Genomic DNA, 72,089 nt, shown 5'->3' with positions numbered 1-72,089 from the left:
CGGGTAACATGTTGAAGGGAGTGTTCCCACATATTTTCTGGACTCCTTGTGCTGCTCACTGTATTAACTTGATGTTTGGTGACATTTTCAAAGAAGCCCCGTATTCTACAGGTGAACTTGAGTCTTGATATTTAATTTTCTTTTTTAAACTTTATGTTAGTTTCTTTACATTTTAACTACCATTTTTTTTAACAGTTTTTGGTAAGGCAGTCAAGGTACATTCTTATATCAATCAAAGGGCATTGTTGTTGAATATGATGAGGAGATACTCAAAGCAAAGAAATTTGGTAAAACCCGCCAAGACAAGATTCGCAACAGCTTTTTTGACTTTGTATAGTTTTTATAAGCAAAAGAAAAATTTGAGAACTTTGTTTATGTCAACTGAATGGAATGAGAGTATCTATTCAAAGGAAACTCTTGGTAAAGAAGTTGCAAGACACATCATTAGTCCATTTTTTTTGGAATGGCGTTGTTCAAGCACTTAGAGTTGGTGGTCCTTTAATTCATGTACTTCGTATGGTGGATGGGGAGAAAAAACCACCAATGGGTTACATTTATGAAGCCATGGACAGGGCCAAAAAAAGTATTGAAAAGGCATTCAATTATGATACAAGAAAATATAAGAGTGTTTTTGAAATCATTGATGCAAGGTGGACAAATCAACTTCATCAACCTTTGCATGCAGCGGGACACATTTTGAACCCAGGGCTCTATTATAAAAATAATGACATGAAAATTTTAACTGAAGATGTGTGGCAGGGATATCATAAATGTGTTGAGAGGATGATCCCAGATAAAAATTTGCAAGACAAAATAGGGGAGGAGCTTGGTGTGTACATGAAAGCGGATGGCCTACTTGGAATTGAATCAACCATTAGAGCTAGAACCTTAAGGTCACCAGGTGAGAATTTCATCTTTTAATTGTGTTTAAAGCTTCAACTTTTAAGTTATTACACATCTTTTAAAATAACTCTTCTACAGTTGAATGGTGGATGCAATATGGTCATAATGTCCCAAACTTGCAACAGTTTGCTATTAGAGTGCAAAGTTTAACTTGTAGCGCATCCGGTTGTGAGAGAAATTGGAGCGTGTATGAACATGTGAGAAACTACATTACATTATTACTAAATTAATAGGTATCTTAATCATCCTAAGTCCTCCTATTAATTCCTTTCTACTATGTGCAGATTCATAGTAAAAAGAGAAATAGGCTTGAGTTGACACGCCTCAATGATCTAGTGTTCATCAAATATAATAGAACATTGGCGCGTCGTTACAATGCTCGTAATACCATTGATCCAATTTTGTTGGATAGTATTGATGAGGCAAATGAATGGTTAACCGGAGCACCCCAAGATCACCAAGATGAAGAAGTGTATGAAGGAGAAAGTCTCACTTATGGTGATGTTTCTATGGCAAGTGGTGTTGAGGAGAATATTTATAGTTTTAGGGGGAGTACTTTAAGGGGCAATGAAAGAGGAGCTAGAGGTTCCAGTTCAAGTCGAAACCTTGTTGATGAGCCTTCTGATGATGAAGAAGATGATGACCAAGTAGAACCCTTGGTTATGGCACTTGAAGAGTTTGAGGATCTTGTTGAAGAATAGGAGTTTGATTCTTTTGTGATTTAATTATGTTTTTGATTTTTTGCTTTATATGTTATGACTTATGAGTATTATTGACTATCTATTTACTTTTAATCTAAGAATATATTACCTCTATTCAGTTATTTAATATTTTTTTATTTTTATACTAAATATCGCTTTACTTAAAAAAAGCGTGCGCTTCGCTTCTCGCTTCTCGCTTCTGTGAAGCGAGCCCTCGTCGCTTTTTTTCGCTTCTCGCTTCCCAAAACACTGATGGTTGGGATTGTCCAGCGAAAGCTAGAGTTTATAAGCCACATGAAAGGAAATTAGATTCTCGAACGGTAAGTGATTACTTTATTGCTTATCCATAGAAATCTAAAGGGTGTAGGTTTTACTGTCCAAATCATAGTTCGAGAATTGTTGAAACTGGTAATGCAAAATTCATTGAGAATGGTGAAGTTAGTGGGAGTGTTGAATGACAAAGTGAAAATTAATGAGGTAAAGGTAAATATTTAATGTACCTACTTCCGCACCAATAACAAATATTGTTCCTCTTATTGAAGAACACTTTAACGATGTTGAGCAACATTTAGGTGAAACACTTCAAGAAGGAACTAACTCATAAGTATCTGATTCAAATGAACTACAAACAATGCCATTAAAGAAGTCTCAAAGAGAAAGAAAAACAACAAATGATTATGTGATTTATTTGCAAGAGTCAAATTTTGACATTAAAATTAATAAAGATCTGATTTCATTTTCACATGCCATAAAAAGTGTTGAGTTTGACAAATGGATTGATGTCATGAATGAATAGTTAAAATTCATGGAATACAACAAAGTCTGGGATCTTATTTAATTACCAGAAAACTCTAAAAGAATCGGGTGTAGTTGGGTCTTCAAGACCAAACGCGATTCAAATGGTAATATTGGGCGATATAAAGCCAGACTTATTGCCAAGGGATACACTCAAAAAGAAGGCATTGATTTGAAACACGCCTTTTCACCGGTCTCAAAGAAAAACTCATTAAGAATTATTTTGGTTTTGGTACCTCATTATGATTTAGAGTTACACCAAATAAATGTGAAAAATGTATTTCTTAATGGAGACCTTGAGAAGGATGTTTATATGGACCAACCAGAGGATTTCGAAATTAAAGAAAAAGATCAAATAGTGTCTAAACTAAAGAAGTTAATATATGGGCTCAAACAAGCCTCAAGCCAATGGTATATAAAGTTTAATGATACCATAACATCTTTTGAATTTAAGGAGATTACCGTTAATCGGTGTATATACCAAAATATCAGTGGGAGTAAGTTTATATTTTTAGTCTTGTATGTTGATGACATTTTACTTGTTGCTAATGATTTAGGCATATTACGTGAGATGAAAAATTTTCTCTCTATGAACTTTGAAATGAAAGATATTGGTGAGGCATCCTATGTGATAGGGATAGAAATATTTTGTGATAGATCACAAGGATTATTAGGACTGTCTCAAAAAGGCTATATCGAAAGAGTTTTAGAGAGATTTAACATGAACAATTGTTCAGCAGGAATAGTTTCTATTCAAAAGGAGACAAATTTAATCTCATGCAATGCCCAAAGAATGATGTAGAACGAAAGGAAATGGAATAGATTTCTTACTCTTCTATTGTTAGAAGTTTGATGTATGTTCAAACTTGCACAAGACCGGATATTATTTTTACGGTCGAAATGTTAGGGAGATATCAAAGTAAACCTGAAATTGATCACTGTATAACAGCAAAGAAAGTCTTGAGGTACCTGAAAGGAACAAAGGATTACATGCTCATGTATAGGAGATTCAATTGCTTAAAAGTTTTGGATACTCAGATTCAGATTTTGTTGGATGTGTTGACACTAGAAAGTCCACATTTGGTTACTTGTTCGTATTAGCTAAAGAAGCAATATCATGGAAGAGTGTTAAACAATCTGTCATTGCTACAGTCACAATGTAAGATGAATTTGTGGCATGCTATGGAGCCACAATTCATTATTATGGTTGCGGAACTTCATTTCAGGACTTGGGGTTGTCGACACCATTACCAAGCCGCTGAAAAATTATTATGATAATACTGCAGCAGTATTCTTCTCCAAGAACGATAAGTACTCCAAAGGTGTCAAACATATGAAATTAAAGTAATTTACTGTCAAGGAAGAAGTTCAGAAACAAAGAATGTTACTTGAGAATATTAAAATTGATCTTATGATTGCATATCCGTTAACAAAGGGCTTACAACCAAAGACATTTAAAGAACATATTCAAAAAATGAATCTTGGTTGTACTTATGATTGATATATTTATAATTTTTTTCCACTCTGAGATCAATTATGTGTTTCTAATATACATTAATGAATCTCTTGTTTCTCATAATGGTGTACACCTTATGATTTTGAGATATTACAAGATAAGTCTCTGTGAGACATAATTGTGGACCGTAATGTTATATGTTTTATACCTTATGAACCTAGTATGATAGGTTGCTAATGTAGTAGTATATGAAAGGAAGTATGTAGCTTTAAATTTATGTACAACTGCCATAACTCGCATTAGTAGTTTGTTATATTGTGGTATGTATGATGGACATTATAAAAGAGATTTATTTTATGCGCAACTAATGTTTATGAAATATTAATATTATATGGTCATTGGGCCAAGTGGTAGAATGTAAGAATAATCTCTTATTTATGACCCAAGTTTACTTGTGGCTCAAGTTTACTTGTGACCCAAGTAATACCATAAATAATATTTAATGAAGAATAGATCATGTCTGTACATTGGTTAGTTGATGGACGTACCAAATTAAGTCTTAACCTCTATAAATGGTCCTCCCTCCACCTATTAGGGTTACCACATATTATCTACATTAATTCCATCGCTGACGGTTGTGGTAACATAAGGCTAGGGTAAGGAAGTAGAAATTAATTTACGACTAACGCTTCCGCTTTTCTCTGTGATGATGTTTTACGCATCAGGTATGTGCCCCTAACATTCTTTACGTAAGATTATCATGTTTAAGATCATGATGTGTATTAAAGTATATAAATCCTACACAGACTTCGCGACTTTTGGTGTGGGTTTTGGTTTTCACCAGAACTATAAACTTGGTGGTTTTGGCAGAGCTTGGAGCTCGCATGGGGTTTGAGTCAGGTTGGATATGGCATTTCTGGTTGGGGTCTAGTGGAGTTCATGAAGTTTTGGCTTGGAGCCGGTCGAAAACAGAGAAAGGGAGGGAGAGTTGTGTGGTTTCGCCGGAATTGGCGAAGTGGCAACAATTTTTTGATGGCATCTCGTCGGAGAACAATGGAAGGAAACAGAGGTGTGTGCTCAGGTGGTGAACTTGAGAAAGATCTGGTGGTTTTGTGGAAACAGTGACAATGGAAAAGGAAGAAAAAATGAAGTTGAGGTCTTTTTTGGTGGTGGACTAGTCACCGGAGCTCCGACGGCTTGCTGGAAATCCTAATGAAGACCCTTCTTATAAAATCTCAAAAAAAAAATCCTAACCCTAAAATATTTGATCTACCACCCCCTAACTTAGTGACCAAGTAATTGTTTAAATAGAAAATTGAAAAACATCTTAGTACAATATAATTATCTTTAAATCGTGGGCCAAAACCACTAGTTAATAAAATATATGCGTATACAATTCTTTATCTGTTTTTAATGTATTTCTAGACTGTGCTAAATAACACCAATATGAATATTAATAAAAGTAACAAATAAAATGAATATAATGAATGACATGTAAAAAATGCAATTTAACAGAAAATAATGATTTAGTTAACTAAGATTCACAACACATTCAACTGATTGTGACAAAAAATAATATAATCAAAATTAATCGATAAACATCCTAATATTTTCCAAAAATAAGAATAATTATCAAAAAATTGCTTTAAAACTGCAAAACCTATATTTTGAACTATTTAACAAATAAAATACTTAAAAGTATTAATTTTGATAAATATCATACCAAAATTTGATGTCAACGAGGCTCTTGTTAAAATATTCAAAAGCAAAAACTTTTACTCAACTCTCCCTCCCCCCCTCCCCCCAAAAAAAAATTAAAACTTTTTGAAGTTATTTTTTTAATTTTTTACCATCCCACTATCCCAACTCCCACCCCACGACCCCACCCCTACCCCCAAAAAGTGTAAAACAATTTAATTTTTTTATCACTCCACCCCTCCCAAGAAAAGTAATTTGTTTTTAGAAAAAAAATCATTTTTTTTCCTTATCACACCCATTTCCCTACCCTGACCATCTTACCCTCTAAAAAATATATTAATGCCATATTCTTATTTTTATTATTCTTCATTTTATGAAAGAACCTCTTTTATCCATTTTATCATAAAACTACCGCTTTTAAATGAATAATATAAGTTTTATTCATTCTTTTTCTCATTTTAAACAGATTGGATATCCAACCTATTTAAAATGAATTAATTTGAATAAGTAGCCATATAAATTATCCATTATGTCACCCGATGGATGTATGCCTATTTAGATAGTTATGACTTATGACAAAGATAAAATGGACAATTCTCTTCATCACCAATTTAGATAGAGACTGATCACGAGGGTGAATAAGAGGTATTACTTGAATCACCTTTGTTTTTATTTATATTGCTACTTAGGTTGTGTTTGGTATTAATAAAAATATTTTCAATGGAAAATTATATTTGGAACATAAGTGTATTTTTTACTTCTTCCTTTTTTGTGTGTTTGATAAATTATTTTTGTGTGGGAGTTGAGGCCTTAAGGGTATTTGATGGGTGGAAAGAAGACAATAAACTTGAAATGTCACTTATAAAACTCTTTTCTTTTAAAAAGAAAATTATTTTTCTTATTTTTAGGAAACTTATTTTCTTAAAGAAAATATTTTAAAAAATATTTTGGCCAATCAAATATAAAATAAAAATTTGAAAACAACTGTGCCAACCACACCCTTAGTGTAAACTTAGTATAAATTTATTTATTTATTAAAAGTAATTGGATGAATTTAAGGTATTTATTAAAAAATTCAAGGTGTTTAGCAATAAGTAAAAGTGCTTTTGAATAGCAATAGCAATAGTTTTTTTGTTGTTGGGAAAAAGTTAAAAATTTTGGTTATTGAAAAAAAAAGCCAGAAGCAATTTTTTTCTAAAACAAAACTATCCTTATCATAAATACATATTTATCAATATATTCTTCATTAATTTATTGAATTTTTATCATAAAACATTATTTTCTTTTAGTATAAAAATAGAAGAATAGATCATTTCCTTTTAATTTTGAATACAAGTATCCATGCATCACCTATAAGATTATTATTTGTTTATCTTTTTTTCTTTTTTTTGTTAATAAAGAATAATGTCATTAATTACGAATATGCTTTATATATAATGTGCATTTATACGTAGAAAAAAAGGTTAGATTAACATATATCTTTCATTAAATTTCAAATATTTGAAAATTTATAGGAAAAAAATGTTAAACTGTATTCTTCTCATGTCGTATAACCAAGAAAGTATTATATTTTGATCAAAGCTGACCTGATTTAAATTTTGAGAAACGGAACTGGGGTATTCATTGGAACCTTTACAATGCAATTTTCATTATCATATTTTTGTGTACAGTTAACATCCAAATAAAGGTCCTACGAATGACAATTGTGGAATAATTTTTAATTTATATTGTTTGATGTTTTGTACTTCCTCCGTCCAACAATAGTTGTTCATTATATTATTTTATGACAATAATACTTGTCCACTTTATGAAATCAATAGATAATTTTATTGATTCCTAACTTACCTTATCATTAATTATAATCATTTCCCTATTGTATTTTTCAATACATTATATTTATTATATTCAAAGGTGATATAAAAAAAATTACTCTTTTATTTATAGTTTAAGAAGTGTGCAAAGTCAATAGTCGACAACTATTGTTGAATATAGTGAGTAGTATATTTAAATTATCATGTTAATCTTATACTAATATCTAATATTTCATTTAAATTATTTGTGTGTTATATTGATTGAAAAATTTTAATATATATCTTCTATTTTAATTTAATAAATATACAAACTTAACTAAAATCTTTCATCATAAATATTTAAAATAATTTTAATAGAACATATCCATTGCTTTGTAATTTAATACTCAAAAATATATTTTTAAGAAGATTTGTCAAACAACAATCACCAAATACCTTTCAAATGGATTAACCAAACATAAACTACTTTCCTCTAGAGGTAGTAGTTTTTGAAAAGTACTTTTTCAAAAAAAAAAAATCAAAATAAGTTATTTTTGACCGCTTGACCAAACAAACACTGAAGTTGATTTTTCTTTCTTTCGTAGAGAAATTCTTGTCACATGTCCAAAAATTTGTCCATACTATTACACATCAATTCATTGTCAATGTCGCACCATAAATATTTTTATCTTTTAGGTGACCTGATTTTGTAAAACGATCCGTATTATATAAGTTTAACTACATAATACATGCAATAAGAACACAAAGAAACCTAAAATCAGAAAGTTAACTTTCACATTAATTTCATGACCAAATAAAACCAAAATGTTTGTGTATTTTCCTTGGCTAGCTAGACAACATACAAGAGATTGGATTATGGACAGCCCTACTTGTATTTCAAAGACCACAAAAGTTAACTAAAACCTAAAACCACAACATTCAAAGACCATAAAAGTTGAAGGGAAAAAAATTCACCATAGGGGGTTGTAAACCAACACTGAAGCTGACTGAGAATTAGTTGAAATCTTGAACAGGCTTTTGGAATAACATCACAATAATAGCTTAAGCTGGGTAAGAGCTAAACGATAAACTAAATAAAGCACGAGATAGAAAAAGGTTAACCAACAATGCATGTACAACTTCGCGCTGTGAGAATGTTACAACATTCAACAAAATGAACATCAATAGAATATCAATTTTTGTTTTGATCCATCTGTTTTGTAAGTAGAACATAACAATACCGGGATATAGAAAGAAATATGTGCTTAGAGACCTAACATGGACAAAACTTAAATTGTTGAATCTGATATGATACCCCCAACCCCACCATAGCCTGTTTTTTCTGTATTTGAACCTCACTGTTCAAAACTTGTATGCATCTTTCAAAGGTATGAACATTTCTGTTTTTTTTTTTTTTTTGAAAATTTAAAGAATTTCATAATAAACCTGCTTCAAAGAGGTTTCTCCTTCTCAGGGTCTCGTCTACCAGTTTGAACGTCTTCTTTACAAGCTTCTGATCAAGGGCTGTGGTTCTATAGATCTTAAACACACGGTCCACACAATCTGGTGCAGTGCATTGGAAATATGACTCCTCAAATTTTTTCTTTACAAACCTAAAGAGTACATCATCAAAATACAGAAATAGACCATTTAGCACGTGAATAAACAAGAATGTCGAAGGAAAGACTATGAGCTCTGGCCACGTCCTCAAGATCCAAAATATTGGTTCATAATGATAAACCCAAAAAGCAGAAAATAGACCAATATAGTAGAATTAAAAACACACAGATAAATTAACTATGCTATCCCATCTAAAGTGCAAGTCAATCGTAATAGCTATAGACTGCTAGAAGTCCTACAGAGAAGTTACGTGAATTAATTGTGAGTAGCTTGAGAAAATTAATTTTCTCCCTAGTTATGTGATGAAAAGCAAATCAGGAAAATTCTAGTATTTCTTGAAGAACCCAAGAAATCCATCTGTGGGATCAATATGTTCTCATTTATAAAAAGTACTGCACATGAAAAAAACTTACTCATAAGCATGCTCAATCTCTTGTTTTCCTGTTGAAACTGACTGGTAATCTTTAAACCACTCACAAGTGTTGAGGGGCACCTACAACCACGGGATATTATTCTTAGATGAGAAAGAACAGTTCCACAGACAGACACCGCTACTAGATAAAATGTACTTACTTTCAGAACCTTCTGCTCAAATATATCAAATTTGTTGAGAAACAGCATGAAGGAAGTTTTCTGCACAAAGAATAAAGTGTCAACTTCCTAACTGGTCTGATTTATTTGCTTTTTTAAAACAACCCAAAAGAAGTGATGCAAATGTATATAACAAAAAAGATTCATGAGTACAAGCTGATACAAGTGGATGTTGTATAATTCAAGATCCCGAACCAAGCATTGTCCTCTAGCAGACACAAAAAACTGACCTCAAAACATGGTTGCTTTAAGACCCACTCAAAGAGTTCCTTGGTCTCCATCATTCGGTTCTTTCTTTCATCCTCAAATAGAGTTTGATCATACCTGAAGTGAGAAATAGAACAATCGTAAATATGCAATTGCATCATTTCCTACTCACAAATTTCAAATCCTTTTGACCTAGATTAATTAATGATTTATTTCCTTTCTCATTCTGGAAAGCTACATGATCCACGTACTGCTACTTATGATCAAGTCCAGATTTGGGTTGACTTAAAAGTAAATGATGTTAGAAATTTCAGAAAGTTAGGAACAGAAATCTTACTCACTAATAGCAGCACAAAATATAACTGCTGTTACACCTTCAAATAGATGAATCCACTTTCTTCTCTCATTTCTCTGACCTCCAACATCAAAAAGCCTATACACTTCTCCACTTTTTTTGTTCTCTCCAACTGGACTGAAGATATTTTGGTAGTTATAAAGCTATCCATCGTAAGTAGAAAGAATACAATGTACATTGTAAGAAAACAAAAATACAAAGTCATAAACAATTGCATCGTTCGAGGACCACAAGCACTGGATCATAATCAAGAAATGAAAGGACATATAAATGTACCTACTTTGACAGGCACAAGTAGGCACCTAAGCAACAGATGAGGGATAAACAGGAACTGCACATCAACTACTTTAATAATATTTCAACAGCATGACTATGACTTCACACAGAGAAGCATATCACGTAGTTCATTGAATGCTACAAGAAGAAAGACGTGTATATAAGCCTGCTCTTCAAGGCAGATAGGGCCTGCCTAAAAAAGAGATAGTAGGATGGATTTCAACCAACATATGTCTTGTTCCGACAGAACAAAGAAAACTAAGTAGTGGTTCAGATAGCTCTTTCACTTTGCTTGCAAATCCAGTAAAAGGTAGTAGTTTTTAGGCTCTAGATTAAACCAACACTTCTTTAAGAGATCAAAATGTAAAAAACCACTAAAAGTGAGGTTTTAGGAAATGGACAGTTCAAGGATGCGTGAAAATTCACCTGAACTGTATTTCAACGACACCTGTCGTTCGAATCCGGGCAAAAAGAACATCCTCCTACAAGATAACAAGAAAAATGAGTACTATATTAAGATCTCCAATAAAGTAAATAAAACCAGCTGTAATGCATATATGGTATCAGTGTTAAAGACATCATTAAATAAACAAAGTTTTTTCTCTCTAACATCTTACAATTTTAAATGAGGTAGTCTATAGACAATTTAACATGAATGGAACAGACAAGATTCCTTCATCAAAGAATTTTGTTGTGCTTGGCTAGGAAAAGTATCTAACCAGCACTTAAAGGAGAGTATAAGAGTACAATAAATAGATAAAATAAAAGTAATCCATCTTTAGATAAGAAAATTTATACAATTCACCAGATGCAATCCAAGATACTATGCATGAAGAAAGAAATTATAGCAATTGAGAGTAACTGAACAGCAACTATAAGAACTTGATAGATGAACCACATTTTCCTTTACCAGCAATAGACAAGCAACACTTGCACTTCTTACACTTACACTTCCTATATAAAGAACGCCACTAACGTAATAGAAAATTATATACAGGCATATACAGTAAGCAAGGGCAAGCGTACTGTAATACCAAGTATCTTGGGTGTTAAACAGCATATTTAACTATAATTGTTATTTTTCTTCAAAAAGATGGTGCAGCAAAAAGGTTGTAAGTATTGATTAAAAATGTCTCTCAATGATTTTGTGAAGCATATAAGGGCTTTAAATAACCAACTTAAAACACAAAATCTGCATAATTTAAAATTCAAAAAACCTAATACTGCATCTCAACTAAACAAAACCTAATAGAAATTTAAAATTCAAATCATCCTAAACCTAAGCAACTTATTAGACTAAAATATACTGCCTTAACTAAAAGTAAATTTCAACAATAGCAAGCTGCAGTTTGAATTTTGAAATATTTACCAACACCAGGGTTGTCAAATGGGTGGGCTAAAATGAGATAAGAAAGACAATTGGTTTGGTCCAGCCTGTCAAAGTTATACATGTCAAGACTACCATTCTTTCCAGTTTACATCGACAGTTTGACATCCCTAAGACCAAAACTCAAACATAAAATACTTCCACTAATGCATCTGAGCCAAAACTGATATGTACAATTGTGAATTCAACATCATGTTGAGGATAGTTTTATGATAAGAGTTGGAGAACAGATGATTATGATTTCTTTGCAAATTCAATATGAAAATAAGAATAGATTTTATTATAGCAATGAAAGCACAACTCTTAAACGGGAAAAACCTCATTGATATTTCTTACCTTTGTTGGAATATAATGTATATCAGAAAATCTCTCCAAGTTTTCCATGAAATAATGGGCACAATCTGGAACCTGAAGCTCATTACCACGTAACAGAGTTTCCTACAAGAAAGAAAGAACTCAATCAGAGTAAAGAAAAGTTAATCTTTACTCAATAAAAGATTAAGGGTGTGTTCGTTACGGAGGGAGACATGATTTCCAATTTTCCAATGTTCGATTGGTCAAAAAATTTCGAGAACATTTTCTATAGGAAAACAAGTTCTTTAAAAATGAGGAAAATGACTTCCCTAGTGGAAGTAGGAAAAACAAGTTCCACAAGTGGCATTCCACATTAATTGTGTCTCCACCCTCCAACACACCTCATCTTCACACCCTTACCCCCATAGCCCCTATCCCCACCACCCCACACCCCTAGCCTACCTCCCATAGTATTTGTCTAGAATATACATAAATGCTTTTTTTTTATAAACTAGAAATATTCATAAATGCTTTTAGGATAAGATTTTTTGCTTACATATTGAACACAAGAAAACAAGTAAGATACCCACATATTTTCCTAGAAAATATTTTCTATTTTAAACATTTTCCTTCATTCTGAACACACCCTAAGGGTTCATATATTTCGGATCTTATACCTGATTCAATCATCTATTTTATTAATCAGAATCTCTGATCAGCTATTGTATGAATAATCACATACTAAAGTGATTTGCTTCAATGAGATTAAAAATTAGAACTATGGAAAAGCAATCTAAAGAAAGAGGCTTTGGGACAAGTTAAAGTAAGACGGTCTATATGCATTGCCAGTTTAGCACACACAAGAAAAATGAAGGTAAAGTGATGGATTGTGGTGCTAAATATGAATAGTTTAGATATCTAAGCTCAGTCTTTCAGGAGAATGAATGCCACGATAGACAAAGATGTAGCATATAGAGTTAGAAGAGATGACTGATGTGGAGTATTATGAGATCGTTATGCGATGGGAAGATATCAAATATAGTGAAAAGCAAAGACGGGCAGCATGGGAGTGAATGATGGGCCTTTACAGCCCAAAAATATTCCCAAGATGAGTGTCTTAAAAATGTGACAGTTAAGATGAATTTGCAGTCATATAAGTCTAGACAAAATTAGGATAAGCACCTCTGACAAAAGGTGCAAGTAACATACATATTTTTATGACGGTGATAACTGACCAGCTCGCACACACCTCAACTATCCCACTAGGTACCTGTTATCTCCCACTAGCTCAAGTATCATCCACTAAGCCCTATAGGAAAAAAGTGCAAGCAACATAGATACACAATAAAATGAGATAAGGTTCAGATTATCAAGACATGTCCATCCAAATGCACCAGTCTGAAGGTACGACACTTTAGTGAATGAAGGTGCTAAAATGGAACAAGGGAATCCTAAATGAAGGTGCTCTTCACATTAGATCGATTAGGAATAAGAGTAAGATTTTAAAGTCTCTAGTTTTGCAGAACTCCTGATTTTTCCTTAAAGACAAACCAACAAATGGCATTAGAAGGAGACGTGAAATTCTCCGAAGAGAGCAGAATATATACTAAACCATGCCGAGAAATCCAACTACTTTGGGGTTTTTAAAATACTAGTTACGGATTGAGGCATTGTTGATTGATTGATTTCAATGAATTGATCATTTCAAATATCATTTATTTATATAAGTAAAAAACAATATTTTTGTGAAGTTTATACAAATCAACGAGCCCAAAGAAAGTACTTGAAACTGAAATAAATAATCAAAGTGCTTAACCCAAAGCAAAATTACTTGAATAGCAGGATCTTTCCAAAGAGCTTCAATATCCTGCACCAGATCCTTAGTCAGGCAAGGATAATCCAACCTGCCTCCAATTTCTGAAAGCTTCTCGCCGATCTCCTGGAGCCAAAGAAATACGTGTTTATGTTTATGCAGTTAAGTACGACAAGCAATCTCATTCCTTCACTTTCATGGGTTTCCCTTGGCCAAATGACTTCAAGATGACAGCCCAAATATCTGGTAATTGCATAAGAACGAATAACACAAACCTTATTTTCAGCTGATAGAAGATACTTTGAGGCCTCTAATTCATTTTGAGCTAATTCCTTTGATCCATCATGTAATATCTGTTATGGAACCAAGCACCCACCATGTAAGAATGTCAGTATCCATGACACATGGTAATTGACACTCATTATCAATCATGTGTATGATATTTCTATATATGCATGTCTCTCTAACAAGCAGCACCTATTTTGCAAAAAAGGAAATAACCAACACACCCTTTCAAGTATTCCGTACTTTTATTGTCTGATAAACATTGGCATGAATCACAGGGATGTAGTTCTTTAGCTCTGCTTCATCAAAGCCAGTTTGGAACAAGAGTTTTATCTGCATGGCAGAAATAATAGAGCACACTGGAGTTAAGAGAAACACATTTTGCAGAACATATGATAAAAGTAAATAAAAATTTGCTCTCTAACAACTTAAACTTTAAGATGAAATGATACATTTAACACGTTATCATAGCAGGCAAAAGTCTTGGGTTCGAGCAGGGACGGAGCTAGGGGTGGAACCGCCTTTGCCGTATATACAGGTAAAATTTAATTTTTATGTGTATATATTCCATAATAAATCCATTTGACACAGCCAAGAAGTTTATCTCTGTGGTCAAGGGGGTTCAAAATTTTCCCAAGGTCACTAGTTAAAGTCTCGCTCACTGCAGTATTTTCCCCTATTTTACCTTTCGCATTCCCAACAACTTCCAGCTATACTTGTATCATTTAAAATATTGATGTTGTTGAGTACTTTTCAAAAAAAGAAAATTGGTTGTTGAGTACTAAATATGTATTATTATATTAGTAATTCAATCTTTTACACATTTTTATAGAACCTTTACAATTTCAAAGATAATACATGATTGAAGGGTCACAAATCCGGTGAAAAAGAGCGTTTAAAATAAAGTAGAACACTACAAAATGAAAGGAAAAAAAGACAATTTTTAAAAAGGGCTTGACGGAGCAAAGGCAAAAGCAAGAAGAAATGTCAAATGGGGCATGACAAGACATATTAAAATTTAGTGGGTTAAGGTAAGTCTTGCCCTTCGCCGCTTGCTGCATTTATATTTTTGTAATTTTCGCATGTTTACTTCTTCATATTCTAAACCCCCTTGGTGATAATCCTGCCTCCACCACTGGATTCGAGTCTCACCACTACCCATTATCAGGAAAAAAAGTTCACGCGATTGGCTCATCAAAAAGAATCAAGCTCGGTAGTTCAATCTATAATTTATCATTCACGGACATTGATAAGATCCATCCGGCACATGTGGTAACACGTTGAAGCATAATTAAGTAATAAAGATGTGTGGCAACTAAACCTTTTAGATAAGATGGTCACACACTTCAACACATTAACATATACATTTTGGGAGTAATGAAATCTTAATAGATATTTTATAAGATCTCTTGCCTGTTTAAAAATCGTAGACTTCCCCGAATCTCCGGAACCTTGAAACAACAGAAAAATCAGCATTCAGCAAGCACAGTCAAACAGGACATTAACCAGCAAACACACAGCAGTAAGTTTAAAATATGGCAAAAGAATACTATAAGATAAGGAAGAATAAAGAATTCGACAAATAAGTCAATCCAGAGGTGGAAGTTCCTCTATGCTACAACAATATTCCAAAGAAATTTTTTTCACTATGCTTCCTCCGCCAGCATCTTATGAAGCAGAAGCTTCGAGGAAAAGCAAAGTTCAAAACCAATTGCCTCCTCAAATATAACAAGTCTGAATGTAGAAATAGAATATGCCTATAGCCTGTAGGCATCATAAATCACTACATGGGTATGGTGGCCATAAAAGGGAAAGGCAAAGCAAAGACAAAGTAAGAAATAACTAGATCATATGATAATTGAAGACTATATTTTTTTCCTTATTTACCAAGTAGAAGAAGTTTCTGAATATGCTTGTCTGCCTTTGTTTCTTGTTCAATCCGTCTTTCTATCTCTGCAGTCTGAAGACACATGATCTAGTCAGGACACTGGGGGTTATGTAAGAAATATTTTTCGCTCTCCTAGCTTTATAGACAGCACTATGGACTATACCAAAATTCCAAATCTATTTCATATAACTCATACCTGAGTATTTTCCTCATCATCGGCTTGACTGTAGTGTTTGTTTCTGCTGCACAACGAGCCCATGTTTTCGAAAACCACCGACAGCATAGGCCTGCGTGATAGTCAAACTAGGGATCTCAAATCTGTTGTTACAGCTCCTTTATGATGTCCATGTATGCCTAATTTTCAAAGAGACAAACAATTAACAGAATAAAAATAAGCCAATAAGGTACTTATGCACAAAAGACTATACTGCAACTGCAGTTCAATTGCATCCACATAATAATCAAAGTACGTCTCCCTTGTCCCATGTTTGCATCTCAATCCAATAAAAGTTCAAGATACCCTTCTCCAACCCCCAGAGTTAACTAAGGCAATTATACACAAATGTATGAATGAAAATGCCACACGATCACTTGGGAACTAAGTTCAGGATTTCATTGTTGCAAGGAAACTCAGAAAGAGAAGAAACAAAAGGCAGTTGAATCCTCATTATTAATCAACTAAGCCTCAATGGCAAATTAATTAGGGTCAGCTACACGAATCATCTATTTTCTTTCAAACCTTTTTTGAAAATGATTTTCTTGAGTCAAGCGTCTATCGGAAACAACTTCTCTACCCTGCAAAAGTAGAAGTAAGGTTTGCGTACACCTACCCTTGTCAGACCCCACTTGCAGGAATATATATTTAGGGTATGTTGTTGTTGTTGAACTGGTTTGTGTGTGTTTCAACTGTCATCTATACCCCTTTCACTCTATTCAAACATATCTCATTCCAATAATTGTAAATAAACTTCACAAGATTATCACTATTAACCACAAAATTATACCATACATTACAATTAATCACTTCCAAAATAACAAAGAAGTGACTAAAACCCCCTTTAATTCATCCAAGATGACACAGCCTCTTCACAAATTACCCACCACTCCAATAATAATAACAACAACATAAATAAAACTACAGTAAAGACAGTCAATTCAACACCGTACTCACTAGCATTCTTGATTCTGAAACACTCCAAACCTTTAAAAACTAACCCCAGAAAAAAGCATTTAAAAAAGCAACAACTTAACATTTATACATAAAGATATATGTGTAAAAGCTTAAAAACAGCTACCAACTTTTAATTTTCCTCTTCTTTAACATTCAATTCAATCATCTATTTATTACAACCAACATTTTTAGATTCTGAACCACAACAAGCCCTAAAACATTTGGAAATTAAGCATTTTTTTTTATGAAAAAAAAAACAGCAAGATTACATTTTTATATATAGAGAGAGATAATAAAGATGTGTATTTAAGTGAAAGACTGTACTAACCAGAGGATCTGGAAGATGAAACACTGATCTGATGAAAAGAGAGATAAATAAAGAGAGAAAGTTGAAAGAAACAATGTTTTTATAGAGAGACAAAAGAAAGACACAGAAAATAGTGTTACCTAACCATAGTGAGTCAAGGTTCAAACTTTTGACTAACCAAAAAACAATACACATTTTTAACTTTTTATATCTTTTTCTTTTGTTTTTGCAACGTGCCAACATTAGTGCTTCTTTTCCTTATCTTCACTTCTTTTTTCAGTATTCGCACTAAAGCCCGGTTATTATAGATTCGTGTAATATAAAGCCTTATTTAGGTGAAAGTACTTTTTATTAAAAAAAATTTATAACCAAGACTCGAACTATAAAAACATTTAATTAAGAGAGGAATAATTTCATCTTCTGCGCCACTTTTACTCAAATTGCATACAATTGTCTTAATTACTAGGGCTTGCTCAAATTGGTTTTTTTTTTTCAAAAGAATATTTATAATAGTGTACATGTTTGAATGTACTTGGATAGAACTTAAAAAGTGAAAATTAAGTTGAAAAATATGTTATAAATTATTTTCCAAATTTGAAATATAATCTCAAAGTTAAATTTGAAATTTTTATAGTCAAAAAGTAATTTTCAAATAAAAATATATATATATATATGAAAAAATTTATGGTCAAACTGATTCTTAGTATCTTTTTTTTTCCTTCTTTTTGTTCACTTTTATTCTAAAAAAAACAGAAGAAGAAGACTACTAGCACATAATATTTGCACATGGCTCATTAACAAATACTACATTTCATTTGTAGTAACATTTATTCACTTTAATTAATAATTCTTAAAGGCAATTATTTAGTTTAAATATAACTGCAAATGTTCAAAATTACTTTGAACTTTATGGAATGTTTATACCTTTCTCGGAAAAAGGCATAAATTCCTCTTAAACTTGTGTCAAAAAGTCAGTTAAACGCTTAAATTATTATGACGATCTATTACACATCTAAGCTTGTTCAAAGTAATATTAATATCCCATTAGAACGTGACATGGCAAAGAAAGTGTCTTCACCTTCCTTAAGGTGCGTGAGAAGAAAAAATTATATGCTAAAATGACGAATTTCAACACATGACACTATTTTATTGGTCATTATATAATTATGTATTATAATTTTTAATATATTAATTATTTCAATTTTCTTTCTTTTTTTAATATTTTTATTGGTGGCCCCAATTTCTTTAAAGCTTTTACATTTTTCTTTATTTTGAGTTCTTCTTCTGAAGGAATCACTGCATTTGTAGCTATTGATTGTTTGATGGAAGCATATTCAACACTCTACCCATAAAGCGGAACTCTTAAAAATAGAAAGGGGTGGAGAAGATGATGACTTTCATCAAAAAGTTAATAATTTTCAACTTAAAGTTTGTGATTTTTTCGTTCGAACTCATCGGAGGATTCACCGGAGAAGATCACCGAAAAAGAATCATGAGAAAGATAATGATTTCTATTGAAAATTCTATGACATTTATGCATAAAATTCATGATTATATTGTCTAAATTTTTCAAAAGTTCACCAAAGAAAATGATTTCTCAATTTTTGTCTTCTCTATTCTCGCTGGAGAACTACCAACCACCACCACAATGTTATTTTTATGTCTCATATCATCAATAGCATATTTGATTAATCAATTACACATAAAAAGATACTAATGAAATGCTTGATTTGCATACATACTTATCAAGATTTTTAAAGAATTTTACAAATCTGAAATTTTTTATTTGTTCTATCGACCACAATGGTGTTGCCCATCGCCTATCACCGCCACCAACATCTCTATACTTCATAATCGACTTACTAACTCCTATTTTCTCTTCAAATTTTTATTTTCCCCTTCAATTTATGAGCAATGGAGAAGGAAGAATAAATAGATTTTAAAAAGAGATATGTATGGTGAGAGAGGGAAGATGCCTAGATTTTTAATTTTTTTGCAAAAGTTAAAGAAAATATCAAGGAAAAAGATTTTAAAAATTTAAAATAATATTATTTAAGTGTGAAAACGCGTGTACAACACCTTTTTACACAAAACTGAGATTGTCTTCGGAAGGAGTATTAATATCACTTTGAACAAGATTAGGTGTGTAATAGGTCGCCACAATAGTTTGAGCGTGTAACTGACTTTTTAGCACAAGTTCAGAAGGAAATTTATGTATTTTCCCTATTTTTCTCCATTAATATTTGACGTCAGATTTATTTTTTGTTATTACAAAAGTCGGTTTGTTTTTATTAACGAATGACATAAGCTTTACAATGCATAGCTTCTTTTTTTTAGATCTATTTTTTCTTAATACAAAAGTGAGTTTGTTTTTATTAACAAATGGCATAAGCTTTTCGATGCATAGCTTTTCTTTACAAGAAAAAAATAAATAAATTAGTCTTGAATTATGTAAAGTTATTTAAATTTGCTCCTAAACTTTGCTAAATAGTTTAAACTTGACCACCATACTCTAATAAATATCAGTTAAATATATATACTTGAATAATGTTTGACTTTCAAAGTGAGTTTGTTTTTATTAACAAATGACATAAGCTTTTCGATGCATAGCTTTTCTTTACAAGAAAAAAATAAATAAATTAGTCGTTGAATTATGTAAAGTTATTTAAATTTGCTCCTGAACTTTGCTAAATAGTTTAAACTTGACCACCATACTCTAATAAATATCACTTAAATATATATACTTGAATAATGTTTGACTTTCATTTGTATGATTTGAAACTTGAGAATGGTTAATTTAGTTTGGGTTATTGAGAATTAGCCGTTTGAGGTTCATATGTTTAAAAGATGGTGGTGTTATCGTCGAATTAATGACACAAATTTTTAAAATTCTGACGCAAATATTGAATTATTTTGCAAAGTACAATGATAAATTTTGCTATATTTTCTTGTAAAATGACCCGCATATTAAAAAGTCTTTGTCATTAGCCATTAAGATAAAATATAGCTCACTTTGATAACAATAAGTCAATAAAAATAAATTTGTATTATTAAAGCTGGTCATTTTTCATTAATATAAAAACTAATGAGTCATTTGGTTGGAATAATTAATCTCAGTGCAAAATTTTGGTTACGATAATGCAGCCTTCTGATTGATTGCATAAGAAATAATTAATCTTCGAATAGAGTTATGCAAAAAATTATGTATTACTTTTAAGTGAACAAATATGAAGAATAAAAGTACGTGTATTAGAAATGGGGAAATTTAATCACCAAATATTGTAAAGGATAGGCTTCTTAGATACCGACTCCTAGTATGTCTAAACTATATATAAAGGTTATGTAAGTTAGGGTGTCTAAGGAGACTAATTCTCCTCTATCCTTAACGCCTAGTTCCTGTAGGTTTCTCGTTGATTGGTCTCTGTTGGAATTTATGCAGTTTTGATGATTGACAAAGAAAGACGAAACACGTCAGTTAATATGGTCCAAAGGTGCACTGTCACGAGCAGTTAAATTAGAGAAAGCTTTTAGAATGGACAAAGACAAGAGTGCAGAAATAAAGGAATGAATAATGTTAATTTCGTGAGAAAACCCAAGGAAATAAACATATGATGAATTGAAGAGAAAGAATCAATGAGTTTGATTTGAAGAAGGAGTCTAAATAGGCAAGGAGTTTTAATTGAAGAAGGAGTCTTACTTAAAGTAGAACTCTTCAAGTTACTGCTGAATTGAAGTGTTGGAGTTTGACTACAATACAAAAGAATCAATGAATGTAATTTGAAGAAGGAGTCTAAAGAAGCAAGGAGTTTGAATTGAATAATGAGTCTTACTTGAAGTAGAACTCTAAGTCAAGAGAGTTCAAGTCAATGAGGAGTTTGAAGTAAAAAATAATTCTATGAAGACTTGTGAGTAAATAAAAGTGAAGTCGTCCAGAATACTTGTGCACTTACAGAGCAAAAAGAGCGATTGAGAAATTGACTTCACAAGTGCTACCAGCGAACTGAAGGAACACATCGAAGAACCTAATCCTTCTACAAGATTTATGTGTTAGGAGTTTTTTTTTGTGATTGAGTCTTGATGTAATCTTAGTTCAGTGAGTTATAAACTGAATTAAAAGTGTTGTCTTTAGGTTGTGATAGCTCGAAGAGTTGGGAACACATACCTTGGGAGGTTTGTGTTGAAGGTTAGGAATTAGAGTTAGTTCATAGGATTACACAAGAGTTGTAATCTAAATCCATAACTTGAAGTTAAGGTAGGTTGCAAAGTTTGTAATCTATCTTTTGTAGAGGCTCAGTGATTTAGTGAAGTTGAAGTTAAATCATGTAGGGTACATGTCGTGGTTTTTTACACCTTTTGAGCCGAGTGTTTTCCACATAAAAATATTGTGTTTTTACTTACTGTCCTTACTGCTTTGTTGGAACACGTTAGGCAACATGTTTCACACTTAGGCGAAAAGTTAAAATCAGTAAATTACTAGGTCGTGCAGACTAACAATTGGTATTAGAGCAGGTTTTCTTGTCAAAAGTTTAACCACTTAAGAATAGATCGAGATGAATTCTGCACCTCCACTCGGATATTGTGAAGGACAAGATAACAACAAGCCTCTGTTATTCAATGGTCAGTACTACTCATGGTGGAAAGCAATGATGTAAACTTTTATTCAGGCTGAGGATTATGAACTTTGAAATATAGTTATTGATGGACCAGAATACCCAACTAAGAAGGATGCTGAAAATAATGACGTACAAAAGGAAAAGAGTGAATACGAGGAGGCTGACTTCAAGATTCTTGAAATGAATGCCAAAGCTAAGTTTATTCTTATTTGTGGCCTTGGACCAGATGAGTATCGTCGAATATCTAGTTGCATAACTGCAAAAAAAAAATTGGGATACTCTCATGGACGCACACGAAGAAACAGGATCAGACCATATTGATGATGGACAGGTCGATGAGTTCGCTTTCATGGCTATTGGAGATTCAGACGTGGAAGAAGAAGAAGCAAAATCTGAGGTAAGTATCCTTGACTTGAAAGAAAAAATGCTTTTTTTTGTCTAAAAGAGAACTAATTAGCATGATAAGTAGCTTATTTGATGATTTTGAAGAATTAACCTGTGAAAGAAATCAATTATTTAAAGATTTAGCAGATAAAAAATTTGAGTGCATGGATCTCAAAAACTGCAAAACTGTAATTGAAGAAGAAAATTGTTCTCTAAAGAAACAGGTTAATAAACTTGAGTCATCAAAGTTGAATTTGAAATCTAAAATTCTTAAGTTGTCCATTATTGAAAAAGGGAAGATAAATGATACTGGGAAGAAATTAGAACATGATTTAAAAGAATGCAAAATTAATTTTTTCTGTGAAAAAGATAAGGTGAAAAAACTGAACCTATAAATTTCCAGGTTAAAAATGGATCTTGAAAAGTCTAATAGATGGACGAATTCCTCCAAAATTGTTAAGAAATTGAGTGATAGGGTGCACAATGAGAAGACTGGTATAGAATTCCATAAGAAAATACTATCTCTGAAGATTTGTGCTATATTTGTGGTAAAATTGGTCATCCAACTACTGAGTGTCCAGGTGCTAATGATTTTAGAAAAAGAAATACTAAATTCACAAATGGAAACAGATTTATACCTGTTGGCAGAAACAGGTCCACTAACCAGTTGCCTAGATGGGTGAGAAGAAATCTGATTCACCCTTTTGATCATAAGAAAGGACCCAAGCTTGTCTGGGTTCCTAAGACTAACCCTTAAGCTATTTTGCAGGTGAACCTGAAAGGAAGCAAGTGATTTAATTCATAGATATTGCTTGCTTAAGAGATATCAATGAAGTCAAACAAAAGTTCCTTTTGCCCACTTCTCAAAAAAGGGGAATGTGTCATTTAAAAAAAAGGAAGAAAAAAGTGAAGCTAACGCATATGTAAGGGGGAAGCAAAAAAAAATGAGGATTAAAGTGAAACTGATGAAAGTGCATTGGAACACATTGTACCACATGTTTCATTTGTTGAACAGACGAAGGGCATATTGATAGGGGGAACAATGAATCTTGAAACTGATTTATCCACAAAAGTATGTGGTTGTTGGATCACGTTGTTCTTTGTCAAACAACAATTTATGGATTGTGACACTAAGTAGGGAGCATTATGAAAAGAATAAGTTAGACTTGGGGATGATTAAGATTGCATGAACTTCCCTCAATGATTGGCTAGAATAATTGTTCTCCTTAATTTTATGAGCTGAAATATTATTCAATTCAGTCTTACACATTTATTTGTGTGTCCCAATTTCAGATCCTTGACTTGTTTTAACCTAATTTTGTATTAGATTGTGCAGAGAAACGATGAAAACAAGCAACAATGATCACAAAATTGCTCTTATCAGGTATGTTATATATTGATAGAGGTTAATATTGTATAAAGTGAAACAGTTGAGCACTCAAATTTCATGTATTAATTGTTCTAATACTAAATAAAATAATCGGCAAAGCTCAAGAGTCTTATTCTTCCAAATTGTTCTCTTTCACTTAGCCCTCTTGATTATTATTTTTCAAGTTTAAATCAGATATTTACCAAAGTACATCTTTTGATATTTGTGATGATGTCCTCTTCAAATTGCTCTTAACTTAGTACATATATAATTCTCATTTGAGGAGGGAAATCTAGTTCCTCATTTTCAATTCATGAGGAAGATCCAACTCCAGAAACACATCTTTGTTTCTATTCCACCTTGAACTCCCATCTAGAAATCATAAGTGTCAAGAGAAAGCCATTATTAAAGAAGATCTTAGAGCTAGCATGAAAAAAAAATGGCATGATTCCCATAGTGATTTTTTAGGAATACTCAATTTCAATCTAGGCATGGACTTTTCAAATGAAAAAAGAAAAAAGAAAAAAGAGGTTATTCAATAGATGAACCATGTTGATCTACATGCCTCATAAGGAAAATTGATACTATAAAGAAAAGGTTGAAGTAATATTTTCATTGATAAAATTGTTGAATTGGAGGCTACTTATGCAGCTTATGAGAAAAAAAAATGTCCTTCGGATAAGAATTTAAGCTCTACAGGCTATTCTTCATGAATAAAGGGATGAAAATGCTGAAATTATTCGCTGGTTGACACAATTATTGCCACTTTTCCATTCTTCTCTTCACTTTTCAATGCTAGTGTCTTTAGCTTTATTCTACTCATGTCCAGTGTTTGTTTTTTGATTAGTGCTCAATAGTTTTTGCTTCATTCGGTATGACTTCGATCTTATATAGTACATTATCTGGCAGTTTAATGGGATGATTATCTATTGCTTTAATGACTCTTGTTCTTGCTCTCTATGATACATTATTATGTTGCATGAAGTCGTTATCTGATTGTTTTGGTGATACCCAGTGGCCATGAATAGTTTAACTGTTCAATCTAGTTTGTATATTATAGGATTTACATAGCTTTTCAATGATGCCAAAAGGGGGAAGATAAGAGTTGTGCAGTGTTTATAACCCATTGACTAACTTGTTTCATATTAGTATTTCATGCTTCAATGTCTACATATAAAATTGTTTGAATGCACAAAGAAAAGAAATTTGTCATCATCAAAAAGAGGGAATTTGTTGGGATTTATGCAGTTTTGATGTTTGACAAAGAAAGATGAAACACGTCAGTTAATATAGTCCAAAGGTGCACTGTCACGAGCAGTTAAATTTGAGAAAGCTTTTAAAATGAACAAAGAAAAGACTGTAGAAATAAAGGAATGGATAATGTTAATTTCGTGAGAAAACCCAAGGAAATAAACATATGATGAATTGAAGAGAAAGAATCAATGAGTTTGATTTGAAGAAGGAGTCTAAAGAGGTAAGGAGTTTTAATTGAAGAAGGAGTCTTACTTAAAATAGAACTCTTCAAGTTACTGTTGAATTGAAGTGTTGGAGTTTGACTATAATACAAAAGAATCAATGAATGTAATTTGAAGCAAGGAGTTTGAATTGAATAATGAGTCTTACTTGAAATAGAACTCTAAGTCAAGAGAGTTCAAGTCAATGAGGAGTTTGAAGTAAACAATAATTCTATGAAGAATTGTGCTTAAATAGAGGTGAAGTTGTCTAGAATACTTGTGCACTTACAGAGCAAAAAGAGAAATTGAGAAATTGACTTCCCAAGTGCTACCAGCGAACTGAAGGAACACATCAAAGAACCTAATCCTTGTACAAAGTTTATATGTTAGGAGTTTTTCTTTGTGATTGAGTCTTGATGTAATTTTAGTTCAGTGAGTTATAAACTGAATTAGAAGTGTTGTCTCAGGTTGTGATAACTCGAAGAGTTGGGAACACATACCTTGGGAGGTTTGTGTTGAAGGTTAGGAATTAGAGTTGGTTCCTAGGATTACAAGAGTTGTAATCTAAATCCATAACTTGAAGTTAAGGTAGGTTGCAAAGTTTGTAATCTCTTTTTGGAGGCTCAGTGATTTAGTGAAGCTGGAGTTAAATCATGTAGGGGTATAGGTCGTGGTTTTTTACACCTTTTGAGCCGGGTGTTTTCCACGTGAAAATATTGTGTTTTTACTTACTGTCCTTACTGCTTTGTTGGAACACGTTAGGTAACCTGTTTCACAGTTAGGCGAAAAGTTAAAATCAGTAAAGTATTAGGTCGTGCAGACTAACAGTTTCTATATATATTTATTATTGTTGTACGTATTATATAGATATAAATGAAGAACTCTTTCATGGTATCTGAGCCTTTTGTGATTTAAAAACCATTGTTTTCTTTTTGTTAAAAAAAAATATCCGAGAAAAATCAGAAACAACCTATCCTACTTATCCTAATGGGAGAAAATAATGTGAACTCTTCTACCTTGGAAGCTTCAGTTGTTTTAACGAATTCATCTGCCTTGACAGCTTCGGTTGTTTCAACGAATGCCATGGGAAACTATTTTACTATGCCTAATCTTGCTCACCAGTTGCATGTAAAGCTTACGTCAACAAATTTTCTGTTTTGGAAGACACAATATCTTCCAATGATTTGTGGTTGTGGTCTTAGCCATTATATTGATGGGAGAAAACCAGTACCACCGCGTGTTTTGGATGGTGATCAACCAAATTTTGCATATAAGGTTTGGGTGCATCAAGATCAACTCGTCTTAAGTTGGATAGTTGCTTCAGTTTCAGAAAGCATTCTCCCTCAATTGGTTGGAGCAGAAACAACTCGTGCGGCTTGGGATAAACTTGTGGCAGCCTATGCCACTAGGTCTAAACCACTTATTCGAGAACTTAAGGCATAATTACACAATTTGCGTCGTGATAATGCTACTATTGAAAGTTACGTGCAAGGGGAAAAATAATTGCTGATAAGTTAGCTGCCTTGCAACACCCAATCGCTCATGACGACTTAGTGGAGTTCTTTCTTGCTGGATTAGGCCCTGCCTATCGCCCCTTTACAAGGTCGCTTGAATCATGTCATGAGGATGTTGCCTTTGATGCACTTTATGGTATGTTGTTAAATGAAGAAAGACAATAAAAATATGAAAAAACTAGTATTGTTATTGCCCCAACAACACAATACACGCAAAGTTCAATCTCTACACAGTGTGGACGCGGTAGGGGGCGTAGGTCGTGGATGATTTTCTGGCCATGGAAGTTCACAACAATCTCAAATTCGGCATTATGCCCCCATATCTCACTCGGAAACTTTCTCAAGAAATCCACCAACTTCCTTTGGTTTTTCTGGAATTGTATGCCATAATTGTGAAGGAAAGGGTCACATTGCACGTGTTTGCCCGTCACCTAGGACTACGAATGGAGATCGAGTATCTGGATGTCCCTCTTCAAATCTGGCAAGTACTTCTTCCCAAGCGACACAAAATTGGTTGATGGATAGTGGCACTACGCATCATCTAACATCTGATCTTGACAACTTTGCAATTCACTCAGAATATCATGGTCCCGAAGAAGTTACCCTAGGTAATGGTTCCAAATTGCCCGTCTCGCATATTGGTAAAGGATCTTTATTTATTTCTGATAAGTCATATGTTCTTGATAGTCTTCTTCATGTTCCCACAACTACCCAAAATTTATTATCTATCAGTTCTTTTACTAATTCTAACCAAGTGTCCATTGAATTTTTTCCTAACTACTTTTTGATTAAGGACTTGGAAACAAGGGCAACTCTTCACAAAGGACCGAATGATGGAGGTTTATATTCCCTTCCGATATTGAAGTCAATTTCTTTACCAGCTTCATATGCATCTTCACTTGGTGTTTGGCATGCGCGTTTGGCTCATGCATCTTATTCTACTGTTCGTCGGGCTTTTCCATCTAATACTTTTATTTTGTCTAGTTGTGGGTCCTCTAGTTTGTGTCCAACCTGCTATGTTAGCAAGAGTCATAAAATTCCCTTTGTTTAGTCTAGTTTTCAAGCAACAAGCCCTTTAAATTTAATTTGTTCGGATGTTTGGGGTACATCACCTGTTGTTTCGAATGATGAATATAAATATTATGTCATTTTCTTTGATCATTATAGCAAATATACCTGGATCTATTTTCTTAAATTCAAGTTTGAAGTTCTTTCCATTTTTATTCAATTTTGAAAAATTGTGGAAATATACTTTGGTCGTCCAATTAAGAGCTTTCAAGTAGATTGGGGAGGAGAATATCAGGCATTAACCTCATATTTAAGAGACAATGGTATTACACAACGTTCGTCTTGTCCTTATACCCCAGAACAAAATGGTTGTGTTAAACGTAAACATCTCAACGGATCGTGCCTTATTAACGCATGCAATGTTCCTTCCAAATTTTGGACAAATGCTTTCGATACTACTGTTTATATCATAAATAGATTATCCACTCTCCGTCTAAATAATCAGGCCCCCTTTCTCATCCTTTTTAATTGTGACCCTGATTACTCCTTGTTGCGTGTGTTTGGTTGTGTTTATTTTTCATGGCTTCGCCCTTATACGAAGGATAAATTATCTCCTCGTTCTAAGAGGTGTGTGTTTCTGGGGTATAGCAAAATTCACAAAGGTTATAAGTGCTTTGATCCTACTTCCTCTAAATTTTTTGTCTCCCGCCATGTTGTTTTGACGAAACAATTTTTCCATTTGCTACTCAGGATGATGCTATGGTACCTACTACATCAACCAGTGATGCCCCTTTCACTGGCCATATTCCTTCATCACTTCCACAACCAATTGTGCCTATTCCTTCCTCATTGAATTCATCTGGTCCATCTCCTGCAACAGTCAGTACCACCTTACTAAATAATTCATCCTTCATTTTAGCATCGTATTGCTCTATACAATGTCTTGCAGTAGCACCTCTGCCCCCTCTACAATCACATGTTATGCCTACAGATACGCCTTCTCTATCTTCGGATATATTGTCACATACATTGTCTATCGAAGGTGTAAGTGATGTGCATCATTCTACCAAATTGTCACGCTCTTCGTCTAAGTCTCATCCAATGACTACTAGATCACAAACAGGTTCACTAAAACCAAAGCATCCCACCTCTTACTTAGCTATGTCAACTAATGTTATTGAGCCTTCTTGTTACTCTCAAGCTACAAAGTATGCACATTGGTGCAGGGAGATGCAAGAGGAATACAATTCTCTCATACAAAATGGGACTTGGCATTTAGTCCCACCTTCTCAGTCTCAAAATATTATTAGGAGTAAATGGATTTTTAAAACAAAGATTAAGCCTAATGGGTCTGTTGATCGTTACAAGGCTCGACTCGTTGCTAAAGGGTATCATCAAAGACTAGGTGTGGACTATGTTGATACTTTTAGTATAGTAGTGAAACCTACCACCATTCGCCTTCTTCTTTCCTTGGTAATCTCGAACAATTGGCATATTACTCAGTTGGATATCTCTAATGTTTTTCTTCACGGTACACTTGATGAATTGGTGTACATGTCTCAACCTCCTGGATTTGTTGATCCAGATCATCCTAAGCATGTTTGCTTGCTCAAGCATTCTCTTTATGGTCTCAAACAAGCTCCGCACATGTGGAATAAATGTTTAGCAGACGCCTTGATTTCTTATGGCTTTACGGGCTCAAAAACAGATTGTTCGTTATTTTATTTCTCCTCTAATGATGATAAAATATTTTGTTTGGTGTATGCCGATGACCTTTTTGTTTTGGGTTCTAGTTTGTCTCTTGTTGGCTCTGTTATTACTCGCCTGAAGTCATAGTTTGTTGTGCGAAACCTTGGTCGCCTCTCTTATTTTTTGGGAATTAAAGCATCATGGACACCTACTGGCATGCATCTATTGCAACATCTATATGCAACTGATTTGTTGCAGAAAGCACAAATGAATGGTTGCAATCATATTTCAACACTTGCTGCATCTTCCTCTAAAACTCTCAAGTTTTGAAGGATCTCATTTCCATGATGAAATCTTGTATCGCAGCACCGTAGGAGCCCCACAATATTTAACATTAACTCGTCCTGATATAGAATTTGTGGTAAATAAGGTTTCACAATTCACGCATAGTTCGAAAGAGTCCCACTGGACTGCTGTAAAACGCATCTTGCAATATATCCAGTCCATATCCTCCCATGGTTTATTCTTTGCTCGCCAAAATACCAAATTTCTGCATGGTTATAGTGATGTAGATTGGGGTGGTTTGTTGGATGATCGTAAGTCCACTACTGGTTTTGCTGTTTATCTTGGTTCTCATTTAAGCTCTTGGGCTTTCAAAAACCAGCGAGCAATTGCATGTTCTAGTACAGAGGCAGAGTATCGTGCACTGGCCACTGCTGCGTCAGAGCTAACTTGGCTGGAATTTTTACTTCGTGAAATTAAGTGCTTTGACACTACAACTCCTATACTATGGTGTGATAACCTAAGTGCAACATATTTAACAACTAATCATATCTTCCATTCTCGCACCAAGCATATGGAGATAGACTTTCATTTTGTCCGTGAAAAGGTGAAGGATAAATCTTTGGTTGTTTGTTATCTTAGCACTCATGACCAGGTTGTAGATGTTCTTTCAAAAGCTCTTCCGCAAATATGATTTCAGCATTTCAGAGACAAGTTGACAGTGTATGCTTCCCTGTTCAACTTGCAGGAGAGTGTAAAGGATAGGCTTCTTAGACATCACAACTTACATAACCTTTATATAGTTTAGATATACTAGGAGTCGATATCTAAGAAGCCTATCCTTTACAAATATAAGACTACACTTTAAAGTAATTACTATATATAATTCCTTTATCGGAGAAGGTTCTAAAATGCCCCTCAAGTATTTGAATTGGTACAAAACTATCCTCCATCTACCTATCAGTTCTAAAATACCCTTGACGTCCACCTTTCGGCTCAAAAATACCCTCGATGTTAATCCTTTGACTCATATTTGCCCTTATTTTTAATAGCTCCCTTAAAGTAAAATTATTAAATATTTATTTATTAAATTGCTTAATGTGATTGGTCCAAATTTAAACCCTTCTCAAATAAATAATAAAAATGATATTTTTAAAAATTCTATTTTTCTATAAAACCACTTATGATTCATAGTTTGACCCGATACACTTGAAAATAATATTGAAAAAATAATTTCATGATATCTTCCTATTGGCCTAATTTAAATTAACCCCTATATATTATAACGTAACCCAACTCATAAATGGGGATCCAACTAAAATCCATACTTACCTCGACTGATTGTCCATCTAAAAATATTATTATTTTCATTAATATAGAATTTTCTCTCAATTATCCAAATGTCTTGTTCATTTTCTCTTTTATCCCTTTTTAATCTCTTATTCTTAATTAGGATATTCGGGACTCAAACTTGAAATGAACTCACATATTTATATTTTTTTAATTAGTATTATTGTCATGATGAGATGAGGGTGGGGAATGGGGATAAAAGAAATGATAATTTTTATTCTTTTATTTTTAATTTTGGGTACACAAAAAAAAAGTAATATTTGTACATATTTGCTTGATTAAGTCATATTTTATTGAACTAATTATTTCTGTATGAATGCATCGTTATTTTCCTTCTTTTTTTCTCTCTTGTTTGTCATAAATTAAAAATAAAATAAAATTGTGGACAAGATCCAAATAGAAAAAAATATATGGAAGAGATAGAAAGAAAAGGGACGGGGAGGGAGTAGTTTAGAGAGTAGATGCCTAACCTTTTTATAATTTTAAATTTACTATGAAATTCAAAATCAAGTCTATCATATGAGCTTATATATTAAGTAATTTCAAATTATTTTAATGGAAAAGAGCCTAAAATGCCCTTAAACTATGAGATTCAGTACAATATTACCCTCCATCCACCTGATGAGTGTGATCCGTTAAATATATGGGTATTTTTGAGCCGAAAGGTGGACGTTAGGGGTATTTTAGGGCCGATAGGTGGATGGAGGGTAATTTTGTATCAATTCAAATACTTGAGGGACATTTTAGGCCCTTTTCAGTTCCTTTATTATTATTCCGCATAAATATTCTCTTAATTATAGTATCTGAATAACTAATACGTAAACCAAATTAGTTTCTCACTATGAATAAATATTTTTTTCTAAATTCTTTTTTGATAAGTTCTTATGTTACACGTGACACCTCTTGATCAACAATTTATCAATTTTCAATGTTGTACTTTTGTTCATTTTTCTCTCCTAGAAAAACCTTCAACTATAATAAGTTAATGAGAATTAATTCTTTAAATATTTTGAAATACAATTTACGTGATGTTTTTTGATAAAATATATTACTTTACTAATCATCACCCTCATAATTTAAATATTTTAAAACTTCAAATAAGGTAAGAAAACCAGGGTAAAATCGTAACAAATCTCCCTTTTTGGCTGGATTTTCTCGACAAAACTTGTTGGGTTCGAAATTTATTACGGCACCATGTGGAAGCTTATAATTACAAATCAAAATACTGATAAATTAGATGATAAATTAAAAAAAAAAAAATACTAAAATCATATTATTGATATGGTTTGGTGAAGTGACCTAAATATTGAAAAGTAATTAAAAAAACATAAACTCTATTGGGAGAATAATCTCCCCATAAACTAAACTCTTAAACGTTTATATTGTGGATGCTATTGTGTTCTTGATATGAGAAGAAGAGGGGTCTTCAATTTATAGAGTTTCAAACTTTTCTTCTAAGGAAAGAATAACCAAATATGAAAGAAAATTATATTTTCCTTTTAGAAAAAGTAAAAACAATCATGGTAATGCTTTAACTTTCTTTCAAGGTAAAATTAAAACTTAAATATGGTAAGAAAGAAAATCAGAACAAAACCCTAACAACGGGGGGGAGGGGGGTGCGGGGCAAGCCCGCATACACCCGCAAAGACTTTTTCCCGCCCCACTTCGTCCCGCATATATAGAGCTGTCAAAAAAAGCTGGCCCAGCCCCACTCTGACCAAGCCTCGCGGGCCAAGGAATTTGAAGGGCTAGGGCGGGCCGACCCTTCATTTGGAAGGGACTGAAATTGCTCAACCCAAACCAACCCTAGAAGGGCCAAGGTTGGGGTGGGCTAGCCCTTGTTTTTTTTCAGTTTTTTTCTTTTCAAACTTATAATTCTATAACATCAAGAAAATGAGAAGATTTTCAAATCAAATATGGCAAACAATGGTGTTGTTTCAATAATACTAGCAAAAAATCTGGTATAATTAGCATGTATCTCGCATACCAGATATGCGAGCGAGATAAGAGAGTGACAAGCAAGATGGGAGGGAGGCGAGGGCACGGGATTTGTCTATGTATCCTAGATACATGCGAATCTACTTGAAAATAGTATATCTAGAACAAATTAACCTAATTTTGAGTCCATATATTCCGATATACATGTATCTGGACGTACCGAATCTGGTAAGATTCATAATATTACAACATAGCGTGTATTTAAGTAATTAAATTATATACTAGTGATATTATTGTAAGTTACCCTTAAATAAAAAGTTTTGGCCTATGAACCGACCACAACATTCTTTTGCTTCTAACATTTTATGTGGTGACAACCATTTTTACTTTTCATTCATATGAAAAAGGTGAATTGTGTCAATTTTAATAAAATAACAATCTAATTTCATTAACGAGTATGTAAAATCTTTCACTAGCTACTGCTAAGTGTAACAATACATTCAAAGAACAATATTTTTATAATCAGAACTATAATTGGGATCAAATAATGAGAAAAACTACATACCCACTTAATGAAAAGAGACAATCAAGAATTTGAAGGATTACCTTAAACGGTATGTAAAATTGGAGTTAAAAATAGAAGAAGTTTATCAAGAATGGCTAGGAATCAAGTGTGTTGTTGCTATTTGATATTCTTGGTCAGCAATTAGTGACTGATAGAGTATTAAAATTCCAACTTTCAGCTCTTGAGTATTGATAAATTTTAGCTGGGAAGATTTCAGTTTCAAGAAATGGACGACAAAAAGAAAAAAAAATCCAACTCGCGTACCCGCCACGCAAAAGCTCTAACCTGCAAATACTATAATCCGTCCCGTCCCATTGCCATCCCTACGTATGCCACTCTATTCTCTCTCGAATCCCATGCACGAAAAATGTAAATTTGTGTAACCCTAATATGGCTATGGCCTGTGGCCAACCATCTCCATTCTCTAGCCACATATATACTCTTCATTTCCTCAACATCTCAATTTCTTTTTCTAAATTCTTCAGTCACTTTAAAATCTCCCACGGGCCTAGTATAACAATCAAAATTCATAGATAATTATGCAACACTCATAAAACCATCAAAGATAAATAGTCCACTGCAAACTAAGCAATTGAATGTGGATTCTATTTCAATTAAAATAAATTTACATACATTGATATAAATTGTCAATCGCAAAGTGGACAGAAAATAAAGTATGCAAAATGAAATTACTATGAGAACCTTCAATAAGCTACTATTGGTAAGATTTGAAGATCTTAGAATTCAAATACTAAAGCAATGTTATATCAAATATGATTGCAAAATAGATTTTCTCATAAATACACATACTTTAATATGTTTTTGCTTAATTGAGAACTTTGTTAATATGACGGCAAAAAGTCCTTACTATATTGTAGAAAATGATGGATTACCATATTAAATGAGACTATTGATTTATGTTATAAAATTTAAAATGGAGAAAAGAATCACCCATGCCATGATCGCTCTATTTGGACTTAGGCCATTATTAATAAGACTCAACAAACAAAATAATCCCTTCTCAGTATTGTCACTTCAATTGGAAAAATCCTCCAAAAAAGGGTTCAATTTCCATCTTAGATTATGAACAAAAACTTTATATATATTAGAAATGGTGATTTAATCTTTTGTATATAAGCTAAAATTCTATACACTAAATCATCTACTATATAAGTAAACAAACATGATGTAATAAATATATGATCTATTAAATTTTTTATTAAAACTGAATAAACAATTATTCTATAATAAATACAATATATAAATACATGATTAATGATGTAAATTCCATGATTAATAGTATGTATCCCAACTATCTCCCACTTAGACTTTTAACCATCACAATTATTATAACGTAATATATTTAAATGCATGGTTAATCGTATTATAATTATTATAACGTAATATATGTGAATGCATGGTTGCGAGATAGAAAAGTTATTTTCCATAAAAATGTTAAATTAAGTGCAAAATGGCGGTGAATCATCTTATTTACAAAATCTTTCAAAGCTGCAATTGTCTAATAAAATTTTAAAAATCCATAAATCTTTTCAAATTAGTACTTGAGTTTGTAGACAAGGAAATACAAAAATTAGTAATAAGCAGTCTAATTAATTAATTAATCATCTGAACCACACAAGAAGTCGTTAACTATTTTGTTGAACTTTGCCCCATGCTCGAGTTGGGGCACATGAGAGGCATTTTTAATGACTTCCAATCTAACCTTTTCCCCAAGAAGCCTGCATTGTATATAGATGAATCAAAGATTGCCATAAATTATTTTATAATAATGCATTTTTTCAAGTAAAATGCATTAATATAAAATAGATTATTTTATATTAATGCATTTACTATAGCCATAGTGCATCGATCGATCAATGTGAAGATAAAATAAATACGAGTTGATAGAGAGATACAATAACAAAAATAATTTTGAGCGATAATAAATAAGCATTTTAATAAAGAGTGTTAACCTTTATCATCATTATTTAATTGCCATTAGATTCAAGGTCGCTAGAGGTTTTAGAGATATGTAAAAGAATGATAATTGTCACTAAAAATTTATATTTAGCGACAATTAAATTATTTCTATTAATTAATTGCCGCTAAAGATCATTGCAGTGAGAGAATACATACTCTTTGAGTTCAGTTGCCTTTTCAAGTAGAAATATCTGATCATTCTCCCCCCACACAATTAATACTTCCTACATACACACACCAATAAAGATACATATTAATGCTACAAATAATTATGTTACCAACCAAAAAAAAAAAATACTAATTAATCACTTGACATTTTATTTTCAAATAAAATAAAATGTACCTGTTGAAGTGGAGTTATATTATCTATTGTGTCATCTCTTCCAAGGCTTAACCCATTTAACAGTTCCAACTTTTCCTTCCTGTTTTCAAGATACAATTTCTGCATGGCAACTTTTAGTTTCAATTATGCAAATTTTATGTTTTACATTTTTCTAGACATAGGGAGATAATATATTTCATGCAAATCTATCCATAAATGGAACCACAAAATGTAAAATACATAAATATTCAATTATTTATTATTTTTGAAATAGGATGACCATGTTGTTATACAAATTAACTTGATTACTCCACTTGTAAAAGTGGTCCACAAAAGCTCGTTATATATAATGAAAAAAAAAACTATACCTACCAAACTAGAAATTTTCTTGACAGATGCAACTTCCCATGCTTTAGTATAGTAGTAACTAGAATAAAGAGAAAACTACAATTCAATATGTTTGGGTCATCCATTTTTTAACATATGTACATAGTGTAAATAGTGTGTATATATATTTTATACTAACATATATATAATATACATACATATACATATCTATACACATTATATATAACTGAGTATAAGGTAATATATACTTCGATCATATTTAATAAATTAGATGGTCGAATGTTATATATTGACAACTATCAAAAATAAAATCAAACTTGATAGAGATCATTCCTTACGGTTCTTGTTATCCATCAACGGAAAATTAGTCCCACTAGATTATTGATTCATCCATAAATCGACAACACAACATTTATTATTATTTTACTAAAATATCTTTTATATGAAAAATTAGTGAAACTATATAGTTGATGCATACACCACTAAGGTCTTATTTACTTGCATTTAATAGAGTCTTGAATCTTAATCATTCAAAACCAGTCCATCAAATTCATTTTTTTCAATAAAGGACAAGTACATAAAATAGAACCTAAAACTAAATTAATTACACAAAAATGCCCCTTTACATTCTAATTCCCAAAACGCCTAGTCGGCAAAAATTATTTAAACAACATCATATAGCGACCTCAACTATAGCGACATCATATAATGACCCCAGATGGCTGAAATTATTTTCTCTATTTTGCGATGGTTTCAGAATTTAGAGCATTTCTATAGAGACCCAAACTCATTTATGCCTTTTTGGAACTGACAGTTCGGTCACTAGGTCATTCATTTGATTTTTATGCAAGTTTTTATATTTTGAAGCTTGAACGGTTGACTTAGGTCAAAACATCAGACCAAACTACATAAGACTGCAATTCTGATGGTTCAGTTAGCTCCATAACATTGAGTTTTGTCTAGAAGGACCCTTGGTTTGGGTCCCAAGGCTTCTAAAATATATTCGAGCTACTTTGTGGATTTTGGCTAAAATAGAGCCTTGAGTGTGGGACCCAGTTTTTTACTAGACGACCTTTGTTGGATGTTTACATCTCTGTTGAGTCTGAAATACCAAATTTGGTGGGTATTATAGTTTGTTTGTGCGTGTAGGTTTCCGAGCCAATCCCGAGCACCAGAGTGGAGTCCGTTAGGACTTTGCTAAATTTGTTGGTATGTGTGTTGGTGTAGCAGCCCAAGCAATCCTGGAACCACTTAAGCACTAGTTGCTTTAGTAGCTAGGAAACCTCTTTAGTGACACTTTCCAGCAAGGTCCTAGCCGCTTTAGAAACCAGGGATAGCGACTCCCACCTACTAGGGTTTAGCCACTTTAGCGGCCCTGGCACCGGTTTAACATTGGTTAATTTCAGCGGTCAGGGAGCCACTTTAGCAAAGCCCACCAGCAAGGGCCTCACCGCTTTAGCAGCCAAGGCACCATTTTAGTGGGGCCAATTAAGCAGCTTAGATATCGATTTAGCGGTCATTGCTTGTGGTTTTATCCATTTTAGCCCTCATTTTCTCTAAGTTTTAATTTAATTGTAGGACTTTAGAGGGCTCATTTATGTGGGAAATATGTGTTTATTGTTGGGATTAGCTATGGGATTGCCTTGAGGCATTGGGAGGGTCATTGATTACATATATAAACTCGTAAGTTTTCTTTCCTCTCCTCAATTTTTAGTCTTCAGGTGTTTTGTTGATCATGTTGGTGCAAGACTGCCTTAGCGCAATTTTGAGCTTGAATCGTGTCGGTCTTCGGGGCACGAGCTCCTTGAGCCAAATAGGACCTATTGTCGGAGTCAATTTCAGGATTTCTTGCGTGAGTCCCACAATGTTGTTTTGACTCATTTTTAGTTCATCTTCAATTGTTGAAAAATGGGTATCAAAACATCTGTAATGACATTATGATATTACATTTGATAGAACAGAAGAGATCGAAGGCATTTTAAAAAGGTAAAGCTTTGATTTAGTAAGATTTTGGAGCGCGTGTGATCATCTTTGTAGGCTATCGCTTACCGATCTTAGATTGTACTTGTGTTGGCTTTAACATGATGTTTAGCTAGTTTTGGGAGGGTGCTTAGCATGACTCATGTTTAGTTGATAGAATTCCTGCCTTAGCTTCAATATTTTGGTATTTTTAGGGGATTCAAGCACGTTTTACCTCATTGTGATGTTTATCATGCCATGTTGTTGTCTTATGTCTTTCGCACTGTCATTTCTAAGTATTTTTGGCCTTAGTCTAGGCTTAGACTAGTGATTTCCATAGAAAATTGTTATTTTGAATTGTGTGCATTAGAAAATCTATCGACGTCGTTTTAAACGGTTCTAACTCTATTTAGACTGATATAGCAGCCTTGGGTTTGATAGTATGAATCCTTAGCTCAATGACAACTCTACTCTTATTGAACTTTAATCCATAACTCCCTATGATATGGCTTGACGTGTTTTAATTGTGATTTCAGGCCTTGTTGGTAACATTGGATCGGGTCATGGGTTTTAAGTTGGAATGGGTCCCTTGTGACTTTGAAGGTGGTTTTGTTCTATGGTATATTCCCGCATGATGATGAACATGTGATTATGGAGTTCTTCAGAGTGTACTAGCCACAATTCAATGTATGGGCCCACTACTACTAGCCACGACTTGAGGTCTGAGAGTACGTCTATTAGCCACAGTTCATGGTCAAGGCATATGTTTACTAGTCGCGATTCAAGGTGTGTGCTCAGTTCTTGACAGTATGGTTCTACTGGGAGTATTCAGGATACCTTAGCCGCGGTTCGAGGTCTGAGTTTTGGTTTCTCCAATAATAGAAGTTTATCAAATATTAGTTTGGAATTATGTTAGCTCTTTTGTGTACTCATTAGACTTATGAGGGCCCGTTTAAGTAGTTTTCATTTCAATTGTGCACGAGTGTACCTTCTGAGCTTATATGGGTACAATTATGTTAAAGTTAGCAACATTACTTTATCACTCTATATTATGTTAGGCTATTGAGGCCCATAGTTGGACTTTTTGTCATTGTACTATTCATCTGACTTGTAGCTATCATTTATTACCTCACTTTCATTATGTATTTGCTTTCCAAGCTCAGTTGGCCTATGATGCCTATTGGTACCTATTATTTTGGAACTCATGTTACACTGCATCTATTTTTCCTGATACAAAACCGACCACCGGCCGATAACATTGATCTTTTACAACAGTAGGGACATCCGGAGATTCAGGGTGAGCAGATGGCATCTTAGTTTGACTCGTCTCCATCTATATATAGGTTTGGCAAGTCTTTGTATTAAAGACAAATCTAAACTTATTTTACTTATTTTGGAACTTATACCCATTATAGTAGCTTTATGATTGTGGGATTGGATCATGTATTATTGTATATATTTATGTCATTCCCTTTTTTCCGCTATTTAGTTATTTGTTATGTTAATTATCTTACCGTTGTTTTAAAGTTTCTACCTATATGCTCGTCATTTTTCATTCGGGGATATGGTTTAGGTAACCTACCGGTGGGAATTGGTAGGTGACATCATGGCTAGAGTTTTTAGGTCGTGATATAGTTGGTATCACAGCTCCAGGTTTGTTAGTGTTGTTGGTACAAAAACTAATGTCTAGTAGAGTCCTGCAGATCGGTGTGAAGATGTTTATATCCTATATTATGTATGCTACATGACATCATAGGAAGGTTCTTTTGATCCTTTATCATGTGTTGGTTGTTTTAATTGGTTTATAGAATCTTTGTTGTTTCACTCTTTCACAGGATGGCCCGCCCGCGAGGTTCATCAACTGGGGGTGATGCTCCCGAGCTACTAGGTAGAGCCCCAGCTAGGGGTCGAGACCGACCCCAAGGTCGTGCACGAGATGTAACACCAGATAAGGATTAGGATAAAGAGACCATAAATTTAGTTGTAAAGCCTCATCTATCTCCTATATCTCTACTATCGGTGGGGTCGAGACCAGCCTAGCCACCACCCAGGTCAACTATGGACAGAATTGTAGGTAGCTATTACTCAGTTATTGACCGTACTTGAGGGCATGCAACAGGCCCAAGCTCAAGCTATACCAAAACCATAGGTTCAACCGATAGTAGCATCTCCCAAAGTTGAGGCGCCACTAGCACCCATCGCCACCCAACCAGTCATCGCATTAGGAGCTATGCCATCAGAGGAACATAAAATGCTCGAACTATTTTTGAGATTGACTCATCCCAGGTTTTCTGGGGATATAGGGGAGGACACCCACGAGTTCTTGACAACCTACAGAGATAAAATGTATACCTTGGGCCTAGTAATGTCGAGATGAGCAGACTTTACTAAATATCAGCTTGATGAACCAACAAGGCAATGGTGTAGGACCTTGATGAAGTGTAGACTAGTTGGATCCCCTCATGTGATATGAATTGAGTTCTCATAGGCTTTTTTCCTAGGTTTGTGCCAATGAGTGTTAGAGATCGTTTCAAACATCAGTTTACTAGGATGGAGTAGGGATCCATGATTGTGTTAGAATATGAGACTAGATTTCACGAGCTTTACAAACATGCTACCATGATTCTACCTACCTAGTAAGAAAAGGTTTGTTGCTTTGTTTGTAGGTTGAGATTACAATTGCGCATTGAGACTGAGTCTATGGCTTTAGCGGAAAGATTTTTCTTGAATATTGTTGATCGTGCTCGTGCTATGAGGAGGTCTGTCACTAGGCCAAAGGGGACAATAACAAGAGAGCTCGACACCAAGACAACTATAGTCATTCTCAGCCCAAGGATAGGAACCATTATGGTAGATCTAGTTAGCTACCAGCACCAGGGTCAATCTAGCCATCTTTTTCAGGCGGCGCTCTAGAATGCAGAGAGCGAGTAGTATAGTTAGGGTGGTGCGGGTTTTGGCGAGTGTTTGAGAGGCTCACATTTGTGTTCTTTGGGCCTTGGTGGTCGATCTTCTCAAAGTTGTGCTTTTCAGGTTATTTTGATTGTGCTGAGCTTGACCACTTATCCAAAGAGTGTCCCAAGCAAGGGACGATTACGCCTACTCCATATATAACTTAGTTAGTTTCAGTAGTAGCACCTTCAACTAAAGGTAGCACTTAGGGTTAGAATCACCACAGTGGTCACCAGGGGAATTGAAGAGTATCCTGAACAGGTAGGGTAGGAGGTAAATTAGATGCTCAGTTTAGAGGAAGACATGGCCACCTATATGTTGCCCCAGCAGGGTGGAGGCTGAAGCATAAGACATTGTCATCACAGGTACAATTTTCATATGCTAACAACCCACCTCAACTTTATTTGATCCAAGTTCAACTTATTCCTTTGGATCTGTTTACTATGCTTCTCGGTTAGGGTTGTTTTCTTAGACTCTAGAAACTTCATTACGTGTTTCGACCTCTGTGGTTGAGTCTCTAGTAATGAATCAGGTGTATAGATTCTATTTGGTGACTATTCATACGGGTGACACTTGGGCAAACCTTATTGTATTGGACATGCTTGATTGTGATGTTATTCTAGACATGAACTGGTTATACCCATATCGCGCGGTCTTAGAGTACTTCGTGAAGAATGTTACCATATCCATGATTGGTATCCCTCCGGTGGCATGGCAGGAGGGATACCAAGCATGTCCTATTGTGCGAGAGTTCATAGACGTCTTCCTTACCGACCTACCTGACCTTCTCCTCAGCATGATATCGATTTTTCCATTCATCTTGAGTCAGACACTTATCATATCTCTATTCTGCATTACTCTACGGCTCTTGTGAAGCATAAATAACTTAGTCTTTAGCTTTAGGATTTCTTAGACCAGGAACTCATTCAACCAAATGTTTTGACTTAGGTACATTGATTTAGTTTCTAAAGAAGAAGGATGGATTTATGTATATGTGTATATGTCTCATATAAAATGACCTGTTTAATCAAATTTAGAGTATTGTGGTGTTTTCTAAGATTAATTTGGGATTAGGTTACCATCAGTTAAGGATTAGAGCGACGGACGTCCCCAAGACAACTTTTAAGACTTGTTATGGTCATTATAAGTTCCCAATGATGTTTTTTAGATTTACCAATGCCCCAGCGACATCCATGGACTTGCTGACATGTGTTTAAAGGTCATATATATACTCTTTCTTCATTGTATAGTATATTCACGGAGCAGACAAGAGCACGAGCAACATTTGAGTACTATGCTCAAGACTTAGAGATCAACAACTTTATGACAAATTCTCAAAGTGAGGGTTCTGGCTTGAGTATGTAGCATTTTCATGACGTGTGTTATCCAAGGATGGCATTACTGTTGACCCTACAAAGATTGAGGGTATTCGTGATTAGGCTAGGCCTACCTTGGTTACTGAGATTCAGAGCTTTGTTGGGTTAGCTGACTACTATAGACAGTTTGTTAAGGGTTTCTCATCGATTACAACACCTTTGACTCGGTTGACTCATCTTGATGTCCCTTTTAAGTGGTTAGAAAGACTATGACCTCTTTATTCTATACCATCCAAGTAAGGTAAATGTGGTAGCAAAAGTCTTAAGCTGGAAGCCAGTGAGTATGGGTAGTTTAGCTTTTTTTTTTAGCTTTGAAGCGACCTTTTGGATCTGGAAATTCAGTGTTTAGCCAATGAGATTATTTGCCTTAATATGTTAGATTCTAGACGAATTCTAGCCAATACTGGGGTTTAATCGTTGTTAGAAGAGCGAATTTGTGGACGGTAGTTTCATGATGATGCCTTAGTGGCTATTCAAGATCTAGTGTTGTGAGGTGATGCTGGTAAGGCCACCTTGGATGTGGATGGTTTTTAGAGGTTTGATGGTCGTATTGTGTTCCTAGAGTTTGGGAATTGATACTGCTGATTCTTCACAAGGCCCATGACTCTAGATACTGTATTCATCCGAGCATATCGAAGATGTATCACAACTTGAGACAATATTACTGATGGAGTGGTATTTGGAGAGATATTATGGACTATGAGTCTCATTGCTTATGTTACCAGCAGGTGAAGGCTGAGTATTTGAGGTCTGGTGGTGAGCTCTAAAGATACCCATTCTGAAGTGGAAATGAGAATACATCATTATAAACTTTGTTATGGGGTTGCCTCAGCCTTCTAGAGGTGTTGATAACATATGGGTCATCGTAGATCGATTGACTAAGTCAGCACACTTCATCCTCGTTCAATCACTTTTGGTACTGAGGGGTTGGCCTATATTTATATGTAGTTAATTTCCATGGGGTGCCTGTGTCTATTATATTGGATAGGGTTCTCAATTCACTTCTAGCTTCCAGAGGACTTTTCAGGAGGAGTTGGATACTCGAGTTGACCTTAACACAACATTTCTACAACAGACCGACAAGCTTTCGGAGCATACTATTTCGATTTTGGGGGATATGCTACGAGCATGTGTATTGGACTTTAGAGGTCAATGGGATTAGTTCTTAGCTTTAACGGAGTTTGTGTATAATAACAACTACTATTCGACTATTCATATGGATTCATTTGAGCCATTATATGGTAGGCATTTTTGCTCTTCGATTGGTTGATTTGAGGCTTTAGAGTCTAAGCTACGTGGTACTGATTAGCTTTAGGAGGCTTTGGACAGAGTTTGGGTGATCCATGATAGGCTTATGTCAGTACAGGGCATGCATAAGAGTTATGTTGACTGTAGGCATGAACCTTTAAGATTTGGAGTTGGTGACCGAGTATTTCTCTTAGTATCTCCGATGAAGGGCGTGATGAGATTTGGGAGGCAGGGTAAGGTTTGCCCAAGATATATAGGGCCATTTGAGATTCCTTGGAAAATTGGTGATGTTGCTTATGAGTTGCCCATACCTCCGGTATTTTTACCTGTCCATTTGGCTTTTCATATTTCTATGCTTTTTTGATATGTTCCTGACGAGTCCCATGTACTTAGGTATGACTCAGTTCAGTTGGCTAATCATTTGACCTTTGTGGATGAGTAAGTTGCTATTTAGGCTAGAGATGTGAGGCAATTACATTCGAGGGTCATTCCTATTGTTAAGATTCAATGGAGACATCGTCTAATTGAGGAGGCTAATTGTAACGACTCAGAAAATGATAGGTTAAACTAGAGCCTTACCGTGGGGTTAATGTCTTGAGTTAAAGGCAAAGGCTAAGGGCTTTGGGTGCAGGCAATGGTTTGGGAACCTAGGCTACCTAAAACTAGTCCTAGCTACTGCCTCTAAAGACCACGAGGGTCTTCACGACCCGTGGTGACACCCGTGGTCGCAAGGCAGTATGCTCAAGTTTGGTGCCAAGCCAAGGCATCACTTCACGAGCCACTTCACGACTCGTGGTCATGACCACGGGCCGTGAGAATGCTCGTGGGGTTGCCTTAGCTTGGTGGGAAATGTTGTAAGTTGAGGGAGCTACTGTCCCAAAGTTCACGGGCACCACCACGAGCCATGGTGCCCTAGACGATCCGTGAAAGTGAACTTGGAGTTCACATAGGCTCAAGGGAGGCAAGACAACTTTACCTAGGTGCTACCCCATGACCATGAGCTTCACCACGACTCGTGGTGTGAACCACAAATCTTGGTAGCTTCCGTGGACTTGTCTTGGCCTTGGAGGGCCTGACAAGGATGGGAGGCCCACTGCCTCAAAGACTACGGGTTCCACCACAAGCCGTGGTGCCCCTCACGACCAATTTATTTGGGTGTGATCCCTGATGGGCTGCCTCAAGTTGGGAGTTTTTGGTAATTTCATTTTAATGTTTTATTATGTTGTGTAGATTTTAAATGGCTTATATGATAAATATATAAGGTTTTAAGTCTTTTAAACTAGTCACTCACTCATTTTTTTCCCAAATCAAATCCCTAAAGTTCTCTCTCTCTATATTTCTCTCTAACTCAAGGAAGAAGAAGAAGTGGGAGCTAGGGTTTTGGATTCAAGGCTTTCTTCATCAAATTTCTTGGGAAATCTTAACAAAGGTATGGTGATCCTTCATCTAGGGTTAGCTTTCACCCTAGAGCCAACTTCAAAGTAAACTTTTAAAGATTCCAAGTTTATGAAAATCTAGGGATTTACTCAATCTCATGGGTTCTTTCACCAAATGGTTTTAAAAGGTTTCTAATGGCATATTATTGTTATATTGTTGTTGTATTGATGATATAAGATGAAAATACTCCATGAACCCATGATTTCTCTCTATTCCTAGTTTATGCCTTTATGAAGTGGGTTGCTTGATAATGCATGCATATGAATAGAACTTGTTTAAATGGCTTTAGATTGTTGAAGTATGTCATTACCCATGCTTATTTTATGGTGCATTGTTGGTGTATTGGTATGTGAGGTTTATGGCCTTGAAGGCAAGATATAAGAAACTACTTGTTGATTTAGAATTGTTAACTTGATGTTGATCCACTTGAAAGGCGGAGGTGTTTACTTATTATATACATTGTGACCACCGCCTTGAAGGCATAGTATGAGAAATGGAAGTGTTATCATGAATTTTTATGAATGAGAATTCAATGAAGCTAATGTGATCATGTTATGAATGTATGTGTGTTATTATTGAAAAACTATTTCTCAATTTTACACTCATGAATGTTAATGATAAAATATGAAGGATTCTTCAATATAAAGTATACCTTGAATGGGTGGGTCTTATGCATCATTTTCTTGTATAAATAATTATATTGTTGATTGTTGAATCCTTGGATCGGTAGGCTAGTAGCACCCTTCCACTCATGTTAATAATGAACCTTCGGATCGGTAGGCTTATGGCACCCTTCCATGAAGGTTAATAATGAGCCTTGAACCGGTAGGCCTATGACACCCTTTCAAGAAGGTTAATGATGAGTCTTGAACCGGTAGGCCTAGGGCACCCTTTCAAGAAGAGTTAATGATCTTTCCTAAATGTACCTTGAATCGGTAGGCTTAAGGCACCCTTTCATGTGTAATGAATGAATTGGAGTCGCTAGGCCAATGACACCCCTCATATGTGATAATGTCAAGGTAATGAACTATTATATGGGAATGTAGGCTAAGCACCGAGTGGATTTGGTTAGATCCAAACTCCCCCAAAGTTAGGCATGAGTTTCAATGATCGTCTACCTTATCCCATAAACTATATGCCCACATAGGTCTAGCTAGTGGATCCACCTAAGCTATATGAACCGGTCTTCCTGAGGCAAGTAGACCACCTTTTTACGGTGTGGGGACTTATGACACCAGATTCCATGACAAGCTCTCATGCTCTGTGTCGGTTAACGCTTACTTCCCATCATGTGAGATTTCATTGTGGGTCTTGATAGGTTCTGCGAAGTGTAGGTAGTAGTATGGGATGCTACCTATATATTGCACGAGTAGGCTTGAGAGGGTCATAGTGAGTTTCTCTAAATCTTAATGGCTATGACATGAAAGTGTTAAATGGAGTAATTGAAGAATGTTAGCTCTTAAATGTTTAATATGATATTTATGCTATATTTGGGTTGTATTATGAGTTACTTTCCCTTGTCATGCCTTATGAAATGATATGTCTTTTATGTATGAATATGGCTTAACGATGAAAGGAAATGAATGGTAAGTTCACTTTAGGTGACCTAAATGTGGTGCCCTAGTGTGGATGGTGGTATGAGATGCTATCCATGCATTGCACACGGCATAGCATAAGGGTAGCTTGAGGTGAAGGTCCAAGGTAACTGTAATGGTTTCCATGTGATATTGTTTAAGTGAGAAGTTATGACTTATATGATGTTAATGCTTGTATATGATGTCTTTTATGTTATTGTACATGATGTTTCTAAAAAGTGGCATAATGCATGGTTTCCAACCAAAATGTCCCTTTTTAAAGCATGTTTTGCATGGTCATCTTACTTTAGTACATTTCTGTGTACTAACCCATATTCTCCATGTTTTTACTACAAGTGTAGGTTCCGGCAAATGATTCCTTCTAGCTAGTTTGAAGTGTTGGACTGCTTTTCCTCCAAGACTTGGTATGTCCTCATGAATTTGAGGACAAGACTTTTAAGTTTCCTTTATTCATGTATTAGACATTTTAGTAATTGCTTCGATTGTAAAGGGTTGTGTCCTTAGTATGCTTTAAGATTGTGTCTAAGTTGCCTATTTGAGATTTAGACTTCCACTGTATTTCAAGTTCCTCTTTAAATGACATTTGATATTTTAGATTTAAATGAGTTTTAATTTCGTACTATTTCTATATTGAATGCAATGAAATGCTATAAGGCTTGTATGAGACCCCTTCGGGGTCGAGTACTCTGTGTCGCATCCGGGGCCTAGACTTGGGTCGTGACAAATATGGTATTAGAGCACAAGATTTTGGAAATGGTTTTTAGGATCAAAGTCTGACAAGCCACGTCTAGTAGAGTCTTATTCATCGGTGTGAGTCGCGACATATCTATGAGCACGAGGCTATAGGACGTTAGAAGTTACACTTCTTTCATATTCTTGAAGTCGTGCCTTAGAGTTTAGTTCTGTAAGTGTTCTTTTCCTAATCCTTTTCTTGTGTTAATAGGATATGAATACAAGAGGGAGACCCGCAAGAAGAGTAGGAGAAAAGAATGTGAATGAGGGAGTTCCTCCCCAAGGTCCTCGAGACGTCCAAGTTCTGATAGAGGTCCCGAATATGACCAATGAAGAGATTAGGTCGGCTTTCTTAATCTTGGCCCGAGCCATGGCGGCTCAAGCGACTAGAGATATGGGGCCTAGGGTGATGTTAATAAAGGTACTATGGCTTCTAAGTTGAGAGACTTTGTGAGGATGAATCCTCCGGTGTTTCTAGGTTCTAAGGTGGGAGAAGATCCCCAAGAATTTTTGGATGAGGTGTATAAGGTAGTGAGTGCTATGGGGGTGACTTCAAAAAAAAAAGGCGGAGCTTGCCTCCTATCAATTGAAAGATGTTGCCCAAGTTTGGTTCACTCATTGGAAGGCCAATAGGACGATGGGAGCGGATCCTATAGAATGGGAAGAGTTTAAGGAAGCTTTCCTTGGTAGGTACTTTCCCTGTGAGAAGAGAGAGTGTAAGGTTGAGGAGTTTATCAACCTTAGGTAAGGTAATACGAGTGTGCAAGAGTATTCCTTGAGGTTTACCCAATTGTCTAAGTATGCTCTATTTTTGGTGTCAAACCCTAGGGATGAGATAAATAGGTTTGTAACTGGTGTATCCGACCTAGTCAAGGAAGAGTGCCATACGACAATGCTCCATAATGACATGAACATTTCTAGGCTCATAGTGTATGCTCAATCATTGAGGAGTCCAAACTTAAGAGGATGAATAGGGATGTGAAGAGGGGTAGATCCGATGAGCAAGGTCAACCTAGGTTCAAGAAGAGGGCTCCAAACCAAGATTCTTCAACTGCTCCTAAGGTTAACCAAGAGAAAGGTGGTGGATCTCAATTTTCTAAACCTACTTGCACCACTTGTGGCAAGAGGCACTACGTGAAGTGCCTAGCCAGTACTAATGGGTGCTATGGTTGTGGGAAGAATGATCACAACGTGAAAGATTGTCCTACTCTTATGGCTAGAGGAAGGGAGGCCAAGCAAGCTTCTAAAGATGGTGCGGTTCCTATCCCTCCAAATTATGGCCGTTTCTATGCTCTTCAAGATAACAAGGACAAAGAAGCTAATTCGAATAAAAATGCCAGTAAGTTATAGTTCCTTATGGTCATGAATGTCTTGATGAGGTTCCTATGTTTTTTTTCATGTTTGCCTTAGTTGGGTTTTCTCCTAAGTGGGGGATGGTATGATGAATAGTAGGTTGTGGTGAGTTTTGATATCCTTGTCACTTTCTTCTATTCCTATTCAATCTTGAGACCAAGATTTCCTGGTAGCTTGTTTCATGTTTTGAAGTCATAAGTGTTAATGAGTTTTTCATGGCTTCCTTATATTATGAATGCTCTTGATGAATGTATGTTTAAATGTTAAAATAAGTTTTTGACTTATGTTCCTCATGATTGATATGCATCTAGTATGATTTGTCTATTATGCTTCATGAGGTTAAATGTTGAGCATGCTTAAATGTGGTTTTGAGAAAAGATGAATAATTGCCTTATGATGTTGTAATGAGCATGGTGTGATGCGGAGAAGGAAATTCCTCCAATGAAATGATAAATGCTTTTGATTTGTGCATAATGAGTTTGTAGATGTAGTTCCTACTTTCTTGTATTGCATTGAGCTTATTGATGTGGAGTTGATGTTTCCTTCTATGGTATATGCATTATATTGATTGGACTTGATTGTTGGGTTGTAGTCTTGAGTCATTTTTCCCTTCAAAGTGTTTAAAGTGTCATTAGAGGACAAATGTTCCTAATCGGGGGATAATGTAACGACTCGAAAAATGATAGGTTAAACTAGAGTCTTATCGTGGGGTTAATGTCATGAGTTAAGGGCAAAGGCTAAGGGTTTTGGGTACAGGGCATGGTTTGGGAACCTAGGCTACCTAAAACTAGTCCTAGCTAATGCCTCCCTAGACCATGAGGGTCTTCACGAGCTGTGGTGCCACTCGTGGTGGCAAGGCAACATGCTCAAGTTTGGTGCCAAGCCAAGGCACCCCTTCACGACTCATGGTCATGACCACGGGTCGTGGGAAGGCTCGTGGGGTTGCCTTAGCTTGGTGGGAGATGTTGTAAGTTGAGGGAGCTACTATCCCAAAGTTCACGGGCACTACCACGAGCCGTGGTGCCCTAGACGGTCTGTGAAAGTGAACTCCAGAGTTCACTTAGGCTCAAGGGAGGCAAGGCAACTTTGCCTAGGTGTTGCCCCATGACCACGAGCTTCACCACGACGCGTGGTGTGAACCACGGATCGTGGGAGCTTTTGTGGACTTGCCTTGGCCTTGGAGGGCCTGGCAAGGATGGGAGGTACACTGCCTCAAGGACCACAGGCACCACCACGAGCCGTGGTGCCCCTCACGACCCGTTTAGTTGGGCGTGGTCCCTGATGGGCTGCCTCAAGTTGGGGGTTTTTGGTAATTTCGTTTTAATGTTTTATTATGTGGTGTTGATTTTAAATGGCTTATATGATAAATATATAAAGTTTTAAGTCTTTTAAACTAGTCATTCACTCATTTTTTTCCCAAATCAAATCCCCAAAGTTCTCTCTCTATATATTTTTTTGTAACTCAAGGAAAAAGAAGAAGTAGGAGCTAGGGTTTTGGATTCAAGGCTTTCTTCATCAAATTTCTTGGGAAATCTTAACAAAGGTATGGTGATCCTTCATCTAGGGTTAGCTTTCACCCTAGAGTCAACTTCAAAGTAAACTTTTAAAGATTCCAAGTTCATAAAAATCTAGGGTTTTACTCAATCTCATGGGTTCTTTCACCAAATGGTTTTAAAAGGTTTCTAATGGCATATTATTGTTATACTGTTGTTGTATTGATGATTTAAGATGAAAATACTCCATGAACCCATGATTTCTCTCTATTCCTAATTTATGTCTTTATGAAGTGGGTTGCTTGATAATGCATGTATATGAATAGAACTTGTTTAAATGGCTTAGATTGTTGAAGTATGTCATTATCCATGCTTATTTTATGGTGCATTGTTGGTGTATTGGTATGTGAGGTTTATGGCCTTAAAGGCAAGATATGAGAAACTACTTGTTGGTTTAGAATTGTTAACTTGATGTTGATCCACTTGAAAGGTGGGGGTGTTTACTTATTATGTACATTGTGACCATGGCCTTGAAGGCATAGTATGAGAAATGGAAGTGTTATCATGACATTGTATGAATGAGAATTTAATGAAGCTAATGTGATCATGTTATGAATGTAAATGTGTTATTATTGAAAGACTATTTCTCAATTTTACACTCATGAATGTTAATGATAGAATATGAAGGATTCTTCAATATAAGTATACCTTGAATGGGTAGGGCTTATGCATCTTTTTCTTGTATAACTGATTATATTGTTGATTGTTGAATCCTTGGATCGGTAGGCTAGTAACACTCTTCCACTCATGTTAATAATGAACTTACGGATCGATAGGCTTATGGCACCCTTCCATGAAGGTTAATGATGAGTCTTGAACCGGTAGGCCTATGGCACCCTTTCAAGAAGGTTAATGATGAATCTTGAACCGGTAGGCCTAAGGACCCCTTTTAAGAAGAGTTAATGAGCTTTCCTAAATGTACCTTGAATCGGTAGGCTTAAGACACTTTTTCATGTGTAATGAATGAATTGGAGTCGGTAGGCCAATGGCACCCCTCATATGTGATAATGTCAAGGTAATGAACTATTTTATGGGAATGTAAGCTAAGCACCGAGTGGATTTGGTTAGATGGAAACTCCCACATAGTTAGGCATGAGTTTCAATGATCGTCTACCTTATCCCATAAACTATGTGCCCGTATAGGTCTAGCTAGTGGATCCACCTAAGTTATATGAACTGGTCTTCCTTAGGCAAGTAGACCACTTTTTTACGGTGTGGGGACTTATGACACCGAATTCCATGACAATCTCTAATGGTTTGTGTCGGTTAACACTTACTTCCCATCATGTGAGATTTCATTGTGGGTCTTGATAGGTTCTGCAAAGTGTAGGTAGTAGTATGAGATGCTACCTATACATTGCATGAGTAATCTTGAGAGGGTCATAGTGAGTTTCTCTAAATATTAATGGCTATGATATGAAAGTGTCTTAAATGGAGTAATTGAAGAATGTTAGCTCTTAAATGTTTAATATGATATATATGCTATACTTAGGTTGTATTATGAGTTACTGTCCCTTGTCATGCCTTATGAAATGATGTCTTTTATGCATGAATATGGCTTAAAGATGAAAGGAAATGAATGGTAGGTTCACTTTAGGTGACCTAAATGTGGTGCCCTAGTGTGGATGGTGGTATGAGACGCTATCCATGCATTGCACAAGGCATAGCATAAGGGTTGCTTGAGGTGAAGGTCCAAGGTAAAGGTAATGGTTTCCATGTGTTATTGTTTAAGTGTGAAGTTATGACTTATATGATGTTAATGCTTGTATATGATGTCTTTTATGTTATTGTACATGATGTTTCTAAAAAGTGGCATAATGCATGGTTTCCCATCAAAATGTCTCCTTTTAAAGCATGTTTTGCATGGTCATCATACTTAGTACATTTCTGTGTACTAACCCATATTCTCCATGTTTTTACTACAAGTGTAGGTTCCGGCAAATGATTCCTTCTAGCTAGTTTGAAGTGTTGGACTGCTTTTCCTCCAAGACTTGGTATGTCCTCATGAATTTGAGGACAAGACTTTTAAGTTTCCTTTATTCATGTATTAGACATTTTAGTAGTTGCTTTGATTGTAAAGGGTTGTGTCCCTAGTATGCTTTAAGATTGTGTTTAAGTTGGCCATGTGAGATTTAGACTTCTGCTGTATTTCAAGTTCCTCTTTTAATGACGTTTGATATTTTGGATTTAAATGAGTTTTAAATCCGCACTATTTCTATATCGAATGCAATGAAATGCTATGAGGCTTGTATGAGACCCCTTCGGGGTCGAGTACGCTGTGTCGCATCCGGGGCCTAGACTCGGGTCGTGACATTATCGAGATACCGAGCATGAGATGTGAGTTCAGTATCCCCGCCTATTCGAGACTTCATGTACTTTTTGACTTTTTACTTTCGAGGACAAAAGTCTTTTTAGTAGTGGATGATGTAATGGCCCTCTAGATAATTTTCTCTGTTTTGTGATAGTTTTGATGTTTAAGTTTTTCCTATAGCAATGGGACTGGAGTTTTTGAAGCTTGAACAGTTGACTTCGATCAAAACTTAAGATAAACGACCTCAAAATGCAATTTTGATGGTACCTTTAGCTCTGGGGCATCGAGTTTAGTCTAGAAGGACCCTTGATTTGGGCCTCGAGGATTTCCCAGTCTTATTTCGAGCTACCTTGTGAATTTTGGATAAAATAGAGCCTTGGGTGTGAAATCCACTTTCTGTGGAAGTTTCAACATCTCAATTGATGTTTCTATTGCAAAAACATATAAAGGTTCACCTCTACCCTTTCCAAATTTGTGTATAATCTTTTTGAGAATTCTATTGCAACAAGAGTTCATGATCGGAGTCCAAGTTGTACTTGTCCCTGACATGTTGTTTCTTCTGTATCTATTACTATAGATATAGATACCCTTGATGAAGCCAAAGATCTAGATGGCAACAAAAATGATAGAGCTCCTAATTCTTCATCCCAACATCAATTTTGACTAAAAGAAAAAAATTGGGGAAGAAAAGAAAATTTTCTTTGTCTCAATTGGAAATTTATGAAAAAATAAGTATTTTTTTGGAGTTATTTATTATAGGAAATAATGGACATGGCTTTGAAGAATGTAAGAAAAAATTGGATGAATTTGTGTCACAGACTTAAACTTCCACTATACACATTGTGTGACACCGACAACTCACTCACAACATTTTCATGATCTTGCAAGGTCAAGTAGGCCTTTTTAATACTAGATATCCAAGGAAATGTTGAATTAAAGAAAGACATAAGAGAATTATCAAGATAAATTTTTATATTGCTCAAAACTTAGAAAATTTGCATGATACCTTTGCAAATGAATGTTAATCTATTTATACTACTCACTTGAGGGCTAATTATTTTTTTTGATCGTAGTGTCCAGGTCAATTTTTGCGCACCTCAACTAATTATACGGGATACCTACCATCTCCCACCAACAATAGGTACCAAGAAACTCTGTCACCAAGGCTAGGACAGACGGAAAAAATCACCTAGTATTTTTGTCTCTACTGAAATTTGAACATGAGACCTCATAGATCTCAACCACTTCATTTGACCATTAGGTCACACCCTTGAATGCCTAGGTCACATTCTTGGGTGCAATACTAGATCATTAAGGAAATGTTGAAGCAAATAATCTAAGTCTTAAGATAATATAAATTGTGTACAATTCAATATTCCAGAATTCTCTACACAAACATAATAATTCAATAACTTCCATGCAAATCCATGGAAGTTTAAGATCTTCCAAGAAAAATCTCCCCGTCTCTAGAATATTCCACTAAAAACTAGTCTTCTTCCTTTGTAAATTTTTCATATGGACACTTTTGTAACACGTGATACTTAAGTGGCATGATGATGTGATAAATCATCACACTATCCCCTACATGATGTTGAGATGACCATGATAATGTGCATTAATTCTTAGATCTTGTCTTTGAATTGCCAAAAGTCTTTATATCGCTCCCACATGGTTTCCTCTGATGATTGACCTTTTTAAGTGAATAGGAAATATGGCAGTGGCTTTATGCCCTTGTTTTCTCTTGGCCTGGTAGTCAACGATAGACGCAATCTCTCGATCATGCAATGTGGTGATGGTAACTAGTGCCCAACATATTTGAATTTGGTTAGGATCATCTTTGTTGTCATGGTGTGGCTCGAGCACACTATGAAAGATGGAATGAACCTTAAGATGAGGTGCTAATTCTAGCTTATATGAAATCTTTCCCACCTTGGCAACGTTCCTAAACTACCCCTCATACTTTCGTACAAAATTTTGGTTCATATCTTATAGTGCCTTAAATTGTATTTGGTTAAACTTCACTAAAACCATGTCCTTAACCTTTTAATATGTGGGACGACATTTACGGTATGAAAACTTATTCACCTTCTTTGTTACCTTGTACTAGTAGAACACTGTCAAGTAGCTTCTCAAACCCTTTAACCATATGGTAAGACCATAAACTCATGCCCACGCACAAGAGCAGTAGTGAATGTGGTGTTTGTAGTTGATAGTCTAGGCTAACACGAATGGTGTCAGCCCGATAAACTCTCTTGGTTTCAAGTTATATGAGAATTGGGTTAGGTCTAAGAGCCTTGCCCAATCTTTCTGATGTGAAGTCATAAAGTGCCTCAGGCTCCAACAAAGCATTGACCAGTTCCATCCATTCATCCATCTGCAGGTAAAAGTTAGCGGAGAAAAATGCAACTGCCTGCCAAGTATATTGAACAAATCTCTCCAAAAGTTTCCTATAAAATACGGGTCTTGATCGCTAAGATGTGCGTCTGCAAGACCCAATACATCATCACGTTCCTGAATAATAGTTTGGCAACCTCTTTAGTAGTGCAACTTGTTATGGCAAGGATTAAGCTTGCATACTTCAAAAATCTATCCACCACGATCATTATCATCCTATATCCATCAAACTTTGGCAAGTAAGTGATAAAGTCCATCATCATACTCTCCCATGGATGTTGTGCAATCAGTAATGGCTTCAAGGTCCTCTGAGTTGTCGTTGTTCCTCTTTATTCTATTGGCACACAAGATAAGCATGCACATAACATTTAATATCATTACGCCATGCTCGGGCAATAATAAATTGATTAGATCAAGGCCTTTGTGCGATGTTGGCTCAGGTGCTCGACCCACAACGTTTTGTGACTTCCCTTCATAATTTTTCGCCTAGTGTCTCCAAACATGGGCACGTAGACCCACTTGAAGAATATATTGAGTCGTGCATAAAAGAATACAAGACTGCCAACTCCATAAGTTGCTTTGCTTCGGGTCTGTGTTACATACCATCCTTAATAACATCTCTAGTGTAACAACTAGTTGTGGTGATGGAAGCAAGCTCAGACATCCTTCTCAAAGCGTCATCCACAACATTGATATAAATTTTGTAGAAGTCCGTATTCTAGAATTCTACCGTCTTCCAAGGGAAATCTTTGTCTTTAATTAGAATATTGCACTAAAAACTAGTTTTCTTTCTATGTAAGTCTTCCACATAAAAGACTTTGTGTCATTTGACGCTTAAGTGGCATGATGACGTGGCGGGTCATCACACTTGGCTAGGATGAACCATTGTATAGAATAATTGTTAGTATATTTTGTGAAAGTGACATATATACGAAAGCATGAGTGACGCTAAAGGTTTAAGAGTTAGAGAATTGAATTATGGTCATAAAAAAAATATCTTTAATTCTACTAATTAGCTAGAGCTAGAATATACGTTAGACATTAAATATAAATACATATTCAAATATGTATTTATATTTAGATATTTTAATTTTAATGCACATCTTAAATATTCAGATATTTATTCATGTTCAAACGTCTTACTTTTAATGAAAATAAAATATCAAACTTCCAATTAAACATATCCTACTATTAAATGTAAAACAGCTACGCAAAAAAACAAATAGTCAACCAAACTCTTGGATTAGTATTCTTTCATTATTATTTTGACCGAAAGAGAAACGAAATGAAAGTGGAAAAGGAAAGAAATAAAGATAGAAATTCAATCAAGTGAGAAAATATGGTATTTTGAACAACCAACAGAAAATATCAGATTAATTTTAAAATACATATACATAAAATATCTAATTTAAGATAGAAATTATTGGTTCAGTTACCTCTTATTTTGACCCTGCTCTCACTATCCCAAAAATATTTACCATCTTATGTTTGGATTAAAAAAGTTAAAAATATTATTTCTTAATATCAAATGTAAATAGTAGTAATATTTTCAGGCAAATCTTTTAGCACAAATATTCAAATTCAAATTCAAATTTTAATCCAAAAAATTAAAGAAGCTCGAAATCCATAGCATTAAGAAGAGTATTACTTTCTTTAAACAATTGCTGCAAATTAATTGTCCTATTTTAAATGTAACTGAGAGTTGAAATTTCGAGATTTAATCAATTGAAACATGAAATTAGTTCAGGGATGAGTAATAAATAAACTCACGTTGATAAAATCATTGAGAAAGAAATCCGGCAGATATGGCAGACTCCGATTAGTAGACGCCGTAATGGATACCCGGAGCTGGGTCACCGTCGCCGGTAACATCAAATCCTCAATCTTCTCAACATTAGCTCTTTTCAATAGTCCATCGTTATCTATTTTCTTAATATTAACCGCCGAACTTGCTATAATTACCTTTTCTACCCTTCCCGGCAACATTTTAGCCATGTGATAGGCAACAAATCCACCATAACTAGTCCCAATGATGGAACATTTTTCAATACTGAGTTTTTCTAAAAGCTTTACGATGCAGGTTGCTTGAAAAACCTCTGACCTCTGGAGAGATTTGGTTGTTGAACGGCCGAAGAAGACGAGGCTAGGAATGTATAAATCGAAATCATTAGAGAAGAATGAAATCTGTGGACGCCATTGCCAAACGCCGTGAGGACCAAATCCGTGGATTAAGATAAGTGATGGTTTCATTTTTGATGATTTTGGACCCCAAAAGTGGATAGTCGTTTCATCGTCGATTTCTATGGATTGACAAGTTAGACCGGCGCCGGTCAGACACCGACGGACGAAGCCGCCGTATAAGCCAATTGGGCTGAGCCAAGAAAACATTGTTTGATATTTTGAAGGAATGTGGAGTGCTATGTTTATTTTTGATGTTCAATTATAAATACACCTTCTACATTTTAGAATTAAAAATGTGCTATTATTTATACTTGTATTAGTTATATACTGACATAAGTTAATTTGAAAAATTGTATAATATAGTAAAATATTAGTAATTCAAAAAGTTAATGTGTACATTATCTTTAATGCATCCTACCAAATAAGAATCATTTGGTACGAAGAAAAAGGGGATAATAATTTTGATAAAAAATAAAGAGTTATTTTATTTTGTATTTGATTAGGGGTATTAGTTATAAGTTTTAAATTTTTTTAATTTATTCCGCCATTAGTATTATAATAATAAAATTTTATCCTAAAATAACTAATTTCATAAAATATTTGGATACATCAAATAATTTTATTTATTCCATATCAGGTGAAACAACCGATAAATCTTAAGAGGTAAAGAGTTCTTATAATATCAATTACCTACGAGATGATTACAAATAGAGTAACTTTTATTTAAAATTGAAATTGATTTTTGATAACCTAAACACAAAATAAGATACGTGTTACAACGTGTTCAAATACAAGTATTTTATACCTAACAAAATTGAGTTTTCACGTTAAAATTATTTAAGACGAGCCGATTTGTAGGTGAGTGCGTTTTTCCCACTTCTCTTTTTTTTTTTCTTGACTTTTTCATTACAACTTAGCCTATTACAAGGTTACAGATGCGTTAACATTTTTCTTAATATAATAAAAGCACAAATCTACATAATTAGCAACTTGTCTAGACTATTACAAGGTTACAAATGCGGAGCTAGGTAATGGTTTGTGGGTTTGGATAAATTCAGTATCTTTTTTGTAGATTTTATATTTTTATACTAGAAAATTAATTATATATATATTAATTTTTAAACCCCTAATAAAATTAATTAACGATTCTAAAGAAAATTTAGAGCCCCAAACTCTTTATCCTGACTCTGCCTCCGCACATTATAACAAAATATACTAACACAAAGTATTTCAAAAAAAAAAAAATTGCTAAAAAGATATGGTATTATTCTTTCTGTCAATCAAATCAACATACATTTAATTTAATTGAATTGTGGTCCATGGGCCATTTAATTAATCAAGAATATCCAGAACAAATCAACATACACTTAAAAATAAATTATAGAAAATTTTCAATACAAAAAAACACATTTTGAAAGTGTTAAAGAACCTTTAGGGACTACAACTATTTACTATAACCACAAACTAGATTATGCTATAGATTAAAATTTATTCTTTGCTTTAGGTTTCTCATCCTAAACAAATAAACAAACATATTGGTGATAGAGTTAGATAGGAACTAGAGATAAATTTGAATGTGTAATAAAATTATACATTTAAATTATTTATAACACATTTTTTATCTCACTTGTAATTTCTACTCTTAAATATTATTCATAACTTTTGTGTGTTTCATTTTCATAATTTTTTATAAAATTTAATTAATGTTTAAAAAATTATAATATATAAATGTAACAATAAAGACATAATGAAGAAATTTAGAAGATCTTTTTTTAAGAAACCATAATTTGTATAGAGAATCAAGTACTCCTACAATAGATAGAGAAATTAAAACAAAAAAAAAATTCAACGTAATACAATCTATTGTTATTTCAAAATATGACCTCTTGTTTTATTTACTTCACCATAATAAATATTTTGTTCTACTACATGAATAATTTGCACTTAAAAAGATGCAAAAAAATAATAATCTATTTTGTATGTTAAAACAAGATATAAAAATATATCATGGTGTACCTGAAGAGAAATATCAACATGGTCTTATATATCCAACACTAACCTCAATATATATAAATACTAGATAAGACTTTACTAGAATAGGAAGTTATCAATTTAAGAATTATTATAACATCGAAAAACACAGATAATTTCACTAGTTAATAATAAAATACAATAGTTAACATGGGTAAAATCGAAAAAAAAAAAGAGAATTTAGTTAACTGTGCTAAAAACCTTGAAAGTTCAACCTATCAAATTTAAATCTTAAATTCGTCTAAACTCTACCACATTATTATAAAATTCTACTTACATTAAAAGTATAAAGTATTTCAAAAGAATAAGTTGTTGAAAAAAATATAGTATTAGTCTTTCTATAAAAACATTTATTTTAATTGAATTGCGATCCATGTACCATTTAATTAATCAAGAATATCCGAAACAAATCAACACACACTTAAAAAATAGATAATATGAAATTTTCAATAAAAAAAAACATGTAATGTGGAAGTAAGACAATAACAATAGGTGATAAGAGTTAGATAGGAACTAGAGATGAATGTCGAGTTAGGTGATAGATACCCACTTTTACATTCTTATTATTGAGACACTTGTCTTTTAAATGCATTAAATTCCTACCTACTTGATTATTTTGGTTTTCATCTTCTAATTATATTGGTCTTCTTTTATACCTACTAATAATTCTTATAAATCAATCTCTCATTTTGAGTATTTATATTTTAAAATTTATGGTTTGAGTATTTTATATTTTGTAGTACAAGTTAATATTATCATTTAAGATTTATTGAGATAGTTTCACTAGATAATAAATTGGATAATTTTGCGAGACAATAACTATTTTCTTCATTATTAAGACCTTCGCTAAGATATATGAATTCAAGATTTGAACCGAATATTCACAATTTGAGTTGGCAATATTCTAATCTTCTTGAGTTTATATCATGAATTTACTTAAAGATTAACCATTAAATTATTGTAATTAATGGTGGAAATTCAGAATATTAATTAGGTCTAAGCCATAGAAACACTAATTTTAGGATTTGTGTGACTAATGGGACTCCAATCACCCCCTATGTTTAGACTTTTGTTCGTCTTCAAATGAGTTTAAAACATAACATATATTATGGGTAAGAACAATCTTTAAGCATGCTTATGCATCATAATCACACTATTAAACAAATTGCTAAAATCGATCTAAGAAAGCAACTATATGAGGTCAGTTGTATATATATTGAAAATTCGACCTCAATTGTATGTCACAAAACGACTAGTCACTTTTCCAAAGAGACTTCATGAGAGGACAAAAAAAGGACGTCACGGGGTCAAGAATTTTTTTCAAAAAAATAAAAATTCTTCTATTTTGAAGTACAACCAGTATTTTTTTAAAAGTACAACCTCACGTGGGATCCCGTGCTTGTCGATGTCTTAAAAAATAGAGAACTATGAGAGGAAAACCCTAATGCCCCCATAGGCCATAGCATTACCAACCAGTACCATGGCAATCGCCACAATGGCTGGCCACCTCTTCCTTGAGGGGAGCCACCCACCACCTATCATGCCCTCTTATTACTTTGAATTCCTTAAACCCAGAAATACCAAAACCTAACCCTAGTCCTATCAAGGATATTACATATGTTCATGGTGAACCAATTGTGCTTTGGGTCGACGAAGAAGAAGTGACTAACATGATAATACATAAAGATCTTCAGTTTACCATCATAGGAAAGTCCTCCTTTATATGGTTGGCCTGATGAAATTCACAAAATCCTCCCCGTACAATGTGAAGTAAAAGTAGAATGAAAGGTCGGATTTTTGTGTGACAGACATGTATTAATACATCTCACCACCATTGAGGATTATGTTAGGGTTTTACCCTGATTTTCTTATCTTATTTTAACTTTATTTTTTCCTAAAAGAAAAGACAAAACATTATCATAAATGTTTTTACTTTTCATAAAAGAAAAATATATTTTTCTTCTATATTTGGTTTTTCTTTCCTTAGAGGAAAAATTTGGAGATCTATAAATTGAAGATCCTTATTCTCATAGAATAACACACAAGAATATCCACAATGTAGTCAATAAAGAGTTTAGTTTATGGGGAGATTTTCCCTCAATAGTTTTATTATTTTCTTGAGTTCCATCAACTCTGTTAGAACCATGCGATAGGGAGGAATAGAAATTGAGCGAGTGCCCGACTCCAAATTAATACAAAAGTCAATATCCTTATCCGAAGGCATGCCAAACAAATATGCAGGAAATACCTACGGAAGTTCTAAAACCACCGGGATAGACTCCATGAAAAGAGACTCTATGCTAATATTTCAAAGATGAGCCAAGTAGGCCAAATAACCCTACCCCACTAGTTTACTAGCCCAAAGGAAGGATATGATATTTACTAGCTCAGACTTGTACACCCCTTCCCACTCTAAGTTTTCCCCACCCGGGATCTCTAGAATTATTGTCTTAGAATTACAATTAAGTACAATAAAACAAGGAGACAACCAAGTCATACCCAAGATCATGTTAAAGTATAGCATATCCATAATTACCATGTCTACCCAAGTCTACAGACCCATAAATATCATAGAGCAATCATAATACACATGAGTCACTACAACAGACTCTCTAATCGAGGTAGGAACATAAATAGTGGCTTCAATAATATCGCAAGTTAGGTCAAATCCCAAAGCAAAGCTAACAGATACATAAAAATAGGTGGATCCTGGATCAAATAGCACATAAGTCATTCGGTCACATACAAGAATATTACCTGTGATCACCACATCTAACGCCTCAGCCTCTAGTTTGCTTGGAAAAGCATAACACTAAGCTCTATCATCATTGCAGGTAACCCTTCTACCTAGTTACACCACTCCTCTCCGTGCATTACTATTTCCTCAGCCTTCACTGCCTCCCTGATTACCTTTTTGCCCACTCTGTAGACGTCTCCTATCGCTCTAGTCTTGTGTTGTACCTAACCAACTGCCCGTCGGTGAGGGCATTCTTTCTTCAAGTTCCCCTGCTCACTGTAGTTAAAATATCCATAGTCAAGTGAGGGATTGATAGCTAATGCATAAGAAGGTCCTTGAACACTCTGATTTAGAGACTGTTGTGGAACCCTGAATAACCACTTGTCGAAGTAAGAATCGGACAAGTTGTGTACACCTGCTAACCAGATCCCTTGAAATAAAAATGTCACGATCCAAAGTATACCCTAGATGTGACATGGCATATAAGACCCCGAGAAACCCTATATAAGCCACTTGACACACATATACATAATATAATACACAAAAGTAGGAATATGAATAAAAAAATTTGACATAAAAGCAGAAATCTATAATAGTCCTAACAAGACAATCTAGTATATTAAGAAGTGGTCGGGACGTAACCTATACAGAACGTACAACATATGAAAGCTAAAGACATATGAAAGCAATAAAGGTGGTGACATCGTCCTCGAAACATGAGGACTCACCAACTTTTGCACTTCAAATGGTCAAGCCGCTAGCCACGAGCGGAAGGAGGATGATCATAGGAACCTACATTAGTGAAACAATGTAGGAACAAGTATGCATTAGTACATGAAATGTACTAATTATGAGGGATATGCATAAAAACATGAAACATGATCATATATAAGAGGACATAATAAAAGATATGATATGCATGACCAAGCTAAGGATAGTAAAATCTTTAAAGAAACATCATAAATCATAAACATGGTCAATACATCTTAAAATCATGAGTAAAGCTTCATAAAACCTTTAAGAACAACTTAGTTCATTTTGTGGGATATTGGCTTTAACTAACAATAGACCATGTGAGCTATAACATAAAATCTTATGTGTAACATCTCGCAATTTGAAATAACTAGGAAGAAGCTTATAATTGGAAATAGTCATTTTTGGAAAGAATTAAAAATCTGGAAATTTGGTTAAGTTAGGAAAAGTTGATTTTTTGGTCAACTTCAAACGGCCATAACTTCTAGATCAGAATGGGTTAGGTGTAATTACAGTTATGGTTGGAAAGATATTGGAATGATCTTTCCAACGCCACCAACTTTACGCAAATCTGAGTTCGTATGAGTGAGTTATGCACTTTGGAAGTTGGGCTGTTGGATTAAGGAAAGTCCAATCCGGATTTTAAAGGGTAGTTTGGTCTTTTCCTTACCCTTTTATCTTAATTCGTTTTTTTGTAATTAATTAGGGGCCTAAGCTAAATTAGATCAGTTTACGGTTTTGGAAAAAGGGTTAGGGTTTTGAGAGAAGAGAAAAGAAGAGGAGAAAGAAGAAGAATGGACAAGATCGTCGAAGTTTAACTTGTGGAATTCATCGGGGGTGATCCCTACAAGGTATGTGAGATCACATAGCATTGGGTTCTTTCACCCATGCGCCAATCATGATTTATTCAGCGTAATTTCGTTCTTAAATTTATGGATTTAAGTTCTTGATGAATTCTTGATAAGTGTTCTTGAAGTTTCATTAAGTTTTGATGTAAAATTCTACTTGGGTCAACTTTAATCGATCATATCTCTTAGAATATAAAGATTTACGTGATACATAACCTATCCAATTAAAGGTAATTGAATCTACTTTCCAACGCCACCAATTTTGCATCAATCCAATATCTGAGTAAAAAGTTATGACTATTTTAATAACATAATATAGGAAACTAATGCATATGAAAAGACCCCAATACCCTTAGGGATCGTTTGGTGTGATGGATCAGAGGAGTTAATCCCAGGATAAATTTTAAGTACCCTTTATTTTGTTGTTTGGTTGCAAAGCTTGGGATAACTTATCCCAGGATTATGAATTAGTACCGGGATAAGTTATCCCTCACATTGGTTGGTATAGTAATCCTGGAATAACTTATCCCGAGTTAAAATAGGTAAATGATAAATATATCCCTTTAAATCCTTTTTATACATGATTTTTCACATCTATGTATATTTACATTATTTTTAATACCATGTATAGTAATATTTACTACTCTTTATTTTTATGATAATTATACATATTTTTCTATTAAAAAATTACACTATATAAATATAATTTTATTTATGAATATATTTGATTAATTCTTATGTTTATTTTATTTTGATTTCTCATAAATTTTCTTTTCTTTAACAAACTTAAGAGGGAAGTTCTATTGTTAAGCTAAATAAAAAAAAAAAGTTATATTATTAAATACACATGGTACTTATCACGGGGAAAACAAAAATATTTAAGTTAAATAAAATAAAAGTTTTATTTTAAAAAATGAATAACTAAAGCTCGCAAAGAAAAATTAAATAAACCAAAGTGAAGGGTAATTTTGTAAATAAACAACTTGCTCTTAAAATTTATCAATATATATTATTTTGAATACAACAAACCAAACATTCAATAAGAAATAATCCCAGAACAACTTATCTCATCATAACTAATCCCAACATAACATATCTCATCATAACCTATATTCAAACCAAACGGCCCTTTAAAATAACTGTTAGATGGTACCTATGGTTTGGACCTACAGTGGTCAACCGTAGAACAAACTTCAGAAACTCAAAATTCAGTCATTCCCCATGAGACCTTTTCAATTTCCAAGGTGTTACAAAGAACCACTATAATTGCAGGCATTCTTTGGCCTCTTAGATAATGACTTGGCCTGCCTTCCTTCCTAACTCCTTCTATTTTCTTCACAAAGTCGGTCACCTCATTAAAGCTTTTACTTGCAGAGATCATGTGCACTAACAATACCTACAACTCATAACTTAAACTGTCGAAAGAAAAATAGATACTTTCCTCATCAGTGTTGACAAACTATGTAGCATAGTGAGATATGACATGAAACTTAGCCTCATAAGCAGCTATAGACATGCTACCCTATTCGAGGGCCATGAACTCATCCTTCTTCTGGCCTTTCAGAGTGCGAGGTACATACTTTTCTAGGAGCAAAGAATAGAACTAAGTCTAAGTGTGAGGAGGCAAGACTGATGATCGACACTCCACAATAGCTCTCCACCACTTCTTTGCTTTTCCCTGGAGCTAAAATGTTACGAAATCAACCCCATGTTGTTGTACGATGCGCAACTTATAAAACTTGTCATGCCAGTCCAAGATGAACTCAAAGGCATCTTCACTCTTAGAGTAGTGGAACTCTGGAGTCTTCAACTTATTAAGGAACTTATTCTACCTCTCATGCTCTATTCCAGTCATCACCGTGCCCAATAATAGATGAAAGAACACACCAGAGCCTGAAGCTTTATCCATATTAGGGACCATAGTTGCGATAGAAAAAGTGATTTGAACTTGAATAGTTTGCACTGTGGAAGTGGCTCTCATACCTGCCAACCTACTCAAAAAAGCTAGAACTTATTGAACCACTTCAAAAGTCATAGGGCGGAGAAATGTACCCATAGCATGTGCCTCTACTTCCGGTTGAACATCATCTTCAATCTGAATCTCCCCTTCTTCTTCAACACGTTCCCGAGGTAGGGGAAGGGTTTCATGTCTGATCTCCACCCCATCAGGGTTTCCCTTCGTCTGCCCTTGACCCTAGCTACCTTTGTCTCTTCCTTGCCTCTGTTGCCCCCCTTGCTACGATTTTAGATGATGGCTCTTCCATTGGAGCTAACTTCCTTGCATCGTTTCTCCTTATGTCAACTATCCACGAACAGAAGAGTAAAAGATGTTCGATACCAATTTAGATTGCCAATACCAATTGGAATAAAGTTATATCAAGAAGGAAGGAAGAAGATAAAATTTCCTAAAGTCTTGCAGCCTCTTAAAGAAAAGTACATGTGACTTTGTTCCATTTCACAAGATTCTACTAGACTCATTTTGATACGATGAGATTAACGAACCTAGGGCTTTGATACCAATTTTTTCAGGACTATATCCTATTTTTAGTGACATCCACACTAACTTTTCGGTGGAAGAACCATTTTTCTAACCTAACAAACCATAAATAGACACAAGTTACAATATAAAAACACTAAGAAATCATTGAAAACAAGTAAAAATTAAGTTCCCATAAACTCAACAAATCATCCTAACAATTGCAGAATTTAACCCCTAATTCTGAAAGTCATAGTATTAAAACTCATAATAGTCAAGAGTGGGCATGCAACCCCGAAACTAGAAAACCTAAACCTAATAATCTAAAATGTTTGTGTCCGAAAATATGGACAGAAAAGTAGAGAAGATTTCACGGTAGCCTGAAAGAGCAACTCACCATTGGATTCTAAGGTTAAGTGTATCTCAACTGATGTCTTATATCAATCGCCTGAATATTCCTTGTACTCAATAAAAAAAGAGCAGGTGCATAATTAGTATAAAACTACCATGTATTGGTAGGATCATATGTATAATTTCAAAACATGATGTAAACAAGTAACTACATAATAGTGATCCAAGCCACATCATGATACAAATTCTATATCACAATATCCTGACTCAACCCATGCATGAAACATGTCCCACATGATAACATAATACACATACCTAATCCTCTTAGAGACCAACATGCAATAATCACATTATGAACAAGTAAACTTGATCCAATCATGGAACCAATCATTTAAACTCAGTTCTCTTATGCAACCCACACACAAATTGTTAGTACACATATGTGTTACCCGAACCAATCATAATGATTCATACTAGGCATGATATATGATCCAACCATTAGTATCTCATACCTATGTGGTACCTGAGCCAACCATTAATCACAAACAACTTACACAGACACAATCAAAATGAACAACTACACTTGAAACCACAAGTAATTAACAAGCTAATTGCATGAAGTTATTCACATCAATCATTTCACATTCGCCTGTCAACCTCTTCACATTCATTGCACAAGCAATACTAATAAGCAATAGACATGCATACATTACATTCAAGCCTTTGAAAGATCTAAAGAACCCAAACTTTCCCTTTTATCAATGTCTTGGCTTGCTCTTGTTCTAAACAAATAATAGACACGACAATCAATTAACAATGGCCTAACAATACCCAAATTATATACAACTCACAACTCCAGACCAATTCATTATCATTCTACTTAAATCATGACTTTTACCACCATTAATTCAAGTCAAAACCTCCCCAAGAGTAATACCTTAGATCCTAACTCTTAAGAATCAATTAAAAAAATAGGGGAGTAACGAAGTTATCTTTATCGAAGAATAAGGTAGAAAATGGGTGGAAATTTCCCTAATTTTCCGCTATAGAAGATGCTCAGACGTCCCGTTATAGTGGCGTACTTGCTGCCATAGCATCTTGCAAAAAATTAGAGACTTGAAAACCTACCGAAACTCCCCTATTTTGCAACATTCCTTCAACCCTTGACATTCTATATTAACCCATTACTCCAAGTTCAATTTCGCGAGTCTTACTCATCTGAATTCAATTTTGAAAGGCTTTATGGGTTTCTTAATGTCTTGTCTACCAGAAAATATAATTCAAGCATAGACATATAACCCAACTCATTCTCGAATTTCCCTAGACCTCACCTCTTTCAAATTTCGTAGGAGACTGACCAAACCTAGAGTTTTTAAGTCACTACCCAAAAAATTTCTGACATAATTCTTTCACCATTGGTCTATTAATAATGACCAGAAAGGGTTGTTACGATTTATAATGTTGTGTTGAATATAAATTATTTAGATATGTTACTAGATATACTCAAATAGTCAAATTTGTATTTCGTGAAATTCTAATTTTGTATACTAATTATATCATCTTATCTACAATTATGTGCCTAAACATCGGACTAGTTTGACAGTTTTCTACCAAAAGAAATTTTCATTTAGAGAAAGGTTTTTCTTTTTAATTAAAACATATTAGTTAATTTATTATAAAATTATATTTATTCAAATATACAAGTAAAAAACACATTATTGTCATAGTTTTTAAATATAAAATGTTATTTGCAAACTCCAAATCTCTTGGTCAGTCACCACATTTTAATTATGCTGCAGATTGAGGAAAGTAACTTTTATTCAAATATTTATGCAGTTCTTTTATTTTTTACAGTTTATTTTTAATTGACAAAAAACTAAGTTATAGTTAAAAGTTAATTTCTTTAGTCCTACAATTATGTGATATTTTGCTACTTCGCTTATTAAGATGGTATCTTCCTCTCCTTTTAATTATAGGGATAGTTGTACATAATGACAAACGATTAATGTAAAATAAATAAAGTAGCTATCGTTTCATTTATTTCCTTGAGGAGCAAAGGTCTCGGTCAGTTTGCTATTAATGGGCCCACCGATTTGTAAGTAAAAAACTGACGTTATTCTCTTTTATACAATCTCTTCTTCTCGTTTATATCTCCTATTTTCTTCAATTTCTCCCAAATTTTCTCCCCAAAATTAGTTTGAAAATTCAAATCTTCATCACCATGTTCTCAATTGCGATTTCAAAAATTTCAGGTACCGCCAAAATTTATCTCAATCGATTAATTTAAATTTTTGTCTATTTTTTTTCCAGTTTTTCAAGCTATTTTTCACATCAGTTCATCATCCATACAGAGTTTGCATTCAAACAATGGATGCCCAGTCTCCATCTAAAAGATTCACAAGAGGTATACACTTGCATGGCAAAAATAGTGTTGAATAACCATCGTTTTCCTTGGATCTAACTCAGAATTTTAGGGAGGTTGCAGGTTCAATGTCCAAATCCAACGTAATGCAAGAGATCAGATCCAAATTAAAAAAAGACCCAATCAGATTGAAGGAAATGAGTGCAAAATCGAAGCAATCCAACATCAGAATTGTGGAGGGAGGTAAGAAAGATATGTCTGATGCTGGGTCAAGTAAAAAAAGAAAAGAAAACACAACTAATTATACAGACGACAACGCAAAAAAAAAAAGGAAGTGGTTGTTTCTGGCTCATTGGAGCATGATGATGTATTTGTATAATTATTATTTTTGAATATGTTACGATTGTATATTATTCTTATATTTTCTCTGTTGATTTATGTCTTGTATATGTTTGTTTATACAGTTGTGTATAGTCACTATGTTAATATCCAAACTAAATGTATAAAATAGAACTATTTAACTATACATACAGGGTAAACAAGTATACATTTGAAATTGGTTGTATAATGTATAACAATAATAGTTATTGTATTAGTAGTATCACAACAACTTCTCTATATATACAGTATAAACATTTATACATTTGATACAATTTTGTGCATTGTTTTATGTATAAGTTTTTGCATTTGTATAAGGATACTTTTTGTATAATGTTCATTTAGACATATACAATTGCACAAACTTATACACATACATAAATTGTTTGTATTTCACTATACATACAATGTAAACAATTATACATTTGAATTTGTTTGTATAAGTATAATATCAATAGTTATTGTATTAGTAGCGGTATAACAATTTATCTATATATACAATATAAATATTTATACAATTGAAATCAGTTTGTATAATGTATTTTTTCTTTATAAAACTTGTATAGGTTATTTTCATTTAAAATCTATTTCATACATTTTGATATCTGTGTTTGTGTCTTAGTTATGTATACATGTATATTTTAGTAAAATTGTATATGCATTTTTTTCAGGCTATTAAGTTTTTAGGCAAAAGAGAATCAACACGCACACCTCACATGCAGTGTTACACCTCACATGCAGTGTTACACAAATATTGAAGTAATGAATCTGTTAGCTGAAAAGCTTTCTGAAACTCAGTATAATCAATTTTGTGGAACCACATGTTTTGCCCAATTGTCTAGCAACCGCAGGAGTCATGTTCAAGTACAACTTATTAGGTGAATGTTTTTTAGAGAGATTAAGGGTTTATAAAAAAAAATGCAATCCTAATACATGTAAATGGCACCACTCTTCGATTCACCATTCGTGACTTTGCTATCATATATGGGTTAAAATATTCAGACAATGAGAACGATTTTGTCTTTAATACTGAAGAACCAAACATGATTATTCTTCAGTATTTTGATGTCAGAAAAGCCATCACCAAGAAACAATTGGTTGACAATTTTTCTAACAAGGTTTGGGGGGATAATGATGATGATGTTGTGAAGTTTGCTATATTGTTCTACATACATTCATCCTTTCTGAAGAACCAACAACTACTGTAATTGACAGGAAATACTTTGATTTAGTTGAATCGGGCAGATACATTGACTACCCATGGGGAAAAAGGCTTTTGACCTTCTGATTCTACATTTGCACAATAAGATTAAACATGATGAGAAGTATTACAGGTTATATGGTTTTCCACTTGCTTTGCATGTATGGTTTTATGAATGTTGTTCGAATTTTGATGAGAAAATTGTTGTTAAAGTATCTGACCACATCCCTAGGATCCTCAACTGGAAGATAAAAAAGGATTTTCCTCGTATAAAGTACTTTGCGAAGGGCATGTTCAGAGACGACAACAATCTGGTATGCACTGTATAAATATATGTATAAATTTATGCTCGGTATAAATATAGTATATCTATTACTGTATAAATATATAATTGTATAAATGTATGTATCAGTTTGTGCTCTAGAAAATAATATGTATAAATGTGCGCCATGTATTAATATATATATAAGTTTTTGTCAATGTATGAATATACCTATAAGTCTGTGAACTGTATAAATATAGAGATCCCATAAATATATCTATAAGCTTATACATTGTATAAGTATACATATAAGTTTGTGCTATATATATATATATATATATATGTTATTCATTGTATAATTTTGTGCATTGTTTATGTATAACCTTTTGCATTTGTATAAAGAAACCTTTTGTATAATGTTCATTTAGACATATACAATTGCACAAAATTATACAAATGCATACATCATATTTAAATGATTTATTAATAAATATGTCAATATGAACGTGTCTATAATTTGCACCTTATTTTCAGAATCTAAGTCCAACTCCAATGGAACTTAAGATTCTTGAATTGCCTCCTGAGTATGTTCGATTAGATCAATCTCCAACAGATATATCAGTTGCAAATGATTCGGACGTTGATTTTCAGGATCCTCCACGTCCAAAAATTAACAAGGGAAAAGAAAAAGTTGATACTTGTTCGTCTCCTCCTAAGAAGAAATCAAGGCAGACAGTCACTCCTATTCAGAAGAAGACACCACCCATGATTATTTCAAAGCATCCTTATTTAAGAAAGTTTCCTCGACATGCCAATGTTCCAAAGAGACCCAAGTCACCACTTCCGAAGAGGCAAGCTAAACAACGTGCTAATGTTACTTCCTATACCGGCATTAAGCAAAATATTGAGATTAAATCAAGTGTTGCTTCTGAAATACCATCCACCAACAAGTCACCTGATTTCAGTATATCGCGTGATGAGTTTGAACAATTCAAAATATAGATATTGATTTTTTTAACTTTTATTTTATTCAACTACTATTTAATTTATATATTTAACATTAAAGTTACTTATATATGTCCAATTTCAGATGGAGAAACAGTTTACTAATTTAAGGAACTTAATTGAAAAGAACTTGAAAGTTGTGTTGGATTCTATAAAACCAAGAATGCGGAGGATAATGTTTGTTAATAGAGATCAATACATAGATTTTATACATAAAAAAATAAATATACAATTAATATTTTCA

General features: G+C 34.1%; 4 protein-coding genes across 6 annotated transcripts in view; 2 read left to right on the top strand and 2 right to left on the bottom strand.

Moving 5' to 3' along the window:
• LOC125842922 (uncharacterized) overlaps positions 1–128 on the top strand; it is a 1,046-nt gene extending 918 nt beyond the window's left edge. The window contains exon 2 of the mRNA XM_049522198.1: positions 1–128. This exon is cut by the window's left edge and continues 116 nt beyond it. Coding sequence (XP_049378155.1) covers positions 1–128 — 128 coding nt within the window.
• A 56-nt stretch (positions 129–184) lies between these two features.
• LOC125843264 (uncharacterized) lies at positions 185–1,682 on the top strand. The gene is made up of 3 exons (XM_049522480.1): positions 185–901; positions 982–1,100; positions 1,188–1,682. Exons 1-3 carry the CDS (start codon positions 391–393, stop codon positions 1,602–1,604), a joined length of 1,047 nt encoding a protein of 348 aa, XP_049378437.1. The 5' UTR covers positions 185–390; the 3' UTR covers positions 1,605–1,682.
• Positions 1,683–8,415: 6,733 nt separating this feature from the next.
• On the bottom strand, positions 8,416–17,697 carry LOC125842078 (guanine nucleotide-binding protein alpha-1 subunit). 2 transcript variants are annotated; one of them, XM_049521281.1, is made up of 14 exons: positions 17,559–17,697; positions 16,256–16,413; positions 16,059–16,131; positions 15,585–15,622; positions 14,415–14,504; positions 14,162–14,239; positions 13,905–14,012; positions 12,116–12,217; positions 10,819–10,874; positions 10,099–10,233; positions 9,785–9,878; positions 9,537–9,596; positions 9,377–9,456; positions 8,416–8,956 (listed from the first exon to the last, which is right to left on the bottom strand). In XM_049521281.1, exons 2-14 carry the CDS (start codon positions 16,340–16,342, stop codon positions 8,779–8,781), a joined length of 1,179 nt encoding a protein of 392 aa, XP_049377238.1. In that variant the 5' UTR covers positions 16,343–16,413; positions 17,559–17,697; the 3' UTR covers positions 8,416–8,778. The 2 variants fall into 2 exon arrangements, with proteins under 2 accessions (XP_049377238.1, XP_049377239.1); XM_049521282.1 differs by having other exon boundaries at positions 16,256–16,346; positions 17,559–17,655.
• A 17,466-nt stretch (positions 17,698–35,163) lies between these two features.
• LOC125841665 (uncharacterized) lies at positions 35,164–57,717 on the bottom strand. Of its 2 annotated transcripts, XM_049520829.1 has the most exons (4): positions 57,031–57,717; positions 36,027–36,125; positions 35,840–35,907; positions 35,164–35,442 (listed from the first exon to the last, which is right to left on the bottom strand). In XM_049520829.1, exons 1-4 carry the CDS (start codon positions 57,646–57,648, stop codon positions 35,322–35,324), a joined length of 906 nt encoding a protein of 301 aa, XP_049376786.1. In that variant the 5' UTR covers positions 57,649–57,717; the 3' UTR covers positions 35,164–35,321. The 2 variants fall into 2 exon arrangements, with proteins under 2 accessions (XP_049376786.1, XP_049376787.1); XM_049520830.1 differs by lacking the exon at positions 35,840–35,907 and having other exon boundaries at positions 57,031–57,660.
• Between the last annotated feature and the right edge of the window lie 14,372 nt (positions 57,718–72,089).

Source organism: Solanum stenotomum, chromosome 10 (genome assembly GCF_019186545.1).
Source record: "Solanum stenotomum isolate F172 chromosome 10, ASM1918654v1, whole genome shotgun sequence".
Lineage (NCBI taxonomy): Eukaryota > Viridiplantae > Streptophyta > Magnoliopsida > Solanales > Solanaceae > Solanum > Solanum stenotomum.
The sequence above is the reverse complement of the archived record's forward strand: the minus strand, read 5'-3'. Positions and strand labels throughout refer to the sequence as shown.

Bases quoted from the DNA above. Each gene is read 5' to 3' on its own strand.
- LOC125842078 (XM_049521281.1), bottom strand. From the start codon at position 16,342: ATGCTGTCGGTGGTTTTCGAAAACATGGGCTCGTTGTGCAGCAGAAAC. The intron at 14,505-15,584 runs GCAAGAGATCTT...TCTGCCATGCAG, and splicing joins AGTCTACGATTTTTAAACAG to ATAAAACTCTTGTTCCAAAC. The intron at 8,957-9,376 runs GTAAGTTTTTTT...TGTACTCTTTAG, and splicing joins GAGATTGAGCATGCTTATGA to GTTTGTAAAGAAAAAATTTG.
- LOC125841665 (XM_049520829.1), bottom strand. From the start codon at position 57,648: ATGTTTTCTTGGCTCAGCCCAATTGGCTTATACGGCGGCTTCGTCCGT. The intron at 35,908-36,026 runs GTACATTTTATT...GTGTGTATGTAG, and splicing joins ATATAACTCCACTTCAACAG to GAAGTATTAATTGTGTGGGG. The intron at 35,443-35,839 runs GTATGTATTCTC...TATACAATGCAG, and splicing joins AAGGCAACTGAACTCAAAGA to GCTTCTTGGGGAAAAGGTTA.
- LOC125843264 (XM_049522480.1), top strand. From the start codon at position 391: ATGAGAGTATCTATTCAAAGGAAACTCTTGGTAAAGAAGTTGCAAGAC. The intron at 902-981 runs GTGAGAATTTCA...ACTCTTCTACAG, and splicing joins TAGAACCTTAAGGTCACCAG to TTGAATGGTGGATGCAATAT. The intron at 1,101-1,187 runs GTGAGAAACTAC...TACTATGTGCAG, and splicing joins ATTGGAGCGTGTATGAACAT to ATTCATAGTAAAAAGAGAAA.